The 72,089-nt window shown below is 33.6% G+C and overlaps 4 protein-coding genes across 13 annotated transcripts; all 4 read right to left on the bottom strand.

The window, feature by feature from the left end:
• Nucleotides 1–40,557: 40,557 nt before the first annotated feature.
• Nucleotides 40,558–45,453, bottom strand: LOC111292661 (uncharacterized). 5 transcript variants are annotated; one of them, XR_016345720.1, is made up of 7 exons: nucleotides 44,942–45,453; nucleotides 43,095–44,813; nucleotides 42,933–42,987; nucleotides 42,649–42,797; nucleotides 41,931–42,136; nucleotides 41,078–41,206; nucleotides 40,558–40,899 (listed from the first exon to the last, which is right to left on the bottom strand). XR_016345720.1 is itself a non-coding variant. In XM_022885150.2 (7 exons), exons 1-7 carry the CDS (start codon nucleotides 45,017–45,019, stop codon nucleotides 40,762–40,764), a joined length of 2,355 nt encoding a protein of 784 aa, XP_022740885.1. In that variant the 5' UTR covers nucleotides 45,020–45,395; the 3' UTR covers nucleotides 40,558–40,761. The 5 variants fall into 5 exon arrangements, 2 of the variants coding, with proteins under 2 accessions (XP_022740885.1, XP_089622814.1); XR_016345721.1 differs by having other exon boundaries at nucleotides 41,078–41,284; nucleotides 42,050–42,136; nucleotides 44,942–45,450; XR_016345722.1 differs by having other exon boundaries at nucleotides 41,078–41,244; nucleotides 42,050–42,136; nucleotides 44,942–45,444.
• Nucleotides 45,454–46,033: 580 nt separating this feature from the next.
• On the bottom strand, nucleotides 46,034–48,255 carry LOC111293051 (agamous-like MADS-box protein TM6). 6 transcript variants are annotated; one of them, XM_089766690.1, is made up of 7 exons: nucleotides 47,804–48,248; nucleotides 47,636–47,702; nucleotides 47,475–47,536; nucleotides 47,261–47,375; nucleotides 46,811–46,852; nucleotides 46,663–46,707; nucleotides 46,034–46,549 (listed from the first exon to the last, which is right to left on the bottom strand). In XM_089766690.1, exons 1-7 carry the CDS (start codon nucleotides 47,989–47,991, stop codon nucleotides 46,367–46,369), a joined length of 702 nt encoding a protein of 233 aa, XP_089622816.1. In that variant the 5' UTR covers nucleotides 47,992–48,248; the 3' UTR covers nucleotides 46,034–46,366. The 6 variants fall into 6 exon arrangements, with proteins under 6 accessions (XP_089622816.1, XP_022741494.2, XP_022741495.2 ...); XM_022885759.2 differs by having other exon boundaries at nucleotides 47,261–47,363; nucleotides 47,804–48,247; XM_022885760.2 differs by having other exon boundaries at nucleotides 47,261–47,360; nucleotides 47,804–48,241.
• Nucleotides 48,256–52,431: 4,176 nt separating this feature from the next.
• LOC111292694 (putative methyltransferase PMT27) lies at nucleotides 52,432–60,229 on the bottom strand. Its single transcript, XM_022885203.2, has 7 exons — nucleotides 58,400–60,229; nucleotides 58,176–58,325; nucleotides 54,195–54,576; nucleotides 53,944–54,118; nucleotides 53,466–53,738; nucleotides 53,135–53,329; nucleotides 52,432–53,039 (listed from the first exon to the last, which is right to left on the bottom strand). Exons 1-7 carry the CDS (start codon nucleotides 59,786–59,788, stop codon nucleotides 52,823–52,825), a joined length of 2,781 nt encoding a protein of 926 aa, XP_022740938.2. The 5' UTR covers nucleotides 59,789–60,229; the 3' UTR covers nucleotides 52,432–52,822.
• Nucleotides 60,230–66,644: 6,415 nt separating this feature from the next.
• Nucleotides 66,645–69,395, bottom strand: LOC111292861 (protein SHI RELATED SEQUENCE 1-like). The gene is made up of 2 exons (XM_022885467.2): nucleotides 67,887–69,395; nucleotides 66,645–67,344 (listed from the first exon to the last, which is right to left on the bottom strand). Exons 1-2 carry the CDS (start codon nucleotides 68,482–68,484, stop codon nucleotides 66,926–66,928), a joined length of 1,017 nt encoding a protein of 338 aa, XP_022741202.1. The 5' UTR covers nucleotides 68,485–69,395; the 3' UTR covers nucleotides 66,645–66,925.
• Nucleotides 69,396–72,089: the final 2,694 nt, after the last annotated feature.

Genomic DNA, 72,089 nt, shown 5'->3' with positions numbered 1-72,089 from the left:
TCATGCTAATGAATGTCATGTAAAATTAAATGCAATTTAAGAGTTGGATTCTTAAATATAATGAGACCACCCCGACTCTCCAACATCTAGGCAGAGCTTAGGTGCGACTGTTTATATTTAAGATCTTGATTTTATTATACTTTTTATTTATTAATCTTATTATTAATACGAATTAAGAAATCATGTGAAAAGACTTCACGAAGTAAAATTTCCTAAATACCCCATCATCTAGGCGACATTCGGGGAACAAATTGCTTCAAATAGAATTTTCACACGTGTTCTTAGGATTTTTTTTTTTTAGGACTTTGGATTTCAAGGATTTTGGATTTCGTGGGGTTTTGGATTTAATGGATTTTGAATTTTATGGGATTTGGATTTAAGGGATTTTGAATTTTTAGGAGTTTTAGAAACCTATGATTTTGAAAATTAAGAATTAGTGTTTAAGGTTTTGTTTTTAAGAAAATACGAACATCTCTAAAAATCCCTAACATCTAGGCGGATTTTCAAAGCAAGTTCGATTTTAGTGATTTTTGAAAATTAATTTAAAATTTTTTTTATATTTATTTTTTTTATGAAAATTTATTAATAATAATTTCCCAACATCTAGGCGAAATTATTTTTTTTTTAAAAAATATTTTTATTCCCTCCAACATCTAGGCAAGGAAAATAATAAAATTTTTTTTTTGAGCATCTTAATATATTTTAATTATTATTTGTTTTCAATTTTATTATTATTAAAACAATTAAACATTTATTCTAATAAATTTATCATGCATAAATATAAAAAAATAACAAAATAACAAAAAAAATAAAAAATTAGAAAATTCAAAAAAAAAATTTTTTTTTACCTGAACCGGACCGGTCAACGGTCCGATCAACGATTGTCCGGGCGGTCTGACCTGTTCGACGGTTAGATCGACGATTCGGGCGATCTGATGGGTTTGTCGGTCGGATCAACGGTTCGGGCGATCTGACCGGTTTAGTCCGATCCACTGGCGGTTCGTATGAACCGATTCAAGGCTGGTTGGAACGGGTCGTTGGGTCGGGTTACGCGGATCTCGGGTCGGATTCAGGTCAATGCGCGGATCCTTCTTTGGTTAAAACGGTGTCGTTTTGGGTTTTATTGAAATGACGTTGTTTTGGCTATTGATAATTTATATAAAAGTCAAAAAAAAATTTTCTTTGTCATTTTTTTTCGGTCTTCAGAAAAAAAAGCCTCTTTTTTTCTCTTCTTCAGCCACACGTCGGCCGGCTGTCGGTGCCGTCGCCGTTCGTCGGTCGCCGACCGTCGTCTCCGGTCGAAAAAACCCCAAAATTCTCCCACGAACTCTTCTCAACCCCCTGAGCACAGATCTGACCTCTTTTTCACCAAAAACGGCCTTGATTCGCATATATCGAGTTTTAAAGTTTTCAATTTTTCTTCCCTTTCTTTTTTTGTTTTTTTGGTGAAACTAACGATTTCTTGACTTTTGCAGATGGCTCAACGCTGAGGTTTCTCACCGTAGGCGAGGATTGTGTATTTTTTTATTTTTGTTTCTGTTTTGGTTTTTGATTTTTTGCATTTTTTTTCGGTTGGTGTGGTTTTTGTTTGGGTATTTTGGGTGTTTGAGAGTGTTTTGAGGGAGGGTAGCTGTGTGTTTGAAAATAGATTTTTTTCGAGAGCTCCTCGATCTCTCAATAAGGAAGACGGTTGGGGATTTTAAAGGGTTTCGATTTAGGGGAATCTAGGTGGCTATAGGGTGGCTGTAAGTAGGCTGAGAGAGCTGGTCAAGGGGTTGGTTGGGTTGGTCGGAGAGTTGGTTGGGTGGCTGACAGGGAGTTGGTCGCGGAGTTGGTCAGGGCAGTTCGGTGCCGTACCAACTCCTTGACTTCTGTCTGATTTTCGTTTTGTTTTTTTGTTTGTTTTATTTTTTTATTTTTTTGTTTGTTTTGTTAAATATTGTTATTATAAAAAAATAAAACAGTAGACCAGGACAAAATCGGTGTCTACAGCTGCCCCTCTTTGCACATTTCTGAGAATCAAGAATTGGGCAAAGACAAAGACAGCGATTTTGTCCGAAAATAAATCGTGTTATTTTTTTGGTTTTACAGAAAAGGGCTCTTCTTAGCAGAGGTTCAACAACTTTAAAAATCTCACCTGGATAAGCTCCTTTCAGCAGAGGCTCAACAACTTTAAAATCTTTTCTTGAAAAAACTCCTCTCAACAGAGGCTTAACAACTTTAAAATCTCATTTGGATAAGCTCCTCTCAGCAGAGGCTCAATGACTTTAAAATCTTTTCTTGAAAAAGCTCCTCTTAACAGAAGCTTAACAACTTTAAAATCTTTTCTTGAAAAAGCTCCTCTCAACAGAGGCTTAACAACTTTAAAAATCTCATCTAGATAAGCTCCCCTCAGCAGAGGCTCAACGACTTTAAAATCTTTTCTTCAAAAAGCTCCTCTTAACAGAGGCTTAACAACTTTAAAATTTTTTCTTGAAAAAGCTCCTCTCAACAAAGGCTTAACAACTTTAAAAATTCTCATCTGGAAAAGCTCCTCTCAGTAGAGGCTCAATGACTTTAAAATCTCTTGAAAAAAGCTCCTCTCAGCAGAGGCTCCACAACTTTAAAATCTCTCTCTTTTGAATTCCTTTGTTTGATCATTGTCTTTACCAAAATCTTATTTTTTCATTAAGAAAAGGAAAATTTCTATCTTTGTTACAACTTCTCATGGATGCATGTACTGAGTGCTCATGATGCAATGCATGTAATGCAATCAAAATCGTTCATTGTAATAAAAAGGTTCTCGAAATCTCTCACTTTCGGCTTCTTTTATCCGAATTCTTATATGACCAATCTGTCTTCAACATCTGACCATAATATTTTTTCTTTAAAAGTCTGTAACATCAATGTCTTGTCATGCTTTTCTCATCTTTTTTTATTTGCCTTTGTCAACTTTAAAAGTAATGCTGAGATCTTTCATGTTTGTTTTTCTTTTCATCATTTTAAGTTCAAGACAAATAAAATGCAATCACACATTTCTCTGATGGAAAAAAAAATATCAAATAAGGATAAAGGAAAGGATAGGCATTATTTTCAAATGAAGGATAATGTATTTCCTATGGCTGATAACAAGTGTATGTCAAAGTGTTTGAGTTAAAACAACGGTGTCAAAAGAATGATCACAAGATAATCATGAACAAAATATTCTCAGATTCTTTCCATAAAACTAAATCAGATAACTTCCTTGATTATTCAGAGTTCGTGAAACTACACTTGCCCCTGCATTGTGGGATCTTTTCTTGATGATGCTTTTGCTTCACATCTAAGCCGCCTTTTCAGGTTTTTAACTTAGATAAGTCATCATTTTTTTTAAGCAAAATATTTCTTCACAACATCTGAATTTATTGGGGTAGGCAAATCACCTCCGTCCATTTCTGTTAAAATCAATGCCCCACCAGAAAAAGCCTTTTTCACCACATACGGGCCTTCTCAATTTGGTGTCCATTTCCCCCGATTATCATGTTGATTTGGAAGGATTCTTTTTAGCACTAAGTCTCCTTCCCTAAAGTAACGGGGACGAGTTTTCTTGTCATGTGCTCTCATCATCCTCTTTTGATATAATTGACCATGACAAAGTGCTGACAGTTTTTTCTCTTCTATGAGGTTTAATTGCTCGTAACGATTTTGAACCCAGTCTGCTTCCTTTAACTCTACCTCCATCAAGACTCTCAGTGAGGGAATTTTCACTTCAATCGGTAGCACAGCTTCCATTCCATATACCAAAGAGAACGGTGTGGCCCCAGTAGATGTTCTGACAGATGTTCTATAAGCATGCAAGGCAAAAAACAACTTCTCATGCCAATCTTAGTAATTTTCAGTCATTTTCTCCAAGATTCTTTTGATATTCTTATTCGCAGCCTCCACTGCCCCATTCATTTTCGGATGATATGGTGTTGAATTTCGATGGCGAATCTTGAACTGAGTGCATACTTCATTCATTCATTTTGTTGTTCAAGTTTTTGGAATTATCAGAAATAATTGTCTCTGGAAGCCCATATCTGCATATTATCTCTCTTTTTATGAACTTATATACCACAGATCGGGTCACGCTAGCATATGATGCAGCCTCTACCCATTTGGTGAAGTAATCAATCATCACAAAAATGAATCTATGCCCATTCGAAGCTTTTGGAGTGATGGGACCAATGACATCCATACCCTACATTGAGAATGGCCAGGGAAGAGCTAAAACGTGTAATGTTGATGGTGAAACATGAATCTTGTCAGCATAAATCTGATATTTATGACATCTCCTAGCATAATCAATACAGTCACTCTCCATTGTCAACCAATAATAGCCAGCCCTCATAATTTGTCTAGCCATCATATGACCGTTTGCATGTGCCCCACAAACTCCATCATGCACTTCTTCAATAATCTTCTTTGCTTCAGCTGCATTTACACATCTTAAGAGCACTTGATCTCGACCTCTTTTGTAAAGGATATCTCCGTCAATGAAAAAATTCATAGCCAATCTTCTAATAGTCCTCTTATCATTTTCTATTGTATGTTCTGGGTACTATTGGCTTTTAATGTATTGCATGATATCATGATACCATGGCCTTCCATCAATTTTTTTTTCAACACCTGAGCAATGTGCTGGTACATCTTTCACATCCAGCTTGATGGGTTGGATTTTAGTATTTGCATCTATTTTGATCATTGCAGCTAGAGTAGCCAGTGCATCAGTAATTTGGTTTTCCTCTCTAGGTAGATGCTCAAACTGAACTTCTTTAAATTGCTTGACCAACTCAAAGATGTATTTATGGTATCGAATCAACTTAGAGTCTCTTGTTTCCCATTCACCTCGTAACAAATAGATGACTAAAGCTGAATCTCCAAACACATCTAACACTTTGATCTTCTTTTCAATTGCTACTTGTAGACCCATAACACAGGCCTCATATTCAGCCATATTGTTTGTGCAATTAAAATTTAATCTGGCTGTGATGGGGTAATAATGTCCATCAGGAGATATCAAAATTACCCCAATACCATAACCCAAAGCATTAGCAGCTCCATCAAAATACATCCTCCATGATTTTTCAACAGGTTCATTTTCTTCAATGGCCATCACATCCTCATTAGGAAAATCTAATTTCATTGGCTCATAATCTTCAACTACACGATCAGCAAGAAATTCAGCTATTACACTCCCTTTAATAGCTTTTTAAGTCACGTAAATGATATCATATTCTGAAAGCATAACTTGCCACCATGCTATTCTTCCTGTCAATGAGGGCTTTTCGAAGATATACTTAATAGGATCCAGCTTTGCTATGAGCCAAGTAGTGTGATAAAGCATGTATTGTCTAAACCTTCGAGCTGTTCAGGTTAATGCACAACACATCTTCTCTAATTGTGAATACTTTGACTCATAATCAGTGAACTTTTTGCTCAAGTAGTAAATTGCTCGTTCTTTCTTATCAGTTTTATCTCTTTGTCGCAACACACATCTCATTGAATTTTCATGCACTGTCAAGTACAAAATCAAAGGTTTTCCTGGCATTAGTGGCACCAACACAGGTGAATTTGACAAGTATTCTTTGATCTTATCAAAAGCTTCTTGGCATTCATCATTCCATTTTTCAGGATCATGTTTTTTGAGAAGCTTGAAAATAAGATCACACTTATAAGTGAGTTGAAAGATGAAGCGAGCAATATAATTTAATCTCTCTAAGAAGCCTCGCACTTCTTTTGAGGTATGAGGAAGAGATAAGTTTTGGATGGCTTGTATCTTATCTGGATCAACTTCAATTTTTTTTCACTGACTACAAAGCCCAATAGTTTTCTTGATTTGGCTCCAAATGTACATTTGGCAAGATTCAGCTTCAACTAAAATCTTTTTAACTTGTCGAACAGCTTTTTGAGACTGACTATATGATTCTCTCTTTCATGAGATTTTACAATTATATCATCTACATACACTTCTATCTCTTTATGCATCATGTCATGAAAAAGAGTCACCATTACTCTTTGATAAGTAGCACCAGCATTTTTCAACCCAAAAGGCATGACTTTGTAACAGAATGTTCCTCACATGGTCACAAATGTAGTTTTCTCCATATCATCTCGAGCCATCTTGATCTGATTATAGCCCGAGAAACCATCCATAAAGGAAAATATGGAGTGCCTAGCAGTATTATCCACTAGAGTATCGATGTGAGGTAAAAGAAAGTTATCCTTAGGGCTTGCTCTATTCAAATCTCGATAATCGACACACATTATCACTTTTTCATCCTTCTTAAGAACTGGCACTATGTTGACTACCCATTCAGGATATTTTACCACTTCCAAAAATCTAGCATCGAATTGTTTCTTCACTTTCTCTTTAATTTTTAGCAGCATCTCTGGTTTCATACGCCTTAGCTTTTGCTGCATCGGCTTACATCCTGGTTTTAAAGGTAACTTGTGCTCTACAATATCAGTGCTGAGTCTTGACATATCCTGGTAAGTCCATACGAACACATCTATATATTCTCGTAACAGCTCTTCTAGCTTCTGTCTTTCAGTTGGTAAAAGAGATGTACCAATTTTGACCTCTCTTTTATTCTCACCATCTCTCAAATTTACTGATTCAGTAATTTTTTGGTGAGGTTCAATTGGCTTATCTTCATGTTCTATTAATTTTAACAAATCAAGAGACAATGTATAGTTATCTGAATCTTCCTCATTATCAAGTTCATCAACATGAATTAAGTTTTCAAAATCAAATCCGAGATTAATGCCATGATTATCCTCATGTTCATTGTTTGAGACCCTGCAAAAGGGTAATATGGAGAGAATATTGGCACACAAAAATGGAATGGCAAGAAAATGTAGGAAAGAAAAGGATGAAAGGTAAAATGAAGATAAAAATAACAAAAAAAATACGGATGCATCTTCTAAGTCTTTTATTAAAATGACAAACATAAACACACCATAAAAGATTTCCTAATACTCGTAGAATGTAATTAGGGATTTAAAGTTTCACATTACTTTTCCAAAGTTTTAAAAACAACAGGCAGCTCTGTAACTTCCCAATTATCCAGCTCAAAATCTGAAAGACAAGGGGTACACGAATAGATCTTCATTTCGACTCTTTTTTTCTCCATCATCCACCATTTGAATGGCCAGCTCTAAAATTTTTTCACGAACCCTACACTTGGGGCTCCCGATAAATTCGGATAAATATATCCTCCCGAGTGAAAAGAATTATAGAGGTATGGAATGACTATCGGTTCTGACTCCAGCTCATATCCCTTAAGATTAGCTATCCTCTTATCTCTTTTCTCATTTATCATTCTTACTCTATCCTCTCTTGTTGGCTTATATCCTAAGCCAAACCTGTCTTTTTTTTCATATATGGCCGATGGCTTCGTGATTCCTTGCAGTTTCTTCCCAAGTCTGACTTCAGGTCACTATCCCATCTTGGTAAGCTGTTTGACTATCATTTTAGTAGTCGTAGATAAGTGTGACGAATATAATTTAGATCCTCCTGCTATATATGTTACATTGGCAATCTCGAAGGATCTATAAGAGCATTCTAAAGCTTCATCTGTCGATTTCACATAAGGAGTATTTATCGATTGAGTTACCAATAAATCTTCTTCTCCTGCCACACATGTTAGCTTTCTTTTAACAATGAATTTGACTTTCTGATGTAATGAAGATGGGACAACACCTGCCATATGGATCTACGGTCTACCCAATAAATAATTATATAAAGGAAAGATGTCCATGACTTGAAATATCATGTTGAAAGTACATGGGCCAATCTGTAATGGCACTTCTATATCTCTTAGCACTTCTCTTATGGTTCCATCGAAGGCTTTCACTATCATATGACTAGGTTTCATATAAGATCCATCAACAGGGAGTTTTGCCAGAGTAGTCGCAGGCATAACATTGATGGATGAGCCATTATCAATCAAAACCTTAGCCATTATATGACTTTTACATTTCACAGTAATGTAAAGAGCCCTGATACTTCCTCTACCCTCAAGAGAAATTTCTTCATCATTGAAAAAAATATAGTTTGAAATCGTCAGATTGCCAACAAGCTGTTCCACATATTCAACAGAAGCATTGTGAGACACATATGCTTGATTTAGCACTTTCAGCAAAGCATTACGGTGTGACTCTAAATTGAGCAATAATGACAATAACGAAATTCTAGTTGGCATCTTATTAAGCTGTTGTACTACGCTATACTCACTATGTTTTATTAACTTTAAAAATTCACCTGCTTCACTCTCAGATACTGGCTTCTGACATTTTTTTTTTGTGTTGCATCAAGATCACTCTAACTTTCATTTTTTCCCCTACCTTGGCTTTCTCCTTTCTAGCTTTTTATAGAGCCTCTGGGGTATAACACCTGCCACTTCAGGTTATACCTCTTACACCCATTATGTTGGCAGTATCTGGGTTGACTACGACATCATAATTGTACTTCCAAGGTACTACTTTATCGTTCTGATATGGAAAAGGGCCAGGAACTTTAATTGTCACCACTGGTCGAGAGACGAGTTTTTCTAGCTTCGATGTTGGCTTCTTATCATAATAGATAGTTACTGGTCTACGCCCAAACTTATTCTTTGAATCAATGGTAGACACTTTCACCAACTCTTCTCTCTCTTGGTAAAACTCTATTCGACCTTCATCTATTAATTTTTGTACCTCTTGACGAAATTGATGACAATTCTCTATAGAATGCCCCAGAGCACCTCTGTGATAATGGCAGCTTTCAGTTGAGTTAATCGTTTCAGAGTAAATTTGAGGTTTTATCGACTTTAGCATGTCAGCTTTGACCAAGGTTTCAAACACTTTAGCCATAGGAGTTTTGACCTCTTCTATTCTTCTTTTCACACAACTTGTTTGCCCATCAATGAAAGCATTTATTGATAGTCTGGTATGATTTGGTAGAGGGTTCCCATTGACATTTGGAGTCCCTTGTTGGCTGGTATCAAAATTTAATACTCTTTCATTGATTAACCCCTGCACTTTATGCTTCAAAGCAGTACAATGCTTAGTGGAATGACCTGAATTCCCATAATGATAATCACAATGTGCATTGGGGTCATACCATTTGAGAAATGGAGGTTTCAAAGGTTCAATAATAACAGGAGCAAATAGATATTTCTCAACAAGTCGAGGATACAAATTTGTGTATGTCATGAGAATTGAGTCAAAATGAGGTCTTTCTCGATTGTTATTATTCTGTGAGTTTCTTTGATTGCTGTTTGGGTAGGTTGGTCAAGTAAATGGTCGAGCTGGAGGTGCCGGGGTGTAATTCGATGGTTGAAGGCTAAAACTTGATCTGGGTAACGATTGTTGGGGGGCCCGATAATGGTATGGTTGTTGAGAGATTTGGTTTATGGTAGAGTAGTAATAGGGGTGTGGGTTATATGAAACAAAAAGATGGTGTGAAGGATTTGTGTGAGTGACAACATGTGTCTCTTGTTCTTTCTTCCTTAAGGTAGCTATCTTCTTTTTAGACCCTTCAATTTTACCACTTTTGATAGCGTTTTCTATCATCTCCCCTGAAATTACCATGTTAGAGAAGTTTTTCGTGGCATTTCCCACCAATCTGTCATAATACGGAGCCTTCAGTGTATTGACGAATAGCACGGTTATCTCTTTTTCAGTCAGTGGTGGTTGTACTTGGGCTGCTGTAACTCTCCACTAATGTGTGTATTCTTTAAAGGTTTTCGTCGATTTTTTCTCCATATTTTGTAATGACAGTCTATCAGGGGATGTATCCAAGATGTGCTTATACTGAGCAAGAAAAACTTTGGTCAAGTTTTTCCATGAACTGATCTTATTTCGATCTAATTGCATGTATCATTTAGCTGCTGAACCAGTCAAACTATCCTGAAAATAGTGTATCAATAGTTTGTCATTATGGGTGTGACCCGTCATCTTTTTACAAAACATGGTGATATGAGCAGATGGACACTTTGTCCTATCGTATTTCTCAAAATCTGGGGTCTTAAATTTTGGTGGGATAACCAAGTCAGGCACTAGGCTAAGCTCGTTGGCGTCAATAACCCCATAAATGTCATTACCTTCAACCGCTTTAAGCCTCTCTTCAAGTTGGTCATACTTGTCTTGAATTTTGAATTTATAACAGGTTCTGACATTTTGTGAGACTTCTCTTGCTCAACAAGGTCGTCAAGATTTGGTACCATGATGGGATCGACTGAGATGTGTCCCGAATTGGCATTCAAGTGGGTCGACTATTGATTTGCAGAATGATTGACAAAGGGGTATGGCTGCGCACTTGGTTGTTGTATGTGTATACCGTGAGGAACTTGAACCTGAACTTGAGGTAAAGTGAATCCAGGAGGATATAATGGCTCTTCCACATTAACCTCATCTCTTATCCTTGATACACCAGCGACTTATTTTCCTTTCATTGATCCAATCAACAGTTGTCTTAATTCAGCCATTTGTGCTTCAATTCTTTGTTGTATTTCCATCACTCTTTCTTGTATCTCTTTCTGTACCTTTTTGACCCTTTCAAACCTAGTTGTATTCTCTTCTTCCATGGCTCGAGTCTGGGAACGAGTATTATATCTATGCGAAATTGACGGGTTGTGGTTCCTTGGCTTTGCTATCCATGAACCTTAGTTTATTAACCACGAATTAGATCGCATGATATAATGTCGTTGATATTACTGTTAGTATGAAAATGCATGCATGAAATGAATGAAATGCAAATTAGGGTATTATCTTGGATCGATCGAAACGAAAAGAAACTTTCATTAATCATGGGAGTCTTTACACATCATCCAATCATTCTCTCATTAAAGTCATAAAAACATTTGATTTGAGCATATTGCTCCCTAGCTTCAGGCAAAAAGTGTAATAATCTTTGACTGTGGCCTTGGGTTGGTACAATCTTTCGTTCCAGTGCTTTCACCTTTTCAACCATGTTGCCTGCTTTCTGAACAGCCTTATAGATTTGAGCAGTCAGGTGTACGATGTATTGCTGCCTCCCTAAACTTTCTGCTCTCCACATCTCTCGAGCATCTACCTCCATATTACAAGTGCAAGCCCAATAATCTTCTCCATCTTGCCACTCAGTCAAAATCTCATTTATGTGCCTCTGATTGCTTGTCAATTAAAGCTTCAAACTCATTAATTCATGCTTTAAGGCTTTTTTCTTGCTTTGCAAATCGGAGTTCTTACTTTGTTCCCTCATTAGCTCAGCTTTTAGCTTTTCACTTTCTCTTTGGTGCCTTGTTACCTTTTCAGAGGCTCCTGAAAGTTTTTCTTTCCATTCATGTTGCTCTTTGGTGAGCATGAAGATCATTTCTTTGTTCTCTCGAGCTCTGTTCTTCCAACATTCCACCATGTCCCGTAGTTTTTCCACATCCTTCTTGGATCCCTTCAAAGGTCTACTATCAAACCTTAATTTCTTATTTTCTTGATGCAGATCTTGCAGATCCTCTTTCAATACTTTTCGTTCTTTAGTCAACTTCTGTACTGCATCATTTTTTATCATCAAATCATATCTTAGTTGGTTAACCTGATCCATCATAGCCATCTTTTCTTTTTTTAACCTTTTCTTTTCAATTTCAAACTCTCGTTGAGCGATCTCAAGAGTCGACAATACCGATACTGAAACAGGAGTCGATAACTTCTCTGAAACATCTGCTGGTAGAGGCCTAATTTCGTTAACTCTTTTCATCCTCCATGCAAGGTAACCTTCAGCAACATTATCTACGAGTCTAGCTAGGCTCATTCGGTTGACCTGCTTTCATGCTTTGATGATTTCACGAACCCTTTTCATATAACCAGGTGTTCCATAATCAAACTCGAGTGAACCAAGCCTATGAGTCATAGGGATGAACTGTCGTGAATCATATTATCTTTGAACCATAAGGGGTGCGTAACTCACTGCCCTCCATATTCCTAACAGAGGTACCCATGACTCGTCTCCACAACTATATAAGATAGCCATCGGAAGCATCCATGGTGCCCTCCATGTTACATCTTCGCTAGTGAGCTTTAAAAAGAATGCCAACCATTGGCCTTTTGTCCAATCTTTTCTCCATTCTTTAGTCATAAACTCCTTGATAGAACTAAAATACACAGAGAATGGTGGAAATGATGCCTTCTCTTTTCCCCAAAAATGGCTTCTGAGCTAGATAAACAGTAACTGAACACACCTCATAAATCATTTTTCACCCTTTCTTCTATAAAAATTAAGTGATCTAATAGTTTCTGCCAAAATAGTTGGTGAAGGGTTTATATCTTTATCTAATTGCTCAAAGAAATCAACCACTGATGCTTCTATATGTCCTAAAACCTTAGGGAATATCATCAATCCATAGATGGCCAAAGCAAACACATCCAACCCCTGATCGGTATCAATATACTTTCTTATGTACTCGAGCAAAAAAGCTGATGGAATGATGTCAACCCTATTTTTTTCTTTCTTGTGCTTGTCTATCTCTTCAACCTCCACTTGCATGATCTTGGCTAATTTTTTTCTATATCCGATGGTCTTATGCTCTTTCCAATAGATATTGTCTTGATTGGTAGACTCTATCTGAAGTAAAGAAGAATATTCTTCGATTGTGGGAGCCAAGTCTTCTTTGTTGAATACAAAGCATCAATAAGATGGATCCCAAAACTATATTACGGCTCTCATTAGCTGTTCATCAACCTTCACAGACATAAGCAGTGCCACATCTCCGTATTTCTTGGAAAAAGATTCTTTTTTCTCTATTCTCCACTGTTTCCAAATGGCTTCCAATTCTGATATATTATTCTGACTGAGATCCATATGCACTGACTGTGGTAGCACCGATATATGATCATCTACTAAGCAATCTCCTTCTTTCCCTTGAGTACCTTCTGAATGGCTCTTAACCTCTAAGCAGCTCTTATACACAGACGACATCCTTTAGGTTTTTTTTTTTGAAAGTTTTTTTTTTTGTTGAAGATTGGTCCAAAACAATACCCTTTAAAAATATGGTACCTATATGATGCATGGAACAAAATTGAAGACAATAAAACAAATCAAGAATGTGAATAAAACAAATAAATAAAACTGAGTAAATGAATGAACAAGCATATCAGAATATACGTAGTGTCCTAATTTAGATAATTTTCTCGTAAAAGGGATAGTATGGCTCTATCCTAAAGTTGGACTTCAGGGTTCACTATATGCCAGGTTAAGATTTACCTGTCTAAAGGTTCCCAGACTATTCCTCACATCATCGTCCATTATAGACTAGTAAGGCTTCCCGATCCTCACCCATTACAGGCTACTAACGGAACGGGTTCAATCTGAGTGGAAGTGTTTCGCTAGCAAATACAGAGGTTATCACCTCACGAGAACGTAGCTACTTCACTTCCTCCTAAAAGGATGGAGCCCGGGTATAGAGCTCATGTATGCGAGTGAATATGTAAAGTGTGTGCAAGGTAATGTATTAATCAAAATAACATGAATAAATCAAAAACAAAATCAAAATGAAGTAATAACTAGCACATAATTTATTTCATTTATTAACATGACTGTTTTCAAAAAAATAAAATAAAAGAAATTAAATTAAATATCAAATAAAATTAATTAAATCCAACCGTTGTCAATAGCGCATAATTAAAATTTTGGCCTGACTCTCAAATAAGTCCCCAGTGGAGTCGCCAAGCTGTCGTAAGGGTTTTGGGACCGCCAGACGTAAAAATGAGTTTTTGTTTTAAAAAATGGGAGTCGCCATATTAGGGTGTGATTGGCTACCCAAAAATTTATCTTTTTAATAAAACTATAAAAACGAGTTTAAAGTTTATCAAAAAGATATATTTCGATCTACGAAAAATCAGGTTGGGTTCGGGAGTCGGTTACGCGTGGGGAAGGATTAGCACCCCTACAACGCCCATAAATTGGTACCATTCAACTATGCACTATTTTCGGTGTCGGATAAAAATGATTTTAATTTGAAATTTAACACTAATTCCCTTCATAAGAAAAAATTTGCTAAAATATTAATTTAGAAATATTGAGAAAATCTTTAAGTTAAAGAATTATCTTAAAATTCTCCATCGTCTAGGCAGAATTTAAAATAACTCTTTTCGCCTAAGATTTAACACAATAATCATTAAAATAAAATAACAATCTTTATAGGAAATAATTGTTAGTGACTCTCCAACATCTAGGCAGAGAACCAAGAATTATTTCTCTCGGAATGTTATTTTTTATTTTATAATATCATAAAAGGATTTTTTTTTATTATTATTCTTTTTTATTAAAAAAATATTTTATCTGGTTTAAAGAGAGAGTAATGCAATCAATTATTGATGACAACATGCTAACGTATATCATGCTAATGAATGTCATGTAAAATGAAATGCAATTTAAGAGTTGGATTCTTAAATATAATGAGACCACCCCGACTCTCCAACATCTAGGCAGAGCTTAGGTGCAACTGTTTATATTTAAGATCCCGATTTTATTATACTTTTTATTTATTAATCTTATTATTAATACGAATTAAGAAATCGTGTGAAAAGACTTCACGAAGTAAAATTTCCTAAATATCTCATCATCTAGGCGGCATTCGGGAACAAATTGCATCAAATAGAATTTTCACACGTGTCCTTAGGGTTTTTTTTTTTTAGGACTTTGGATTTCAAGGATTTTGGATTTCGGGGGGTTTTGGATTTAATGGATTTTGAATTTTATGGGATTTGGATTTAAGGGATTTTGGATTTTTAGGAGTTTTAAAAACTTATGATTTTGAAAATTAATAATTAGTGTTTAAGGTTTCGTTTTTAAGAAAATACGAACATCTCTAAAAATCCCCAACATCTAGGTGGATTTTCGAAGCAAGTTCGATTTTAGTGATTTTTGAAAATTAATTTAAAAATTTTTTTATATTTATTTTTTTATAAAAATTTATTAATAATAATTTCCAAACATCTAGGCGAAATTACTTCTTTTTTTAAAAAATATTTTTATTCCCTCCAACATCTAGACAGGGAAAATAATAAAAATTATTTTTTTTTGAGCATCTTAATATATTTTAATTATTATTTGTTTTCAATTTTATTATTATTAAAACAATTAAACATTTATTCTAATAAATTTATCATGCATAAATATAAAAAAAATAACAAAATAACAAAAAAAATAATAAAAAATTAGAAAATTCAAAAAAAAAAAATTTTTTTACCTGAACCAAACCGGTTAACGGTCCGGTCAACGATGGTCCGGGCGGTCTGACCGGTTTGGCGATTGGATCGACGGTTCGGGCGATCTGACCGGTTCGTCGGTCGGATTAACGGTCCGGGCGATTTGACCTGTTCAGTTCTGTCCACTGGCGATTCGTATGAACCGGTTCAAGGCTCGCTGGAACGGGTCGTTAGGTCGGGTTGCACGGATCTTGGGTCGGGTTCGGGTCAACGCGCGGATCCTCTTTTGGTTAAAACGATGTCGTTTTGGGTTTTATTTAAACGACGTCGTTTTGGCTATTGATAATTTATATAAAGCTCAAAAAAAATTTTTCTTTGTCATTTTTTTCGGTCTTCAAAAAAAAAAACCCATTTTTTTTTCTTCTTCAGCCACACGTCAGTCGGCCGTCGGTGTCGTCGCCGTTCATCGATCATCGATCGTCATCTCCGGTGGTCGAAAAAACCCTAAAATTCTCCCACGAACTCTTCTCGACTCCCTAAGAACAGATCTGAACTCTTTTTCACCAAAAACGGCCTTGATTCGCGTAGATCAGGTTTTGAAGTTTTCAGTTTTTGTTCTTTTTCTTTTTGTTTTTGGCAAAACTAACGATTTTTTGGCTTTTACAGATGGCTCGGCGCTGAGGTTCCTCGCCGTAAGCGAGGACTGTGTATTTTTTTATTTTTGTTTCTGTTTTGGTTTTTGATTTTTTACGTTTTTTTTTCAATTGGTGTGGTTTATGTTTAGGTATTTTGGGTGTTTGAAAGTGTTTTGAAGGAGGGTAGCTGTGTGTTTGAAAATGGATTTTTTTCGAGAGCTCTTCGATCTTCCAATGAGGAAGATGGTTGGGGATTTTAAAGGGTTTCGATTTAGGGGAATCTAGGTGGCTATAGGGTGGCTGTAAGTAGGCTGAGAGAGCTGGTCAGAGGGTTGGTTGGGTTGGTCGGAGAGTTGGTTGGGTGGCTGACAGGGAGTTGGTCGCGGAGTTTTTCGGGGCAGTTCGGTGCCGTACCAACTCCTTGACTTCTGTCTAATTTCCGTTTTATTTTTTTGTTTGTTTTGTTTTTTTTGTTTTTTTGTTTGTTTTGTTAAATATTATTATTATAAAAAAATAAAACAGTAGACTCGGACAAAATTGATGTCTACAGCTGCCTCTCTTTGCACATTTCTGAGAATCAGGAATAGGGCAAAGACAAAGATAACGATTTTGTCCGAAAATAAATCGTGTTATTTTTTTGGTTTTACAGAAAAAGGCTCATTTTAGCAGAGGCTCAACAATTTTAAAAATCTCATCTGGATAAGCTCCCCTCAGCAGAGGCTCAACGACTTTAAAATCTTTTCTTGAAAAAGCTCATCTCAACAGAGGCTTAACAACTTTAAAATCCCATTTGGATAAGCTCCTCTCAGCAGAGGCTCAACGACTTTAAAATCTTTTCTTGAAAAAGCTCCTTTTAACAGAGGCTTAACAACTTTAAAATCTTTTCTTGAAAAAGCTCATCTCAACAGAGGCTTAACAACTTTAAACATCTCATCTGGATAAGCTCCCCTCAGTAGAGGCTCAACAACTTTAAAATCTTTTCTTGAAAAAGCTCCTCTTAACAGAGGCTTAACAACTTTAAAAAATTTCATCTGGAAAAGCTCCTCTCAGCAGAGGCTCAACGACTTTAAAATCTCTTGAAAAAAGCTCCTCTTAGCAGAGGCTCCACAACTTTAAAATCTCTCTCTTTTGAATTCCTTTGTTTGATCATTGTCTTTACCAAAATCTTGTTTTTTCATTAAGAAAAGGAAAATTTCTATCTTTGTTACAACTTCTCATTGATGCATGTACTGAGTGCTCATGATGCAATGCATGTAATGCAATCAAAATCGTTCATTGTAATAAAAAGGTTTTCGAAATCTCTCGCTTTCGGCTTCTTTTATCCGAATTCTTATATGACCAATCTGTCTTCAACATCTGACCATAATATTTTTTTTTCAAAAGTCTGCAACATGAATGTCTTGTCATGCTTTTCTCATCCTTTTTCATTTGCCTTTGTCAACTTTAAAAGTAATGCTGAGATCTTTCATGTTTGTTTTTCTTTTCATCATTTTAAGTTCAAGACAAATAAAATGCAATCACACATTTCTCTGATCGAAAAAAAAAATATCAAATAAGGATAAAGGAAAGGATAGGCATTATTTTCAAATGAAGGATAATGTATTTCCTATGGCAGATAACAAGTGTATGTCAAAGTGTTTGAGTTGAAATAAATGTGTCAAAAGAATGATCACAAGATAATCATGAATAAAATATTCTCAGATTCTTTCGCTAAAACTAAATCAGATGACTTCCTTGATTATTCAGAGTTCGTGAAACTACACTTACCCCTGCATTGTGGGATCTTTTCTTGATGATGCTTTTGCTTCACATCTAAGCCGCCTTTTCAGGTTTTCAACTTAGATAAGTCATCATTTTTTTCTTTTTTTTTAAGCAAAATATTTCTTCACAACATTTGAATTTATTAGGGTAGGCAAATCACCTCCGTCCATTTCTGCCAAAATCAATGTCCCGCTAGAAAAAGCCTTTTTCACCACATACAGGCCTTCCCAATTTAGTGTCCATTTCCTCCGATTATCATGTTGATTTGGAAGGATTCTTTTAGCACTAAGTCTCTTTCCCTAAAGCAACGGGGATGAGTTTTCTTGTCATGTGCTCTTATCATCCTTTTTTGATATAATTGACCATGACAAAGTGCTGATAGTTTTTTCTCTTCTATGAGGTTTAACTATTCGTAACGATTTCAAACCCATTCTGCTTCCTCTAACTCTACCTCCATCAGGACTCTCAGTGAGGGAATTTCCACTTCAATCGGTAGCACAGCTTCCATTCCATATACCAAAGAGAACGATGTGGCCCCAGTAGATGTTCTGACCGATGTTCTATAAGCATGCAAGGCAAAGGGCAACTTCTCATGCCAATCTTTGTAATTTTCAGTCATTTTCTCCAGGATTCTTTTGATATTCTTATTCGCAGCCTCCACTGCCCCATTCATTTTTGAACGATATGGTGTCGAATTTTGATGGCGAATCTTGAACTGAGTGCATACTTCATTCATCATTTTGTTGTTCAAGTTTTTGTCATTATCAGAAATAATTGTCTCTGAAAGCCCATATCTGCATATTATCTCTCTTTCTATGAACTTATATACCACAGATCGGGTCACGCTAGCATATGATGCAGCCTCTACCTATTTGGTAAAGTAATCAATCATCACAAAAATGAATCTATGCCCATTCGAAGCTTTTGGAGTGATGGGACCAATGACATCCATACCCCACATTGAGAATGGCCAGAGAGGAGCTAAAACATGTAATGTTGATGGTGGAGCATGAATCTTGTCAACATAAATATGACATTTATGACATCTCCTAGCATAATCAATACAGTCACTCTCCATTGTCAACCAATAATAGCCAGCCCTCATAATTTGTCTAGCCATCATATGACCATTTACATGTGCCCCACAAACTCCATCATACACTTCTTCAATAATCTTCTTTGCTTCAGCTGTATTTACACATCTTAAGAGCACTTGATCTCGACCTCTTTTGTAAAGGATATCTCCGTCAATGAAAAAATTCATAGCCAATCTTGTAATAATCCTCTTATCATTTTCTGTTGCATGTTCTGGGTATTGCTGGCTTTTAATGTATTGCATGATATCATGATACCATGGCCTTCCATCAATTTCTTTTTCAACACCTGAGCAATGTGCTGGTACATCTTTCACATCCAGCTTGATGGGTTGGATTTTAGTATTTGCATCTATTTTGATCATTGCAGCTAGAGTAGCCAGTGCATTAGCAATTTGGTTTTCCTCTCTAGGTAGATGCTCAAACTGAACTTCTTTAAATTGTTTGACCAACTCAGAGATGTATTTATGGTATCGAATCAACTTAGAGTCTCTTGTTTTTCATTCACCTCGTAACTGATAGATGATTAAAGCTAAATCTCCAAACACATCTAACACTTTGATCTTCTTTTCAATTGCTGCTTGTAGACCCATAACATAGGCCTCTTATTCAGCCACATTGTTTGTGCAATTAAAATTTAATCTGGCTGTGATGGGGTAATAATGTCCATCAAGAGATATCAAAATTACCCCAATACGATGACCCAAAGCATTAGCAGCTCCATCAAATACATCCTCCATGATTTTTCAACAGGTTCATTTTCTTCAATGGCCATCACATCCTCATCAGGAAAATCTAATTTCATTGGCTCATAATCTTCAACTGTACGATCAGCAAGAAATTCAGCTATTGCACTTCTTTTAATAGCTTTTTGAGTCACGTAAATGGTATCATATTCTGAAAGCATAACTTGCCACCGTGCTATTCTTTCTGTCAATGAGGGCTTTTTGAAGATATACTTAATAGGATCCAGCTTTGCTATGAGCCAAGTAGTGTGATAAAGCATGTATTGTCTAAGCCTTCGAGCTGTCCAGGTTAATACACAACACATCTTCTCTAATGGTGAATACTTTGACTCATAATCAGTGAACTTTTTGCTCAAGTAGTAAATTGCTTGTTCTTTCTTATCAGTTTCATCTCTTTGTCCCAGCATACATCCCATTGAATTTTCATGCACTGTCAGGTACAAAATCAAAGGTTTTCCTGACATTGGTGGCACCAACACAGGTGGATTTGACAAGTATTCTTTGATCTTATCAAAAGCTTCTTGGCATTCATCATTCCATTTTCTGGGATCATGTTTTTTGAGAAACTTGAAAATAGGATCACACTTATAAGTGAGTTGAGAGATGAAGCAAGCAATATAATTTAATCTCCCTAAGAAGCCTCGCACTTTTTTTGAGGTATGAGGAAGAAATAAGTTTTGGATGGCTTGTATCTTATCTGGATCAACTTCAATTCTTTTTTCACTGACTACAAAGCCCAATAGTTTTTCTGATTTGGCTCCAAATGTACATTTGGCAGGATTTAACTTCAACTGAAATCTTTTTAACCTGTCGAACAACTTTTTGAGACTGACTATATGATCTTCTCCTTCATGAGATTTTGTAATCATATCATCTACATACACTTCTATCTCTTTATGCATCATGTCATGAAAAAGAGTCACCATTACTCTTTGATAAGTAGCACCAGTATTTTTTAACCCAAAAGGCATGACTTTGTAACAGAATGTTCCCCACATGATCACAAATGTAATTTTCTCCATATCATCTCGAGTCATCTTGATCTGATTATAGCCTGAAAAACCATCCATAAAGGAAAATATGGAGTGCCTAGCAGTATTATCCACTAGAATATCGATGTGAGGTAAAAAAAAGTTATCCTTAGGGCTTGCTCTATTCAAATCTTGATAATTGACACACATTCTCACTTTTTTATCCTTCTTAAGAACTGGCACTATGTTAACTACCCATTCAGGATATTTTACCACTTCCAAAAATCCAGCATCGAATTGTTTCTTCACTTCCTCTTTAATTTTTAGTAGCATCTCTGGTTTCATGCGCCTTAGCTTTTGCTGCATCGTCTTACATCCTGGTTTTAAAGGTAACTTATGCTCTACAATATCAGTGCTGAGTCTTGGCATATCCTGGTAAGTCCATGCGAACACATCTACATATTCTCATAGCAGCTCTTCTAGCTTCTACTTTTTAGCTGGTAAAAGAGATGTACCAACTTTGACCTCTCTTTTATTCTCACCATCTCTCAAATTTACTGATTCAATAATTTCTTGGTGGGGTTTAATTGGCTTATCTTCATATTCTATTAATTTTAACAAATCAAGAGGCAGTGTATAGTTATCTGAATCTTCCTCATTATCAAGTTCATCAACATGAATTAAGTTTTCAAAATCAAATCCGAGATTAATGCCATGATTATCCTCATGTTCATTATTTGAGACCCTGTAAAAAGGTAATATGGAGAGAATATTGGCACATAAAAATGGAATGGCAAGAAAATGTAAGAAAGAAAAAGATGAAAGGTAAAATGAAGATAAAAATAATAGAAAAAATACAGATGCATCTTTTAAGTCTTTTATTAAAATGACAAACATAAACACACCATAAAAGATCTCCTAATACTCATAGAATGTAATTAGGGATTTAAAGTTTCACATTACTTTTCCAAAGTTTTAAAAACAACAGGCAGCTCTATAACTTCCCAATTATCCAGCTTAAAATATGAAGGATAAGGGTACACGAATAGATCTTCACTTCGACTCTTTTTTTCTCCATCATCCATCATTTGAATGGCTAGCTCTAAAAAGTTTTTCATAAATCCTGCACTTGGGGCTCCCGATAAATCTGGATAAATATATCCTTCCGATTGAAAAGAATTATAGAGGTATGAAATGACTATCGGCTCTGACTCCAGCTCATATCCCTTAAGATTATCTATCATCTTATCTCTTTTCTTATTCAACATTCTTACTATGTCCTCTCTTGTTGGCTTATATCCCAAGCCAAACCTGTCTCTCTTTTCATATATGATCGATGGTTTCGTGATTCTTTGCAGGTTCTTCCCAAGTCTGACTTCAGTTCATCATCCCATCTTGGTAAGTTGTTTGACTATCATTTTAGTAGTCGTAGATAAGTGTGGCGAATATAATTTAGATCTTTCAGCTATATATGTTGCATTGGCAATCTCAAAGAATCTATAAGAGCATTCTAAAGCTTCATCTGTCGATTCCACATAAAGTGTATTTATTGGTTGAGTTATCAATAAATTTTTTTCTCCTGCCACACATGTTAGCTTTCCTTCAACAATGAATTTGACTTTCTGATGTAATAAGGATGGGACAGCACCTGCCATATAGATCCACGATCTACCCAATAAATAACTATATGAAGGAGAGATGTCCATGACTTAAAATTTTACGTTGAAAGTACATGGGCCATTCTGCAATGGCACTTCTATATCTCTCAGCACTTCTCTTCTGGTTCCATCAAAGGCTCTCACTATCATATGACTAGGTTTCATATAAGATCCATCAACAGGAAGTTTTGCCAGAGTAGTCGCAAGCATAACATTGATGGATGAGCCATTATCAATCAAAACCTTAGCCATTATATGACTTTTACATTTCACAGTAATGTGAAGAGCCCTGGTACTTCCTCTACCCTCAGGAGGAATTTCTTCATCATTGAAAAAAATATAGTTTGAAATCGTCAGATTGCCAATAAGCTATTCCACATATTCAACAGAAGCATTGTGAGACACATATGCTTGATTTAGCACCTTCAGCAAAGTATTACGGTGTGACTCTGAATTGAGTAATAATGACAATAACGAAATTCTAGCTGGCATCTTGTTAAGCTGTTCTACCACGCTATACTCACTATGTTTTATTAACTTCAAAAATTCACCTGCTTCACTCTCAGATACTGGCTTTTGACATTTTTTTTTGGTGTTGCATCAAGATCACTCTGACTTTCATTTTCTTCCTCCTACTTTTACTTTCTCTTTTTTAGCTTTTTCTAGAGCCTCTGGGGTATAGCACCTGCCACTTCGGGTTATACCTTCTACCCCGTTATGTTGGCAGTATCTGGGTTGACTACGACATCATAATCATACTTTTAAAGTACTACTTTATCGTTCTGATATGGAAAAGGGCCAGGAACTTTAATTGTCACCATTGGTCGAGAGACGGGTTTTTCTAGCTTCGATGTTGGCTTCTCATCATAATAGATAGTTACTGGTCTACGTCCAAACTTATTCTTTGAATCAATGGTAGACACTTTCACCAATTCTTCTCTCTCTTAGTAAAACTCTATTCGACCTTCATCCATTAATTTTTGCACCTCTTGACAGAATTGGTGACAATTTTTGATAGAATGCCCCAGAGCACCTCTGCGATAATGGCAGCTTTCAGTTGAGTTAACCGCTTCAGAGTAATTTTGAGGTTCTATCAACTTTAGCATGTCAGCTTTGATCAAGGTTTCAAACACTTTAGCCATAAGAGTTTTGACCTTTTCTATTCTTCTTTTCACACAACTTGTTTGTCTATTAATCAAAGCATTTATTGATGGTCTGGTATGATTTGATAGAGGGTTCCCATTGACATTTGGAGTCCCTTGTTGGCTGGTATCAAAATTTAATACTCTTTCATTGATTAACCCCTGCACTTTATGCTTTAAAGCAGTACAATGCTCAGTGGAATGACCTGGATTCCCATAATGATAATCACAATATGCATTGGGGTCATACCATTTGGGAAACGGAGGTTTCAAAGGTTCAATAATAACAAGAGCAAGTAGATGTTTCTCAACAAGTCGAGGATACAAATCTGTGTATGTCATGAGAATTGGGTCAAAATGAGGTCTTTCTCGATTATTATTATTCTGTGAGTTTTTTTTATTGCTATTTGGGTAGGTTGGTCAAGTAAATGGTCGAGCTAGAGGTGCCGGGGTGTAATTGCATGGTTGAGGGCTAAAACTTGATCTGGGTAACGATTGTTAAGGGGCCCGGTAATGGTATGGTTGTTAAGAGATTTGGTTTATGGTAGAGTAGTAATGGGGGTGTGGGTTATATGAAACAAAAAGATGGTGTAGGGGATTTGTGTGAGTGACAACATGTGTCTCCTGCTCTTTCTTCCTTAAAGTAGCTATCTTCTTTTCAGACCCTTCAATTTTACCACTTTTGATAGCGTTTTCTATCATCTCCCCTGAAATCACCATGTTATAGAAGTTTTTCGTGGCATTTCCCACCAATCTGTCATAATACAGGGCCTTCAGTGTAATGACGAATAGCACAGTTATCTCTTTTTCAGTTAGTGGTGGTTGTACTTGGGCTGCTGTATCTCTCCACTGATATGCATATTCTTTGAAGGTTTTCGTCGACTTTTTCTCCATATTTTGTAATGACAGTCTATCAGGGGCTATATCCAAGACGTGCTTATACTGAGCAAGAAAAACTTTGGCCAAGTTTTTTCATGAACTGATCTTATTTCGATCTAATTACACGTACCATTTAGCTGTTGAACCAGTCAAACTATCCTGAAAACAGTGTATCAATAGTTTGTCATTATGGGTATGACCCGTCATCTTTCTACAAAACATGGTGATATGAGCAGATGAACACTTTGTCCCATCGTATTTCTCGAAATCTGGGGTCTTAAATTTTGGTGGGATAACCAAGTCAGGCACTAGGCTAAGCTCGTTGGCATCAATAACCCCATAAGTGTCATTACCTTCAACTGCTTTAAGCCTCTCTTCAAGCTGGTCAAACTTGTCTTGAATTTTTGAATTTATAATAGGTTCTGACATTTCGTGAGACTTTTCTTGCTCAACAGGGTCATCAAGATTTGGTACCATAATGGGATCGACTGGGATGGGTCCCGAATTGGCATTCAAGTGGGTCGACTACTGATTTACAGAATGATTAACATAGGGGTATGGCTACACACTTGGTGGTTGTATGTGTATACCCCGAGGAACTTGAACCTGAACTTGAGGTGGGGTGAATCCAGAAAGGTATAATGGCTCTTCCACATTAACCTCATCTCCTGTCCTTGATACACCAGCGACTCATTTTCCTTTCATTGATCCAATCAACAGTTGTCTTAATTCAGTCATTTGTGCTTTAATTCTTTGTTGTATTTTCATCACTCTTTTTTGTATCTCCTCTTGTACCCTTTCGACCCTTTCGACCCTTTCAAACCTAGCTGTATTCTCTTTTTCCATGGCTCAAGTCTGGGAACGAGTATTATATCTATGCGAAATTGACGGGTTGTGATTCCTTGGCTTTGCTATCCTTGAACCTTAGTTTATTAACCACGAATTAGATCGCATGATATAATGTTGTTGATATTATTGTTTGTATGAAAATGCATGCATGAAATGAATGAAATGCAAATTAGGGTATTGTCTTGGATCGATCGAAACGTAAAGAAACTTTCATTAACCATGGGAGTCTTTACACATCATCCAATCATTCTCGCATTAAAGCCATAAAAACATTTGATTTAAGCATATTGCTCCCTAGCTTCATGCAAAAAATGCAATAATCTTTGACTGTGGCCTTGGGTTGGTACAATCTTTCGTTCCAATGCTTTCGCCTTTTCAACCATGTTGCCTGTTTTTCGAACAGCCTTGTAGATTTAAACAGTCAGGTGTTCGATGTATTGCTGCCTCCCTAAACTTTCTGCTCTCCACATCTCTCGAGCATCTACCTCTATATTACAAGTGCGAGCCCAATAATCTTCTCTATCTTGCCACTCAGTTAAAATCTCATTTATGTGCCTCTGATTGCTTGTCAATTGAAGCTCCAAACTCATTAATTCATGCTCTAAGGCTTTTTTCTTGCTTTTGTAAATCGGAGTTCTTACTTTGTTCCCTCATTAGCTCAGCTTTTAGCTTTTCACTTTCTCTTTGGTGCCTTGTTACCTTTTCAGAGGCTCCTAAAAGTTTTTCTTTCCATTCATGTTGCTCTTTGATGAGTGTGGAGATCATTTCTTTGTTCTCTCGAGCTCTGTTCTTCCAATATTCCACCATGTCCCACAGTTCTTCCACATCCTTCTTGGATCCCTTCAAAAGTTTACTATCAAACTTTAATTTCTTATTTTCTTGATGCAGATCTTGCAGATCCTCTTTCAACACTTTTCGTTCTGTAGTCAACTTCTGTACTGCATCATTTTTCATCATCAAATCATATCTTAGTTGGTTAACCTGATCCATTATAGCCATTTTTTTTTCTAACCTTTTTTTTTCAATCTCAAACTCTCGTTAAGTGATCTCAAGAGTCGACAATATCGATACTGAAATAGGAGTCGATAACTTCTCTGAAACATCAACTGGTAGAGGCTTAATTTCGTTAACTTTTTTCATCCTCCATGTAAGGTAACCTTCAGCAACATTATCTACGAGTCTAGCTAGGCTCATTCGGTTGACCTGCTTCCATGCTTTGATGATTTCACGAACCCTTTTCATATAACCAGGTGTTCCATAATCAAACTCGAGTGAACCAAGCCTATGAGTCATAGGGATGAACTGTCGTGAATCATATTGTCTTTGAACCATAAGGGGTGCGTAACTCACTGCCCCCCATATTCCTAACAGAGGTATCCATGACTCATCTCTACAACTATATAAGATAGCCATCGGAAGCATCCATGGTGCCCTCCATGTTACATCTTCACTAGTGAGCTTTAAAAAGAATGCCAACCACTGACCTTTTATCCAATCTTTTCTCCATTCTTTAGTCATAAACTCCTTGATAGAACTAAAATGCACAGAGAATGGTCGAAATGATGCCTTCTCTTTTCCCCAAAAATGGCTTCTGAGCCAGACAAACAGTAACTGAGCACACCCCATAAATCATCATTCACCCTTTCTTCGACAAAAATTAAGTGATCTAAAAGTTTCTGCCAAAATAGTTGGTGAAGGGTTTATACCTTTATCTAATTGCTCAAAGAAATCAACCACTGATGCTTCTATATGTCCTAAAACCTTAGGGAATATCATCAATCCATAGATGGCCAAAGCAAACACATCCAACCCCTGATCGGTATCAATATACTTTTTTATGTACTCGAGCAGAAAAGCTGATGGAATGATGTCAACCCTATTTTTTTCTTTCTTGTGCTTGTCTATCTCTTCAACCTCCACTTGCATGATCTTGGCTAATTTTTTTCTATATCCAGTGTCTTATGCTCTTTCCAATAGATCTTGTCTTGATTGGTAGATTTTATCCGGAGTAAAGAAAAATATTCTTCGATCGTGGGAGCCAAGTCTTCTTGGTTGAATACAAAGCATCGATAAGATGGATCCCAAAACTATATTGTGACTCTCATTAGCTGTTCATCAACCTTTACAGACATAAGCAGTGCCACATCCCCGTATTTCTTGGAAAAAGATTCTTTTTTCCCTATTCTCCACTGTTTCCAAATGGCTTCCAATTCTTATATATTATTCTTACTGAGATCCATATGCACTGACTATGGTAGCACCGATATATGACCATCTACTAAGCAATCTCCTTCTTTCCCTTGAGTATCTTCTGAATGGGTCTTGACCTCTAAGTAGCTCTTACACACAGACAACATCCTTTAGGTTTTTTTTTTGAAAGTTTTTTTTGTTGAAGATTAGTCCAAAACAATACCCTCTAAAAATATAGTACCTATATGATGCATGCAACAAAATTGAAGACAATAAAACAAATCAAGAATGTAAATAAAACAAATAAATAAAACTGAGTAAATGAATGAACAAGCATATCAGAATATACGTAGTGTTCTAATTTAGATAATTTTCTCATAAAAGGGATAGTATGGCTCTATCCTAAAGTTGGACTTCAGGGTTCACTATATGTCGGGTTAAGATTTATATGTCTAAAGGTTCCCAGACTATTCCTCACATCATCGTCCATTATAGACTAGTAAGGCTCCCCGATCCTCACCCATTACAGGCTACTAACGGAACAGGTTCAATCTGAGTGGAAGTGTTTCGCTAGCAAATGCGGAGGTTATCACCTCACGAGAGCGTAGCTACTTCACTTCCTCCTGAAAGGATGGAGCCCGGGTATAGAGCTTATGTATGCGAGTGAATATGCAAAGTGTGTGCAAGGTACTGTATTAATCAAAATAACATGAATAAATCAAAAACAAAATCAAAATGAAGTAATAACTAGCACATAATTTATTTCATTTATTAACATGACTGTTTTCAGAAAAATAAAATAAAAGAAATTAAATTAAATATCAAATAAAATCAATTAAATCCAACCGTTGTCAATAGCGCATAATTAAAATTTTGGCCTGACTTTCAAATAAGTCCCCAGTGGAGTCGCCAAGCTATCGTAAGGGTTTTGGGACCGCCAGACGTAAAAATGAGTTTTTGTTTTAAAAAAGGAGAGTCGCCACCAATCTTTATTAGGATGTGATTGGCCACCTAAAAGTTTATCTTTTTAATAAAACTATAAAAACGAGTTTAAAGTTTATCAAAAAGATATATTTCGGTCAACGAAAAATCAAGTTGGGTCCGGGAGTCGGTTACGCGTGGGGAATGATTAGCACCCCCACAACGCCCATAAATTGGTACCATTCAACTATGCGCTATTTTCGGTGTCGGATAAAAATGGTTTTAATTTGAAATTTAACACTAATTCCCTTCATAAGAAAAAATTTGCTAAAATATTAATTTAGAAATATTGAGAAAATCTTTAAGTTAAAGAATTATCTTAAAATTCTCCATCGTCTAGGCAGAATTTAAAATAACTCTTTTCGCCTAAGATTTAACAGAATAATCATTAAAATAAAATAACAATCTTTATAGGAAATAATTGTTAGTGACTCTCTAACATCTAAGCAGAGTACCAAGAATTATTTCTCTCAGAATGTTATTTTTTATTTTGTAATATCACAAAAAGATTTTTTTTATTATTATTCTTTTTTATTAAAAAAATATTTTATCTGGTTTAAAGAGAGAGTAATGCAATCAATTATTGATGACAACATGCTAACGTATATCATGCTAATGAATGTCATGTAAAATGAAATGCAATTTAAGAGTTGGATTCTTAAATATAATGAGACCACCCCGACTCTCTAACATCTAGGCAGAGCTTAGATGCGACTGTTTATATTTAAGATATCGATTTTATTATACTTTTTATTTATTAATCTTATTATTAATACGAATTAAAAAATCGTGTGAAAAGACTTCACGAAGTAAAATTTCCTAAATACCCCATCATCTAGGCGGCATTTGAGAACAAATTGCTTCAAATAGAATTTTCACACGTGTCCTTAGGATTTTTTTTTTTTAGGACTTTGGATTTCAAGGATTTTGGATTTCGGGGGGTTTTGGATTTAATGGATTTTGAATTTTATGGGATTTGGATTTAAGAGATTTTGGATTTTTAGGAGTTTTAAAAACCTATGATTTTGAAAATTAAGAATTAGTGTTTAAGGTTTCGTTTTTAAGAAAATACGAACATCTCTAAAAATCTCCAACATCTAGGCGGATTTTCGAAGCAAGTTCGATTTTAGTGATTTTTGAAAATTAATTTAAAATTTTTTTATATTTATTTTTTTATGAAAATTTATTAATAATAATTCCCCAACATCTAGGCGGAATTACTTCTTTTTTTAAAAACTATTTTTATTCCCTCCAACATCTAGACAGGGAAAATAATAACAATTATTTTTTTTTAGCATCTTAATATATTTTAATTATTATTTATTTTCAATTTTATTATTATTAAAATAATTAAACATTTATTCTAATAAATTTATCATGCATAAATATAAAAAAAATAACAAAATAACAAAAAAAATAATAAAAACTTAGAAAATTTAAAAAAAAAAATTTTTTTACCTAAACCGGACCGGTCAACGGTCTGGTCAATGATGGTCTGGGCGATCTAACCGGTTCTGCGGTTGGATCAGTGATTCGGGTGATCTGATCGGTTTAGTTCGGTCCACTGGCGGTTCGTATGAACCGGTTCAAGGCTGGCTGAAACGGGTCATTGGGTCAGGTTGCATCGATCTCGAGTCAAGTTCGGGTCAACGCGCGGATCTTTCTTTGGTTAAAACGACGTCATTTTGGGTTTTATTGAAACGACGTCGTTTTGGCTATTGATAATTTATATAAAAGTCAAAAAAAATTTTTCTTTGTCATTTTTTTCGGTCTTCAGAAAAAAAAAGCCCATTTTTTTTCTTCTTCAGCCACACGTCGGTCGGCCTCGGTGCAGTCGCCGTTCGTCGGTTGCCGGCCGTCGTCTCCGGTGGTCGAGAAAATCTCAAAATTCTCCCACGAACTCTTCTCGACCCCCTGAGCACAGATCTGACCTTCTTTTTACCAAAAATGGCCTTGATTCGTGTAGATCGAGTTTTAAAGTTTTCAGTTTTTCTTCCCTTTCTTTTTTTTTTTGATGAAACTAACGATTTCTTGGCTTTTACAGATGGCTCGGCGCTGAGGTTCCTCGTCGTAGGTGAGGACTGTGTATTTTTTTATTTTTGTTTCTGTTTTGGTTTTTGATTTTTTACGTTTTTTTTTTCGGTTGGTGTGGTTTTTGTTTGGGTATTTTGGGTGTTTGAGAGTGTTTTGGGGGAGGGTAGCTGTGTGTTTAAAAATGGATTTTTTTTAGAGCTCCTGATCTCCCAATGAGGAAGATGGTTGGGGATTTTAAAGGGTTTCAATTTAGGGAAATCTAGGTGGCTATAGGGTGGCTGTAAGTAGGCTGAGAGAACTGGTCAGGGGGTTGGTTAGGTTGGTCGGGAAGTTAGTTAGGTGGCTGACAAGGAGTTGGTCGCGGAGTTGGTCGGGGCAGTTCGGTGTCGTACCAACTCATTGACTTCTGTCTGATTTCTGTTTTGTTTTTTTGTTTGTTTTTATTTTGTTTGTTTTTTGTTTGTTTTGTTAAATATTATTATTATAAAAAAATAAAACAGTAGACCCGGACAAAATCGGTGTCTACATTGAGTTACATTATTTCATTGAAAAATGACTTTTTTCTATCTGTATGCTTGACTTCTATCTTAAAGTAAACTAAAATGTCCCTTATAACATTCATAGGCCGATCATATAAAGCACCAATATTACCAATCTGATGCAACAATCCAACGATTGCTCTATCATCGCTCATAGCAAGCTTTTTACCAAATAACATCACCCTAGCATTGCTCGAAATAATAGATACAATGTCGTTTTCATCATCTCCTCTCTCTTCATTTCCTTCGATATTGATATCAAACTCAAGAAAGAAGGAAGCATCCTCTTTAGCATTTAATTATTCAACTATATCGACTGTTATTTCAACTCATTGACTGGTTACTCTATCATATCTGAATATCACTTTGAAATCATCAAAAAATGAGAAAATTTTGTTCCATAACCTCTAGCAAGTGGGTGTGACTAGCAAAGTTCAAACAAAGATGAATCAAATAAAAGCCATTGAAAAAGAAGTCAAAAAGATAAATAAGCCATAATACCATCTAAAAAAACTTACCCAAACCCACTCATCAAATACTTCTTTCTCAGCTATGATACATTTTTCTTGATTATTCCACCCAAATTCACTAGAATTTTTCATATTACAAATTGCATGATATTGTCTCTTAAGTAACTTAACCTTAGATTCGATATGAAGGGTGGCTTTAAGTTGTGAAGTAAGAATGACTTGCTTAGCATTTGTTTAATATAACCTAGATATCTGACATTGTCGTAATGATTTTTGGACTGCCAAACGTAAATGAGTTTTAAAATCAAACAAATGAAGGGAGTCATCACGAATCTTTGTTAGGGTATGATTAGCCACCCAAAAGTTTATCCTTTTAATAAAACTATAAAAACGGGTTTAAAGTTTATCAAAAAGATAAATTTTAGTCTACGAAAAACCAAGTTAAGTCTGGGAGTCAGTTACGTGTGGGAAAGGATTAGCACCCCCACAACGCCCATAAATTGGTACCATTTAACTACGCGTTATTTTTTATGTTGGATAAAAATAGTTTTAATTTGAAATTTAACACTAATTCTCTTCATTTGGAAAAAATAAAATTTTGCTAAAATTTTTTTTAGAAATATTGAAAAAATCTTTAAGTTAAAGAATTATCTTAAAATTTTCTAACATCTAGGCAGAATTTAAAATAACTCTTTTCGCTTAAGATTTAACACAATAATCCTTAAAATGAAATAACAATCTTTATAAAAAATAAGTGTTAGTGACTCTCTAACATCTAGGCAGAGTACCAAGAATTATTTCTTTCAGAATGTTATTTTTATTTTATTTTATAATATCACAATTTTTAAAATATTTTATCGTCAAACAGTGAATTAAAAATTAAAGACAAAATAGTACAAATAACTACTAATAATAACATACTAACGTATGTATGCCAATGAATGTTATGTAGGATGAGATGAAATTTAAAACTTAGATTCTTAAGTATAATGAAACCACCTCAACTCTCCAACATCTAGGTAGAGCTTAGGTGTGACTGTTTATATTTAAGATCCTAATTTACTATTATACTTTTTATTTATTAATCTTATTATTAATGCGAATTAATAAATCATGTGAAAAGACTTAACGAAGTAAAATTATCTAAATACCCCATCATCTAGGCGACATTTGAGAACAAATTGCTTCAAATAGAATTTTCACACGTGTCCTTAGGATTTTTAGGAGGTTTTGAGTAAGGGCTTGAGTAGAGGTTTTGAAGGTTTTGTTTTAAGGTTTAAAGGGTTTTTAGGCTTGAATTTTAGGATATAAAAGGTTTAAGGTTTTGATTTTAGAGTTTGGAGATTTTAGGGTTTGGGTTTTGTGGTTTAGGGTTTTGATTTAAGAGTTTGGATTTTAGGGATTTTAGATTTTGGGGTTTGGATTTTAGGGGTTTCGGATTTTTGGGGTTTCGGATTTTTGGGGGTTTGGATTTAAGGGATTTTAGATTTTAGGGGTTTCGAATTTTAGGATTTTGGATTTTAAGGGGATTTTGAATTTTAGGGGTTTTAGAAACCTAGGATTTTGAAAATTAAGAATTAGTGTTTAAGGTTTCGTTTTTAAAAAAATACGAACATCTCTAAAAATCTCCAATATCTAGGCGGATTTTCGAAGCAAGTTCGATTTTAATGATTTTTGAAAATTAATTAAAAATTTCTTATATTTCTTTTTATGAAAATTTATTAATAACAATTCTCTAACATCTAAGTGAAATTATTTTTTAAAAAAAATATTTTTTATTCCCTCAAACATGTAGATAGAGAAAATAGTAAAAAAAATCTATTATTATTATTTAAGCATTTTTAATATATATTTTTTAATATTATCTTACTTTGTTTTCATTTTATTATTAAAAAACAATTAAAAAAAATTCTAACAAATTTAAGAATTTATAATGCATCAATATTAAAAAAAATACTTAAAATAACAAAAATAATAATATATAAAAAAATAAAAAATTTAAAAAAAAAAATTTTTACCTGAATCGGACCAATCAATGGTTCGGTCAACACTGGTCTGGACCAATCTGACCGGTTTGATGGTTCAATCAGCGGTTCGAACAGTTCGGTGGTTCAAACCTGTTCAATCGGTTCACTGGCGGTTCTTCTAGATCGGTTCAAGGTTGGCTGAAGTAGGTTGACGGGTCAGGTTATGCAGATCTCGGGTCGGATTCGGGTCCACGTGTAAATCCTCTTTGGCTAAAACAACGTCGTTTTGGGTTTTTCTCCTTTATATAAAACCAAAAAAAAATTTTTTACTCCATTCTCACCCTTTAGCTAGAAAAAAAAATCCAGAGCTCTTAGGAAAGCTCCTAGGGCTTTGCACGAGTCTGGCGTCAGACCGTCGCTCCGACCGCCACCTGAGTCACCACCGACGGTGGTCGTCAATTGTCGAAAATCTAAAAAATTTCTTTCAACGTGCTCTTTTTAGATCTGACCTTCTTTTCGCCTGAAACTATCTCGATCAACGTAGATCGAGGCTTAAAGTTTCTGTCTTCTTTTTTTTTTTGAACAAAAATTGATATATCTTCCTTTTTGCAGGTAGCTTGACGCTGAGTTCCTCCCTATGGAGAAGACTGTGTTTGTCTTTTTTTTTTAGTTTGTTCTCTTTTTTTTTTATATTCTGGCTTGGATTTTTGTTTGGTTTTCTGATGGGTAAAAAGTTTTGTGGATGGCTTGGGTTTTTCTGAGTGTGGAAGGCTAGGACTTTGGGTATTCAAAAGCTTGTTGAAAAAGAGGTTGGGCAGTGATGAAGGGTTCGCTCTTCGTGTGTCCGAGAGGGGTTTTTTAGGGAAGAATCTATGAGGTTTTTTTAAGGAGCAAATTATGGTTGTAGGGGTGGCTATAGGGAGTGACAGGAGGTGGGCCGTAAGGTGGTGAGTAGGTAGTGGAGGTGAGCTGTAGGGTGGTTGGTCAAGGGCGACAGCAACGCCGTACACCAGCCACCTTATTTTTTATTTTTTTTATTTTCTCTTTCTTTTCTTTTTTTAATAATTAATAATTATTTTTTTTAAAAAAATATATATTTATTATTTTATTATTATTATTATTATTATTATTAATTATAATATTAAACTAAAATGGAAACAGTAAACTTGAAAAAAATCGGTGTCTACAGACGTGAAAAATCCCATTATCTGCTCTCCATCTAGGATCATTAACCAAAGAATGTAGGCATTGAACCAAATACGAATCCTCATTTCTAGTCCATGAGTGGTTACCAAAGTTAGAACTATCCAATCATCTTCTAGATGCTCGTCGAACTGATTACGATGGATTGTCATGCAATGAAGACATTTTAATTTCTAATCACATGGTTAGATATTTTGAAACAATATCAATATAGTAAATAAAAAATAATCAAGAAAACGAAATAAATGAATAAACATGGAAAGAAGGCAATGTGTTCTCCAAATTGTAATATTCATTGGACACTATCAACCATATAGTACATAAAATAAAAATCATTTGGGTAAACAAATAATAAAATATAAAACATATCTATAATGTTATTATCCTCTAGATTGCAACCAATTGGTGAATATATCATTAGCCAGATTATCTTTAAACTAAGTCCAATAATTGGATGACTTAACATGAATAATCAAATATTGATAATCAGATTCATTTGGTTGGGAATACTTCTTTTGGCAACATTCCCTTAAATAGGATCAAAAATCATCTCAGACGTAATAAAATTATAGAAAATGCAACAAGTAAAAATGATTATACACTATGTCTTAATTGAATAAAATGACTTTTTCTTTAAAATTGCCCATCTAGCTTTCAATATACCAAAATATCTCTTGATACAATTTCTTACTTGAGAGTATTTAATGTTGAAGTATTCTTGCGAGGTTATCGGTTGAAGTCTTGCCCTCCAATCACTAAGATGGTATTTTTGACCTCTAAAAGTGCCAAAAATCTTTCTCCATTTATGTATCCAACATCACACAAATAGTAATTACCTGTTAGAATAATCAACAACACTATTAATATGGAAATAAGCAACGTCGTTATTAACATTACACGAACATAATACAAATAATACCTTATAGGATCCTCAACCTATTTTTATGTGTAATGGCATCCCTTAATGCTTTGCCATCTATTGTAGAATCTTTCCATCTTGGTAAAACATATATGAATTGCATATCTAAGGTGTAAACACCAAGGACATTGGAAGCAATTTCATTTTTCCTAATCCTGTATCTAGGCTGATCAACTGCATTAACATTAACTTTAATGTATGTCCCACCTAAGACACCCAAACAACCCTTAAACTATTTTCATCTATTATCTGTTGAATTTTTCAGTATGGGTTCGAGTTTTTTAAATAATAGCATATGCAATCTTAAAATAAAATTCAACACATAATGTAATTATCTACTAATTGTCTTTCCAGATCTGGCCATTTAACACTTTATAATCTTATTTTTTGTACAATGGGCAATAATGTAGATGAAGCTAATTGCTAGTTCTTCTATTGACATATGTCTAAATGACTGTAACCCTTATTCTGTTTTAAGCAAATGACTTAATTTTGCAAAAGCTCTCTTGTCCATTCTAATATAATCTACACAATGTATATCGCTCCAAAAAAATATTGTGTTTAAGTTTAACTTTTTAATACATAGGTTATCATAAGATGTTTCACCATAAGATAGCCTACATCGTCTTCTTACCTTAATATTTAATAAAGTTACAGTAACAAAACATAACAAATGCAACAAAGTCTCCATCTGGTTCAATTGCATCATAAGCAATGTAACCAATCACATATTCCTTAGCGAAAAATCAGTCATAACTATTTAGAAGAAAGAATATCATTAAAGTTGAAAACATAATGGAAAGCAAATATTGGCATATAGTGGATGGAATTACCCTGCACCATCAAATAAAATATAAATCACAAACAAAACATTAGAAGATTAGAATGAGCTAAAATAGTTTAACCATAAAACAAATAATATATATCGAAAACACTTTTAATCTAGAGCTAAACGACATCTAAGAAATGAAAAATAAGTTCATTGGAAGGCAACATGGATTACACACTATCAATCAGAATGTATACACACCGTTTTGTGTAAAAACTGATAATAAACTTAATAGGATAAAAATTAAATGATAGATGAGGAAGCTAAAATTTTTTCAAAGAGAAAAGTAAATACTATGAGTTGAGATCTGTTGAAATATAAATTTTAATTATATTTGTAATTGAATCATGAAGAAGACATGGAATAAGGCGTTTTATATATACAAACATCATATTTTTTTTAATAATCTCTTCTACTTCACGATTAGACGTTAGAACATTCATATTGTCAGAACATGATCATCGAGAGGGAAAACAAAATTTTAATATGAGAATATTAAAGGCAATTGTAGGAAGAAACGCCTTAACTGATAACCAATTGAGGCATTTTTCCATACAAACACCTTAATCATTTATTTATAAGTGTATTTAAAGAAAGATCATGTCACAACACTCTGATCTATGAAAATAAAAAATAATAGTTTTTAAATAATGATCATTTAAGGTGTTTTTAGCCAGAAACACCTAAATAGCTTCTATTCAATTTTTGTAAGGGATTATTCAAAGTGTTTTTTTGGGTAAAAATGCCTTAAATAATCCCCTTATATAAATTGAAATGGGGAGGGGATTATTGAAGGTGTTTTTAACCAAAAACGCTTTGAATAACTCCTTTCAATTTTTTGTAAAGGATTATTCATGAAATTTTTTAGGTAAAAATGCCTTGAATAATCCCCAATAAAAAATTGAATGAAATTATTCAAGGCATTTTTGGTCAAAAACACCTTGAATAATCACCTTATTAAAATTAAAAGAGATTATTGAAGGCTTTTTTGGCTAGAAAATGCATTCAATAACCCCATTAAATTTTTTATAATGGATTATTCAAGGTGTTTTTTAGGCAAAAATACCTTGAATAATCTCCAATAAAAAATTAAAGGATTATTCAAGGTATTTTTGGCTAGAAACACCTTGAATAACTCAATTAAATTTTTGTAAAAGATTATTTAAGACATTTCTGGCCAAAAACGTATTCAATAATCTCATTATAAAAATTTTTAAAGATTATTCAAGGCGTTTTTAATAAAAAAACACATTGAATAACCATTCAATTTTTTGTAAGAGATTATTGAAGGCATTTTTCACACCAAACGTCATATATAAACCAAATTTTTTACTAGCAAAAATTTACAACTGAGTTGCATTTATTTCTAGACATGATTTTCAAAATGGTTATAGTTATTTCCTAATTTTTTAGTTAGGCCAAATTTGAAAATAATGCTACTTTTCTCTTGAAATCCTAAAATATCACATAGAGAAGTGAGTTTTTGATTCCGGGACTTTGGATATTGTTGAAAATTTGTCAGTTTTTCTCAGAATCAGATTACCTCAAATAAAATGTTGGAATTAAATATCCAACAGTAAGATTTTGAGAGAAAATGTGTGGATTCTCCAAACCAAATGCCCCTTTAATGATTTTGACATTAAAAAAACTCTCAATAATTTTAAAGTCCTGAACTTGTATACGAACTTTTTTTGTTGATATTTGAAAATAACTTAATAATAGGCAATTAACCAATAGATCAAGATTTTTTTTCATAAAAAATATATCAAGATTTAAACAATATCTGATAAAATTTATTAAAGTAGCAATATAATATAATTAAAGTTACTAATTAAATCAAGAAAGAAAGAGAAACTAACCTAAAAAACAAAAAGATGATGTATTTTAAAACATAAGAACATGAAATGGTACAAATAAAAAATTGTAACTCTAAAAATGAATTTAAATGTATCTAAATTAAAAAATAAATTTAAATTTAAATCAATATTTGTTATAGACTACACCATAAGAGAGTTAGGAAACAACTATAACTATGAAAAAAATAGAGAAAAAAAAAGGAAATAAATGGGTTTTCACATTACTTAAAATTTCAACCTTATATAATTATTGGATTATAGATGTATTTTTGTGCCAATAAGTAGATAATAAGACAAAAACTATGATAGGAATGAAGAATTAAGAAAAGAAAGAGAATAAGTGATGATAGGAATGAAAAAAATTAAGAAATGAAAGAGAATAAGTGAGTTTTAACATTAAATAAATTTTAACCTCGAACGACAATTGCATTATATAAAAAGTATATTATCATGCCAATTTCTTTCCTTCAAAGTAATTGAATAAAAATTTAATTAAATCATAAAAAATTTTGACATACCTTCATTATTATAATTATGATCTAAATATTAAAAAGAATGAGAATATAAAAATATTATTGTCTTTTAAAAATAAAAATATACATAATTGAATAATAAATTAGCTCATAATATTTACATACCTTCATTATGTGATTTTAAAGAAAGTTTCGAAAAAAATATGAAAATAAAAAAGTAGTAAATGTGTGTCAAAAGAAAAATAATTAAATATAGATATTATTTTTTATAAAAACAAAATCATAAGAATAATAATATCTTTTTAAAAAAAATTACAAATTGAATTAAAAAAAACTCTGTACCTCATGCTATTTATAGATGTTGGATGGTAATTAGGATGTTTAAACTTTAGATTAATGATAAATATCTTTTGAACTTAAAAAAATATATTAAGTGATATTGGTATTTTTGAATTTAAAAAATTAAAGATTAAATGATTATAAAGAAAGTTACCAAAGTAAAAATATCCATTCGTAAATTTTAAATTTAAAAAGAGACATATCAAGGTGAAATCTTAATCAAATAAGATTAATTTCTTTAAGTTTTATATTTTTATTACAACTTATTTGAATTTTTTTTTTTTGAAAAAAAACCATAGAGAATTAACCATAAATAATTTATTTTTAAAAATTTTGATATTTAAATTTGAATCATATATAATAGGTACTGTCTATGTATTGAAAAAAGGAAATATCCATCTAAACATTCATATACAAATCTTATCAGACATCTTTATATATTATAATATAATACATATGATTGTAACATTCTTATATTACTCACCACATTATAAAAAAAAAAAAAAAAAAGTTTGATAGAAAATAATGAAAGAAATTAATATATATATATATATATATATGTATATGGGTTTGATTGTTACAAAGAGAATCACTTTAAATGAAGCTTTGTTTTTTTACAAAAATATTTGATAACATTCATATATGGTAACGTGAACAAATAAAAACATGAGACTCTAGCAAATAGAAAAATCATTCTATGACATATCTGAAATTTGATCTCAAACCTTTATTCATTGCTTGCTGTGTAACCAAGTACACAAATATGAACATTTCTTTTGGCAGAAACATCACTTCTAGTTTGCATTAAAAGATTATCAATTTTACAAAAGTTAGTGGAAAAAACATGGCCCGTGAGAGTTGAAATGGAACTTGCAGATTCATCATTACCCTTTAGAATTTAATGTGTAATAACTTTTGTACTGAACTGCTGTTTCACTTTAGCTTAACATGGGGGCACTGCTTTGCAAGGGAATGATTCCTGTCCTCTTCCCCAACCAAAATTTTGGCTTGCCCCAATGCCTTTAATTGAAAGGAAATGCTGCCTACTTGAAAACAGAAAATCACAAACAACTAAACAAGTTTCTAGTAATGTTGATAACACTAGAAAAAAAGATTAGGCTGATCATCACAATTAAAAAGAGAAAAAGATTAGTTGATTACTGGCTGTTAGTCTATGGAGTCAAATGCAAAGTGCCAACCCATAGAGCATCTCCTTGATGCTTTCTGTCACAAGACTTTTGGTTGGTGGGTGGTTTAAGGGGAGTCTGGTTCACTGAGTTAAAGTTAGTGGTTGCATTATGCATATTGATTATAGATAACGAAGACTTGTAATTTCAACAAAAGGCTTTTGGAAAAGACATTGCCATATCCAGAATGTAGATTCTCTCAATCAGGTACAGCTGACGCTTTTCGCAGATTGTTTTTTAAACGAAAACCTTGATTACTAGGCTGCTTTCCTGCATGATCTTACTTTCTTGATTTAGGGTCCCATTTTTTAATATTATTGTTAGTGCTGGTTCTGGTTTGCTTCAATAAGTCAGTAACGAGTAATTTTGGTTCAACTTGGAGCATGAAAACTTCGAAGCAACGCCATATAAAAATTTAGAGAAGAAGGCGGCAAGGAATAGCTGGTGCTGGACCAGGATTCTAACGAGAAAGGGCCCTGGCCATATATATATAGGAAGAGGCAATCTTAATACCTATAACAAGCTAATGAATGGCTAAAGCTAAACACATGTTTTGCCCACTTTGAGAAACATCAATTTCTGTTTCAGCGAAGGGAGGAACAAGATGGAGGGTGATGAGAAGAGAACCAGCTATAATTACATAATCAATTAGCTTCTTTTCTCCTCCTCCGTAAGTGAGAATCAACTAGTACTATTTTTATATATTTTTTTCGAGATGTGTCTATACATACGGCCGTTGTATAAAACAGTAGAACATGCTATGTTATCTGCATGCTCCTACCATTTAGGGTAAGCCCTGAACACTATTTTAATTATACAAAATGAATTTGCAGAAGGAAGGTAGGGTGTTTTAAAAGGTACACATAAGCAAATCTCGCTATTCATCCAGTACCCTCTTCCGCTCTTCCAAATGGTCAAAAGCTCTTTTCTTTTCTTGGTTTTTCTGGGTGATATTTGCCAGATAACGCTTAACAGAATTTTGGTTTATTTCAAAGACAAAAGCCATGTCCCTAATCTGCAAGAAAATGAAAAGGTCAATTAGTGCCGTCACTGTATAACATACAGGTGCAATCGGCAAGCCATATAATCGCCATATAGAATTCAATAGTGCAAAAAAGCAGGACAAATGAAATAGCATGGAATTGGAAAGGGCTCACAAGGTTATCAGCCATTTCAAATACAAAGACAACTACCTCAATCAAACTACTTGAACCAAGACCCATCAGCTGTCCCGTACAAACTTCTTTCCCATTTAAAAATATTGAACTCTTGCCCAGATTCTTCAAAGAGAATGAACCATCTTCCTCCATTTTTATAATTGCCTAGCAGAAATGATGAGAATAATTATTCCCATGTAAATCTGCAAGCAGTATAGGAGCAAAAAAATCTAAAAAGGATATCTGAAAAGCTAAACAAGTTAGGTATAATCAATAATTATTGAAGAGTACCATCTTTTCACAAGTGCCTAACATAATCTAGAAAGCATGCATGATTATAATTCAGAATAAAAGAACAAGCTCAAGAAGCTAACTAAGGTGTCCAAAGCCAGTAACGTAAGCAGATGATGTTTCTAATTTTGATTTTAAGAAACTGCCTTAAAGTATGGCTCTTTGTATTTTAACAATGGATTTAATTCAAAAAATTTCCACTAATAAACCCAATTCCGATAATATGATTCAACACAGAAGGGCACAAGGATCATCCAATACCATCCATTCTTAAAAGAGATGGAAGAGTGCTTGTAAGATTCTAGTGGCCTTCCACTTCTGTAGTAACAGTAACTTGGTAATGAGTTGTTTGTTCTCATCACACTCTCTCTCTTTCTCTCTCTCCAAGTATTTTGATCAGCATGACTGCTTAAATGATTGACCTCATCAAAACATATAACCTACCTTGACCATGTTCATGGCATAATGTAACTCAAAGCTCAAATTTTTGTAGGATACGTTCTCAAAAGAGGGAGGGGAAATATTTGCAACTAACAAATGCAAATATCCAAAATAACTGACCACAAAGCCTTGTAGCAAGGTGGCCAGATACCTATACCTTGAGGGGTGGAAAGTTGCAGATTCAAGGTTCGAGTTCCCCCACATCCTCTGAATACTGGCCATAAGACAAACAAACAGAAAAATGCGAAATTGTTCAAGGAAATCAAAATATCCCACCTGTCGTCTAGATATCTTGTTAGCATGGCCTTCTCTTCCTAAGTCAATATCAACATCAACATCCACGGTTGCCCTGCCAAGTATGACCTGCAAAGCAGGGACAGTTTGAACTAGAAACATGAGAACAATCTTGAATGTCACAAACCAAGAAATCAGTGCGTAACTAGGCACTACAAAATCAATACACATAAAGCACCACCTATAATTTCAATGATGTACAAACTTGCTACAAATTTGTGCATTGAAACTAGAAAGAAAAACACACATAAGCACCACTTATCTAACCAAAAATTACAGCTACAAAAAGAAAAGGAAACAACAAAGAGTTTAGGCAAAGGAATTGAGAAGATAAAAGTCCATTAAGTACCATTCCCAACCATATCATGAATATAACCAAAAATTACAGCTCCAAAAAGAATAGGAAACAACAAAGACTTTAGGCAAAGAAATTGAGAAGAGAAAAATCCATTAAGTACCATTCCCAACCATATCATGAAAACTTTTTCCAGAAAAGGAAAGGAATGAGTTGATTGTCAGCATAATGAAGTGTAAAAGCAGTTAATACAATAAAAAGATTAAGATTAGCTAAAATTGAGTACCTCGGTTTCTTTAATGTAATGTTTCATATGACGACCATAGAAGACAGCGAGTGCTCCTTGAGATGCAATAGCTCTTTGCATAGCAGACCGAGCACACTGCTCCAACCTAATGATTGTCCTCTTAGCATGCTCATCTTGATACCACGAGACTAGGAATATCAAGAAAACAAAATCAACATGTGCAGACAGTCTTTAAAGTAAATAGTACACAGATTAATTTTCATTCTCATATTGATTGGTTAAACCATAGCTAAACCATCGTTAGTGCAAGTTGAACTTCATACCTTCTCTATTAGTTAAAGAATCAGACTCATCTGGACATAAATCCATTTCAAGTATCTGAAGTAAGCATCAAAAGATTGTTATTTAAACACCAGATATAATAAAAATAGATGACGACAACAAAAAAGAACATCCTTCTCATGAACATAATTGTCAAGATTTACCATGGCTTCAATATCAGAAAAGCTAGGAACATCATCATCGCTATCATATTCTATCTTATCAGATGTTGTCAGGTTTGCTTCAGGTTCCAAAACAGTATCTACAACGGAACTCGTTCCTGCATATATTGGCATATCTTTGGTATTGCATTCATCTGATGGCTCTTCCTTTGCTGCACCATCCTTGGCAGAATTGGAAAAGGCTTGTGCTGCTTTAAACCTACATGGATTGACCAGGGAATTTTGAGCCTGTCTGGAAATCAAATGACAATGACCATCATGAAACTCAGATTTGACACCTTGACTAGATTCTGACAAAATGTCCAGTCCTACCATCTTGGGAGCAGTAAAAGATTGAGTAAGATTATCTTCTGTCTCCATCAAGCTCAATTCTTCTTTACCATCCTCTTGATTTGCAAAGGATGAAGCCTGTTCACTACCCTCTTTATGACACTTTTGCGTTATAGATAAAGCAAAAGCTTTACCTAAGAGAACATCATCGTTGCATGGGATTTCAGGGTCCTCACTGTTCACCATGCAGCAAATCACTTCATCATGAAGTTCAGAAGCATGAGGATTTGATATGGATGTAGATGAAGGCAAATTGATTTCCGGACAACAAGTACCTAGCTGTTCACCAAGCCCAGAATGTGACTGCTGTTGGTCAGGAATTTCATCCAACTTTGCAGGATAGGAAGCTTCTGATATACCAGGACACGTATCTGACACTAATATCTCAGGTTCTTTAGTCTTCGACGTATCATCTTCCTGAACATCATTAGGAGAATTCAGCAAAAGTGAATTCACACTATCATAACAAGATCTATCCATTGTGTCACCATCAAAGTTTAACAGAGCATCTGTTTCTGCTAAATCACCGCCAGAGATGGCAGCTGAACTATTAATTTCATAGCCATCTTTTAACATCATATCCGAAGGAACAACATCATTTCCAAATGCACATACTTTCTTACCATCCACATCTTTGGGATGCAAAATTTCACCTTCTGCATCCTGGCCTTTATCACCAGTTTCACCATTTATTGGCATCACAGTTACTGGAACATCTTTCATCGTTTTCCACAATGGCAGATGTGGCTGTGGCGAAGAACATCCCATTGAGTAAGGCTTGATTCCCTCAACTTCAGATGGATGCCCAAATTCAACTGAAGACTGACAAACAAGTCGAGGAGACCCCTCAAGCACATCATTCTGTTCAAGCTTCTCAACTTTTTCACTAGAGAAATCCTTCTTCAAAGCTACTTTCAGATCATCCTCTTTTGATCCATTATGCATGCTATCTATCCCTAATTCACAGAATCCGAATTGGCTTTGAACATAATCCTCACGAGGCCGTACACACTCCTCACAGCCGCCTCTATTACGGATGCAATCATTATCATTCGGTGATCCAAGAAAACTAACATCGCTAGACTTTGTTAAAAGTTGGTTACAAGTCCTTTTCCTCATAGAATAATACAATCTTCTAACGCTTTCCAATTTTCGTTTGGTACTTCCATTTTCAACAGAATTATCAAATTTATTTGATTTCGAAGATAAACTAGAAGCCGATAATTCAACCTCAATCATTCGAGTCGATGCTCGATCAGAAATAACAGGATCATAAAGTAAAGCACGCCATCGGTCTTGCAATTCTCTAACCGTATACTTTCGTGAAAATCGAACCGCACCTTTTGCTAGTGCTTCCAATGAAGCACCGGACTGCAATTACCAAATTATTATTATTATTAGCAGTAAACTTAGGGTTAGATAAATGGAAAAGAATTTTTTTTTTTTTAAGATTGTAAATATGAGTAAAATTGAGTAAAAAATAAGAAGAGAGTGCTTACCTCAATAGCGTTCTTTAATAAGAGATCGTCTTCGGGGATCCAAGAAGAAGAAGAAACCGAAGCAGCCAGAGCTGACATGGAATTTCAAGTTTTGAATTTTTGATGGATTTACAAAAATGGAAATGATTTTAGAAATTAAAAAAAAAAAAAAAAAACAGTAAAGATTTAACGGTTAACGGTTTAGTTTTCGTTTGTATTGTTGACTTGAGGGATCCGCCACGGAAATGAGGTTTGATTTTTTCTTTTTTTTTTTCCTTTTTTTTATTGTGTGTGTACAAGCGTGTGTGGGGAGGGAGCACTCTCAGGCGCCGTCACTCTGCGTCAGTCTCTGAGATGACGAGGTCGCGCGGAACGGTTTCACGGTCTTGTAATTGGTGAAATTACAATCAGGCCCCTCATGAAAGAATGATTCCGGTTTCAAAATTCTTTGGGCCGGTTCGAACCAGATTTTAAACCAATCTCAACTCTCCTAGTCAGCTGTTTTGGACTCAATGGATTTTAAAATCATTTTTTGAGTAGCAAGTTAATTCTAACAAATCTTGCAAAATCTTAATGGATTTTTTTTTTTAAGAATTGATTCAAATTTGATCTTCAATTTTAGTTTCAAATTAATGATACCTTGATGTTAATAAAATTATTTTTTATGAATCTTATAAGATTGGATTTATTAATTAGCAAATATGTATACGAGATAATATATATAATATTACGAAATACCTTTTAAAAATTTGAATGAAAAAAATTAGTTCAGAGATATTATTATGGTAGGCTAATGTTGGGATATTCCCCAAATATTTTTTATAGGAATGTGATGTGTTATTACAAACGTTTTCATTGGAGAATCAATCATTAAACTATTTAATTTCGTGACGTGTTAATCTATAATTTTCTCTATCAAACCACATAAGTCTGTCTACCTTTTCCTTGTAGACTTGTATTTGTACGTTGTTTTTAAAGTAGATTTTGCCAACGAGGGCTTTAAGAGCATGCTGGTACTAAATGCTAAATAGCTAGGTCGGTGAGGGACATGTTCATATTGAACAAATTTTCTCAGCAAAATCAAGAACCCCACTAATTATAGGTCAAAATGGATGAGAAAAATGAGAATATATATATATATATATATATTAGCATCATTAGGCCAAAGTTCAATAAAATGTCAATACAACCCAACCTATTTTATATATTACATTAAAGGGGACACGCCAGCTCTTACTTGTCCTAGAAGGAGAAAGAGAGAAAGCACTGAAAATCTTGCTAATTTCAGGCCATTAATTACCGTTTTAACCAAGCAAGAGAAATTACTTGGTACAACTCTGAATTTATTTTCTAGTTCATATATATTAGTTAGTAATATAATAAAGAGAATTAATAATATATAGATTAATTGTCTGAAATTGAAGGTGTGTCCTCGAAAACCACCAATCAAGCATGGCGCAGATCATTGGAACCATATTTTTCCCCATGGTGAAGAATAAGATTGGGATGGTAGCCTTGGTACAGGCGAAGAGCATATAAGTTAGAGGCTCCATTTGCTAGCCCAAGTGCTGCTGCTTCATAATATCCTTCATTGTCAACTATTCCATCCTGATGGTCAAGCTTTGTCTCCTTAATGATCACAAAGATGGGAAAAAAAAAACTCACTTTTAAAATCTAAAATTCTTTTAACTATTTGATAATTTAAGAAAGTCAAGTATCAAGTTCAACCCAAAGTTTCATACCAAGTTGAAGACAAGATTTGCACGTCTTTCCTCCAAGTTCCTTACCTGCAGCAGCGCAGTCCAGTCCACAAATGAGCAACAAGTTGAAAAATTGAATCAAATAATAATAAAAAAAAAGGTGATTATTTACGCTGTTGAATTCACTAACCTTCTTCTTGTGTGTGTAGGTTTGCGTTTTAATGACATGGTACTGTGGACAATCAACTGATATTGTTAGTTTCATGATTTGAGTTATAACCTCGATGGGGGTTTTTACATGTATAGAAACACACAAAGAACCCCTTTCTGTTTTTACATGGGTTTTTCTTTTCCCTCATTTTCAAAGTGGAGAATTTTGGGGGGCTCGATTTACCAAAATGATGAAAACTTTCTGAAGTGGAGGAGTTGAGAGGATGGCCAATTTGATTCTAAAAATTTTTCAAAACTCAATTAATTGAACGGAGCTTTTGCCAAAGGATAGATCGTTCCAGTTAGAACCCTAACTTTTTTTTTATTTAACCTTAGTAGGAGAAGAAAGTTTGAAGAATATAAATATGAGAGAAACCAAAACCCAAGAAACCCCTCTTTTGGTACAACAAAAAGTCCAATAATTTCAAACCTTTCTGTCACGTACAAACACCAAGGAAGAATCCATTTTAGCCTCAAGAGCTTGCAGTTCCTTAATGTTAAGATCATCCAGTTCGCCACCCATCCTTTGCCTGCTAAAACCATTCCTAATCAACTTTACTTCATAAACCTTGAAAAAAATGAACAAACTTTCATTGCCAAAATAACCCTAACTTTGGTATATATTAAAGCACTACTGTCTTTACATGATCTCTTTCCTTAGCTTCTTGTTGATCTCCTTCAGCCTTCTGTAGTTTTCTTGCATTTTCTGCCAAAACATATAAGGCATAAAACTAAGATCCACAAGAAAAATATCAAAAAGCTGACAGATCAAGCACTGTAAAAATTAAAGAGAGAGATTAATAACCTCATAGTGGGAGCTCCAGAGATCAGTCCCTGTAGTCTTTTGATAAAGATCAAAAAACGCCTTCGTCCTAATTTACAACAACAACAAAAACAAAAGCCATATCATTTCTTTCATGCATAAATATTTATGGAGAGAAAAGAGAGAGAGAGACGGGATTGGGTACCGTACGAGATATTAGGGCTGATGAACTCATGGAATTTTCCAGTGCTGGAGAACATGATCAAGGAAACCTTAGCATCGCAGAGAACAGTGAGCTCTTGGGCTTTCTTGAAAAGACCATTTCTTCTCTTGGAATAGGTCACCTGCCTGTTAGTAGCGTTCTCAATCTTCTTGATCTCGATCTTGCCACGACCCATTTTTTTTTTTCTCCTTTGAAACTCTTAAAGAAAGTACTCTGAGAAAACAATAAGATGAGAGCAGGTAGGGCAGCTAGGTAGGCGAAGGGCTTTGTACAAATAGGCTATCTTCAAGAGAGGAAGAGGAGAAGATGATAAAGAAATGGCTAAAGATCAGAGGAAGAGAGGGTGGAATCTATATCGGGAAAGGGGAGATAAAAGTCTTTTGTTTTGTAACTACAAATGCTGGTTGAATGAGTGAACTCTGATCAAAAGAACAGGGGCATCTTGAGACGAGGGTAACATTGGCTGATAACGTGTGAGATGAGGGTTTTTTTTTTTCATTTTTTGCCTTGATCATGACAGGACATGAATGTACACGACAGACCCCCTTTTCCTTAAGCGTCTTTATTGGTAGTGTTAAGTGGGACTGAGTTTACTAATCATGCATGTACTTGGTTCAATACGGATGAGTTCAATACTAACTTACGAGGTTCGTTGCATAATTGAGAAGTTTTGAGTAAAAATATTAAGTTTGGATAAAAACATCGATCCATTTAAAAGCAGGTTGGATCTTAATTTTAAATTTAATATTTAAAGTCCAAATTGGATCTATTTTTTATTATATATTTTTATTATATAATACTTTTTTTCTTTCAATTTATTTGTCTTATATTGAATTTCACGAAATTTAAAAAAAATTGATTTTAACATATCTAATATTAAAATTAATTTTTTTATAAAATTAAAATTCTATGGTTTTTAATGTTAAAAAGTAAAAAATAATTTTAAAATATAAAAAGTAAAAGTTTAAGATATTCAAAAATAAAAAAATAAGACATAATTTTAGGACATCTTAAAAAAAATATGGACAAAGAAAATGGGATGGAGGGAGTATATATTATTGTTATATTTTTATGTATTATGTAATTTATATTTATATAAAAATAAATATACATAATATTGTAGTATAAATATTTAAAAATATGTTAAATTATCTAAGTTTTGAAAGTTAATAAAAGAAAAATACAAATTTACTAAAAATTAAATAAAAAATAACATTTTTATATTTTAAAGAAATTATCTGTACGAATTTAGATAAAATTTGAAACCAAAATTATTGAGTTAAACTAAATTTGAACAAATTTATATGATGTTGATATTATAATGAAGTCCAGTTTAATCCATGAACACTCTTATTCAATGAGAGTATTATACTTATAATTATTTATATTGCAATCTTGTAATTAATTAATTATGATAAAAAATTATGTAATGATTTATCACTTTAAAATATAGGTCTTCCATAAATTTTTTATGAATCTCATAAAATATTAAATTTTGATTAATTAATTGTCTTGCATAGGACAATCCCATTTCAAATCGAATCAATGTATCTAGTTAAGGGCTAACGTAATAGCCAGACCCATGAATTTTTTTAGGATAATAATACAAAATTAATAATAAAAAAATATTTCATGAGAAAAAAAAGAAATATTCTATTTAAGATTTATTTTTTAATTATTTTTAATCAAATTAAAAATTACAATGATAAAATTACCCACTTAAATAAGAGTAGTAAATTTATGTTATATTTATCATTTAGAATCTTATCTCCAACTTTTTTTAGTCTTAAGTTGTTTTGTTTTGCATTTATTTCTTTCTCCTCAAATGGCATTGGGACCCACTACCTTTGGGACCTCGAAAGTGATATCTTAAATTCTTAATCCCTAAATATGGAAGTTTATCAGTTTTTTTTTTTTTAATATCTTACCCATTTACGTATTCATCACTAACATTTACGCCTAAGCGTGTGTTGGATTGACTCAAATCTTGTTTGAGAATTTTTTTTTGATGTAGATTAAATATTGTTTATAAATAAAAACACCTATAAAAGAAAATTTTTAAGAGAAAATAAATTTTTGATAAGTAAGTTTATATGATTATAAATAATATGAGTTTAAATATGATTAATTATGAGAAAAAGTATAAAAAAAATTGTAAGATAGAGAAAATAAAAAAAACTTTTATGAATGTGTATGTTTGAACTAGAAGATATTACAATGATCTTTATAGGTGTGTATATTTAAATGTTTGTAGTGAATTAAAAGAAAATGAGAGAGTCTAAATATGTATGATAATTGTTATATTTGTTTGGATAGGTTAGAGGAAATTAAGATAATTCAGATAGGGATAAGTGTACATAAATATATATTTGTTTGAGTTAAACATATTCAATAAGATCAAAAGAGAATGAAAAGGTCATAGGTATTGATTATGAGTGAATATTTATTGTTTTGATACATTTACAATTTTTTTATAACTAATGAGTCTTTTTTTTCATTCATGAACATAAACTTTTTAAGCTAAATCATATCGAATTATTATTTTTTATGTGATTAATTAATTTTTTTATTATATTTTCGTTGGCTTGATTGTTTCGTTAATTGTAGATTTTTTTGTCTAATCATTAAAATCAGAGTTATTTTGATGTTAACCGCATGAATATTTTCTCACATAAAATAATACGAACATAGCAATAAAACATTCTTAAATATTTAATTATTTAATCGACAATGTCTTTGGTGAAAAAAAATTAATAATGTCAACTACAAATTAAATCCTATGCTCCATGCATGTTTTGGTTCCTTGATAGTATAAACTAATGCTTATAGGTTGTCAACAAGCGGATAAAATATTAGATTTTTAATTTAAATAATTAAAATTTAAATATTAACATCAAATATAAAAATACTCATAGGTATATGTTTTGAATTTATATTGAGATGGATTATATATATATATATAACATACGCACGAACTCAAGCTTCATATTCTAAATTAACATGTTTGATTAAATCAAATAAGAATCTCTTTGCTTTATAAAACTAAAGTCTTTTTTTCTAATTACAATGTACTAATTCTTTGTTTATCTCATGAATCATGCTTTGGCCAACTTGAGCTTTGCTCTAGCTTTTAGGTTAAGGAATCAAAGCATTGGCCGATGGCATCTTGACACAGCCAAATGACTTGCGGATTTTTTCGAGTTCTGCATTCTCGATACTCTCTTTTTATCGACCAACTATCTAGGGTAGGGTGCATATAAAAAATCAATATAGCTTCTTCTTGAACAAGGCAACGACATGAATGTTGATTTTGAGAGTTCGAAAATATTAACGTTATTTAGGGTATAGCCACCCCAGCTAGCTAGGCTTTTCTCAGATCTCATCATGACGCGCTTATTTTCGATCTTCAATAAACTTTACTTTGCCTTGGCTCTTGCTCTTGTCAAGTTTTCTCCTCAGGTTCTCTATAATATGCTTTTTGGGTCAAAAAGACCAGTTCCCCCAAGTGAGTTGGTCCAGCAAAAACTGCAATTTAGAAGCCACAGCCCATATCGTCTTTAAGGTAGACGTATAAATTGTAATGGCGATGCCTACTTCTCAACCAACAGAATTGATGGCAACACAGAAAGATGATTCAAACATATGTCCAATTATGCAGCCTATAGCCAAGTACAGTTGTTATTGTGGGCAATGAATTGAATTATTATTTTTAATTTATAATATTATTATAAAAAATTTGTACTTATAAAAATATCAATAAATAGAATATGGACAAGGTAAAATATTTTTCATCTTCCTTATTTGATTTTTATATTATATCCTGTATTTATATCAACTAAATATTTTAAATTTATTCTTATAATCATCTTTACGAATATTTAATGGGTATGGATAATTTTCGTACACATAATTTTTTTAAAAAAACTAAAATTTAAAATTTTTTTAGCTTTTTTATTTTTATCTTATATATTTAGATAACTTTTTTATAAATATATATTAATATTTTTTAAATAAAAATATATTAATTTTAATTAATCTAAAATAATAATTTATATTATTTAATAAAAATTTTATATACTTAATATATATAAATATAAATATAGGATATAGACATCCCATCTTTGTACTCAATAAAAATTAAAAATTATATTTACTCTCATTTTTATTTTCATATCTATAATATAATATCTATCCTCATTGCCATTTGGATAAAAAATTAAAATTTTCATTAGATATGAATACAATTGACATTTTTATTAATTTATGTGCAATATATTTTTTTAAATAATACTTACAAGATTGCACTGCATTGCATTAAATGCAATTTTTAAAAATAGTAATTAAATAATCCATACCCGAAAAAGAAAAAAAAAAGGTCAAAATGATTTTTTTTAAGTTCTTATTATGTAACTAGCTTAGGTGGCCACATTAAATATCCTCATCAATGCAGATGACAGCTCAAATTGCGCATTGCCGTGGTAGTGGGATGCTGTGTTAATCTCTGGAAAGATGGATTCAAAGGACCCTGCCTTCTTCTGATCTTCGTCATAAAAAAAAGAAAAAAAAATTGTGCCTTATTTGTTGTTCAGATCGATTGTTTGGGCCCCAAAGAATGAAGTAATGTAGAGTTTAGGTAGCTGCTTTATTAAAAATGATCACTCAACAATAATTATGAGAAGAGACAAGAAATAAAGAATTAAAGATAAGCATAAGATCACATTAAAGTCTAGCCCTTTAAAGAAGACTAAGGTGAAACCTTCAAAATTATGGAAGAACTATAAATGTTGCCTGGAGGAAGATCCAGCTCAAGGGTTTACTTGAACCTGATAAACGAAAACGAGGAATCGATTACTTGAACCTGATAAATTCTGCTCGTTTCAAGTTACAGTGTTTCTCTATGATATGATTATAATTCTAGAGAAAAAAAATGGTGAATGTCACTGGAGCCAGCCGAAAAAGTCTTCCCAAGAGCAACATAAGAAGGATCAGTTGCCATCCTTACTGGGTTAGGAGGAAGCTTGATACGTTGTTGGCCGCCAATCACCTTTCTGAGCGCTGAGAATTCCTTCTTGATTTTTAGAGAAAGTTAAATGAATCTCCCAGTGCAGACACTTCAACAAGTTCTCAACTTCCCCAATGGCCTTTGATTCATCACGAACAATCAATTTTCCTCCTGGTCTGACTATTCTATCAACCTCTGCCATCACCGGTTCAAGTTTGCACCTGTGAACGCCGAAAATGCAATCAATTACTAAACATCTATTCTAATTGAAGTTCAAGAAGAAAGAAGACGAAGGGGAATTGTCCTACAATTTTACCTCTTTTTCAGCTTGGAGAAAAGATGATCAGCGTGCAGAAGATCGTATGATCGAGGGTATGTGCTAAAGGATTCACACCAATCATGGTATATTCCAAAAAGACCACGTTCATAGATTATTGGAAGTGTATCTGGAGAATCAAAGTTCACCACATTTAACACCCACATTTCAATGTCCTTCAAAGCTGCTGCAAACCTGCACGCATCCAATATATAATTTCGATTTAACCCTTTTATAGTGTAAAGGTACTGCTGCAGCACTGCTTTCTTATTTGAGAAATTGATGTCTCTATTTATTAATAACAGTCAAAAGAGAAGTGAACGGCCATTACCCTCCATAAACAGCTCTCATGTCCATCACATTTCTAACATTAGACCAACTGATTCCCAATCCGCTCATATACAGCTTGCTTACCACTCGTGTCCAGTGTTCATAGTCTCTCACAAAATCTTGAGGAGCTGGTTTCCCGTAAATCCCCATCTGCGAGCTGTTCAACCAGTAAGGAGCTTTCTGCAGCCGGCCTGGCCAATTTGCAGGCCATCGTGCCCCTCTTTCAGCCTGATTTACTGGCACGCGGTGCATGCATGCCTGCAGAGGCACATGCCTGAAACAAAACAAGCATTAGCAATAACGAATTTATCACCTTGATGTCAAGCATTTCAGTATACTACTCAACCAGATCTTTGTATCCGCAAAAACTTAATGTATGGTATTATTTTACTGCACATATAACTTCTAGAGCTGTTGTTGAACCTTGACACTTGGCAGATTAATGGTGCATAACATCTACAGTATGTGAAGAAACCTACCAGACAGCATTTGCATCGTCACTATTTTTACACATCGGAGGACTATTATCCTGCCTTTTGTCATAGCATTCATTTGAGGTAGGTTTGCGGAAGACGGCAACACCAATGGAATTCAATTTGTCCTTTTTGATGGTCACAAGCTTCCAACACATGGACTCGGTCAGGGACGACATAGCTGCAAAACCAAATACATGTTAGCTCAACGTAAACTTAAAACTCTGTTTGAATTGAATGAATTTTTTGTGTTCTACCCCTCCATATTTGCATATCCTCTGGAAGCTTCTGGTAGACAGGGGTGGCTGACCAGACAAAATATCCTCCAGGTCTCAGAACACGGTTCAGTTCTAGCAGAAGCAAACCACCTTCTGCATGCCAAGGCACTCTACAACGTGCACAGTGCACTATATCAAAGACCCTAGAAGGAAATGGTAGCCTCTGAGAACCCATCACAGCTGATATTGCAGGAATTCCTCTTTCAAGGGCAAATTGAACTTGAGCTTCATGCTCATCTTTGGGGGCAAAAGACATTGTCAGAACATTTCTATCGAAAAGATATCCTCCAAAGCTGGCAACACCACATCCAACATCCAGGACGACTCTGGTGTGCTTACCCCATTTAATGTCAGGTACTGACTGCAACCATAATAGCAAACATTGTCTTCATTCTCAACATCTAATATGGTAATCTCCCATTCTTGTCATCTTATTTCTAAGCCTCACTATAAATTTCAGGATAATACAAAGCTAGTGTCTAGAATTTAAAACATCATAATTGCAGATTCATAAGCAAAAAGAGAAAAATCTTTATTGTAATTTTATAGTAATTGAAAATAAGAGATCAAACGAAGAGTGAAGAAACAGAAAATTATACAATATTATGTTGCTCCGACTCTTCATTTATTTTGCTTGAAGCTCTGATGTTCAATACATATCGAACGAACATGGGTATGGATATATGTCCAACACTCCAAATATACTAAAAACCTTTGAAAAAAAAAGGGCATATCCATAGAACACATATCCGAATCCAACATTCACCTCCACTCACTCCGAGTAATCTAGGTACTATATCATATATATTGCAAGCAGCAGCATGTAGTCAGAACATCAATAAACAAGTTAAATTCATATTAATATGAGCGTTGCAGCGTTTCAATGGAAAGAAAAACGAAAGGTTCCTAAAAGTATATCAGTTGATGGTGTTGGGATTTTTTAAACAAAAACAAATTTCATAACGAGATCAATATGAAATAAAATCACTTATATAAGATAATATTTAACATGATTTGACCCAATTACTTACATTTACGTATGAGAGAAAAAATTTACTATAAATGTAAATATTACAAAAAATATAAAATACCATAAACAATCATTAATCTTGAGTTCTTTAAATAATCCTTGTTTTCATACTCCCTAGCATATATAACCTATGAAATATCTTTGATCTTATGTAACAAGTGTCTTTCTCTAGCAAACTCTTTTTTAGATCCCTATAAACTTATCTCCCATATAGAAATCACATAATTCTCTTTTATAATTCTAAAAGTTAATATTCACTCCATATTTATAAAACTCTATTACTTGATCACTAAGAATTTCTATTTACAAAGAAATCTTATTATTAAGAATATTTATCCTTAAATAAACTTAATTACCAAATAATTCTTTAACTAATAGAATTTCACTTGAATTCAAATTGATTTTCAATTAGAATTTAAGTTAATATATAACAAATCTCCACCCTAACACAAATTCTATCAAAACATTAATATTTCAAAAATCATGACTACATATGATCAAATCCGTACTGATTATGATTGGCAATATGTATAAAAATATAATTATATAAATATATATAAATAAAGAATTAAAAATAATTTTTATATAATATCGAGTCCGATAGGATTTACCTAAAACTCGAACCCAATTAGACCTCAATTTCTTTTTAGCATTATTCGACTCGACCCGAAACCCGATTAAAAAAAAAATCGACCCTATGATGTCAAGTCGAATCGGAACTCGTCAGGGTTGGATTAGGCTGCCAACCCTAATGTTGACTTCATATGACTCACATAAGATGGTTAATATTTATATATAACCAAATCAACTTCATCTTATTGATCCTATCTACAACTAATGCCTTGTTGCAATACATCTTTTCTTGCATATCTATGATCTTAAGAATATAAATTGCAAAACAAATCCTATTTTACAATCGATGTGGAATAATTTTAGCAATCTTTCCCTTTACACATCGAGGTATAAAAAAAAGCTTTTATGCTAGCTCACAAGAAAATGTTAGCAACTTAGCTTTGATACAACCTGTTAGGATTTTTTAACCAAAAACGAATTTCACAATGAGATCAATACGAAAAAAATCACATGATTCAACTCAATTACTTACATTCACGGATGAAAGAAAAAATTTAATATAAACATAAAAATAAAGAGTACAAAACATTATAAACAATCAAGAATCTCGAGCTCCTTAAAACAATCATAATTTTCATACTCTTTAATGTATAATCTATAAAATATCTATGGTATATCTTTCAACCTATGCAATCACGTCTTTTTCAAATATTTTTTTTTCACATCTTTATAAATCTATCTCCCATTTAGATATCAAATAATTTTTTTCATAATTTTAAAAGTTAATATTCACTCCATATTTATAAAGTTTCATTATTTGATCATAAAAAATTCTTATTTACTAAAAATTCTTACTATTAAGAATATTTATCCTTAAATTAATGTAATTATCAAATAATTTTTTAATGATTAAATATTTAATTTGAAATTAAAAATTTATGTAATTATTTAATTTAAAATTAAATATTTTATTTTATATAAATAAAGATCAAACGTATCGATTCATAATAATATAAAATTTTTATCGATAAAAATGTAATCGTGAAAGACATGCATTTTAATAACGTGTAAAATAAGTAAATTCAAGCTAACTCAAACACTTTTATGATGATATGTCACCCAAAACCTAAGAAAAAGGTCAAAATAATAATTAAAAAAATTAATTTTATTAAAAGACAAATTTTTGACTTTTGAAAAAAAAAATTTTTTTCAGATTCTTTCTTTGTTTACCATAGTTTCAGATTTTTTTTTACCAGCTCTCGTTCCCATCATTTCATAAGTATGCAGAATATGGCTCCTTTTTTTCTTTCTTCTTTCAAATTTTTTCTTCTTTTCTCTATTAACCGATCTTTCTTAGTATCTACTTTCTTTTTTTTTTGTTAATTGTAATTTTCCTTTCCTTCTAATAGCTTTATTCACGATACAAAATTTGTGTGCTTTAATTAAAAATTTTTCTCTTTCTTAAAAAAAAATCTATCCAATTCTCTCCTGATCTTATCTAATCGAATTTCTCAAATCTTCAATCTACAGAAGAATAATTCAAATTAATGAAAATTAATCAAAACCTACACAAGTTATCCAACAAAGAAAATCAACCAAGAAAATTAACCATTAAGCATAAACTTAATTTCAGTATTGAAATCTTATCCTTCAAGGCTGCTAAAATAGCTCCTCAAGGTTCTGTTCTGATTGGACGGCGACACACATAAAATTGGCTTAGGCAGAGACGCTCATGCCCATGACATGAGATTCGTAGTGAGAAGGGGTTTCATTAGATGAAAAAACGAGGGTGAAAAGGATTAATTTGTTTTTGCAGATATATTTTGATTTCAGAAAATTCTTGTTTGATTGGGTTTCTTTGGATATGTTTTGTCTAGAATTAAAAGGGAAGACACTAAGGTAGTGATAGATTGACCTACGGTGGAGGAGATTGGTGGTTACGTGGGTGCTTAGTTGCAGAAAAAATGAAAAACTAGAGAAAGAGTGGAAAGAAAGAGAGTAACCTTTTACAGAGAAAATGAAAAAGAAAATGAAAATAATATTAAAAATTTTTATTTATTTATTTTTTTTAATGAGTCAGATTTTTTTTTATCTGTTGTTAGCATTTTTTATTATATTTTTTTATCACATGTTATTATTAAAAGAGTTAACATGCGTATATATCACTTCTGTTAAATTATGCTAAATTGAATACACTTATAAAAGTTAAATATTTATTCGAATAAAATAATAAGTTTAATTTTGAATTGAGCAACACTTTAACCTTTTTTAACTAATAAAATTTTACTGCAATTGAAACTGATTCCAAATTATAATCGAGTCGATATCTAAAACAGATGGGGCCGTTTGGAACTTACTTGTTGCAGAAAGTCGATGTAGTGGAGTGCGCCATGGATGAACTGGGTTCCTCCCCCAGGGAAAGTTAAGAATTCACCACTCACTTTAACCCAGTTCTGGTGCCCTTTCACCTCAGCCAGCTTCGTATGTGGTACATTATGGTACCATATCTGCCAAACCACAACAAACAAGTTACAACCCCGCGTACAATCATAACAATCAGATGGGTCTAACTCAATCTTACCTTATCTCTGCTTTGGGGCCAGGAGATGGGTTTTTTGTATCCCTCCGGGAGTGAGACCAAACACGTTGGACCCTCCTCAGGGCAATGCCTCTCCCGATGCTCGAAGTGCCTGGTACTATGTAATTTCTTCAATGCTTTCTCGTTGTCCAAACATGGTATGTAATCAGGACCAGCAGTGACGTTACATAACTGCCAAGTGTAACCATAGATGCTCGCTTTACCGTTTGATTCGTCCTTCTGCCTCTCCTTCTCGTTCTCTGATTGAGTCTTCTGCGTCTTCCAGGACTTCTTCGACTCGTTGGACTCTTTTGGAATAGAACTTCCTAACGGCTCTTCCGAGTTTGAGTCATTTGGATTTTCTTCTTTTGGGGAGTCCTGTTGTTGAGTTTCCTGATTCTGAAATTCACTTTGGGTGTCTTTCTCTGTTGCCTCCTGATTCGAAGTTGATGTCTTAAGTAAATTTTGGAACGTATCAGTTTGAGTTGCGTTAAGAATTTCTTTCTGTTTATCCTTAGTTTCGTCGCTAAAAGTGGTGTTTGCAATCCCTTGCATTTGTAACTCTTGTTGCTCTTGACTTTGTTGTTTGTTTCCCTTTTGTTGATCATCTTCTAATTCATTAACGTCATTCTTCGAAGTCTCTTGATTATCTTCCTTTGTTTTCGCAATTTTTGTTTCTTGTGTTTCCTCATTGTTTTCAACGTCTTGCTTTTGCTTATCTCCCCGTTGCTGTAGATGATCCAATTCTTGATTCCGCCATTCCTTTGATTTCTCATTTCCTTGTTGCTTTTCCACACTTTGACTTTGATCTTCTTCTGAATCCTGATTGTTGTTTTCCTCTTGATTTTCAGTTTCTTCATTTCTCGTCTGCTTATTTTCTTCAAATTCCTTCGGGCTGGTTTGCTCCGATTGTTGGTTTTGAGTCAATACACTTTCCCCTGATATTTGAGTTTCACCAAGTTTATGCTTCTCCTGCTCTTCAACTGATTCTTTTCCCTCTAAAACTTGTTGGTTCTCCTCAACAGCTGCACCTTCTTTCCCTGTATCCTCATCCGATTCGCTTGCTTTATCATCCTCGGACTTCCCATCGTTGTCAGGTTTGATGGCATCATCAGGGAGTTGGCCTGGATTATCTTCAAAGACAGCTTTGTCTTTCTCATCATTAATATTTTTTGAGGTTTGTTCTTCATTTGAAGAAGAAACCGCATTGTCGACGGCATTGGTGTCAGTGGCGGTGCGAGTGGTGGTTGTTTGTCGGGGTGAAACGGAGTTGGAAGTGAGCATCCATACACCAAAAACACATAAGGTTACAAAAACTACAGTAGTCACGGTTGATGCATATGAAACTGAGGATGAACGCTTGTTACTACGATACTTTCCTCCTATTCCCATTTTGGTTTGAGTGGAAACGAGAGAAGAAAATGCTTTACGAGGACAGTTTTTGATATTGTAGTTTTGATAGATTGAAGATAAAAAACAATGGAGAAGATTAAGCTTTGTTTGTGGAGATGTAAGGGAACAGAAACATTCCAAATTGGAATGTCTCAAGATCCGACAGAGTCGGAGAAGGGAATTCGTTGGAAATTTGTTCTCATTTCTCTATTTTTTTTTCCTGATGGGCTAGATATGAAATACCCATTAACAGGAAATTTTCTTATGGGCCAAGCAAAACCCAATTCCAAATGTCAACGATTAGAGATCTCCCAAAAACCCAACTTATTGCAAGGGACAGGCGACTTTCTGTCTTGATATTTTTGGTGAATGAGACCAGTTATCAATTGATTTTATGCAAAGGGGTAAGGGTTGCGTGGTTATAAGATTTGGGTGGTGATTGGTTCGTGGGTTTTAGTCAAGATATATATATATATATATATATTTGGGATTAATTTAAGTAAGTTTATACATATGTTAAATTTTCTAATGAATTCAAATCAAAATAAAAAAAAAATTGTGTGGGATTTCAAGCGTTAATGAGATAAACCGTGGTGTTGGTTTCGGGAGACGAGGGACAGATTCAATGAAAGTCATAGTTTAAAAAATGAAGAGAAGATTATGAGAATTAGCAAGGTGTATGAGTAGGCATAAAAATAAGTGGGATGAGTGAATAATAAAGTGAGAAAATTATTGTACGTGTCTATTGTATGCAGAGGCGAAACAAACAATAATTAAAAGGGGAAGTCAAACAGTAAATTTAGTGAGAGAAAGGAAGATGCATATTAATTTTAATAAATTCAATTATTGATCTATAAAATAATGTAAAAAATTTTTTTTTTGAGTAGCCGCTAAAAGCCTCCCTTAACTTCGCTTCTGACTGTATGTTAATGAATCCACCAATTCTATATATATATATATATATTTGTTCGTACTAATAAAATAGAATCTTTGGAAATAACTATAACGTTCCGAAATAAGAATATGGTAGCAAATCGATACTGTAACAAATACTACAATTGATATTGAGAGCAAAAATTCTAAACATTAAGCTTTATCAGCTCCCATCCCAACATGGGACCCCTTTTGTTTTTTTGGTTTTTCGGAGTTTTGGACAAATTGGAAGATGAAGGGGGGTTAGATTTTTGGTCTCGAGAAGAGGCAACATAATGCTATTTAAAATGTCTGTCGTTTCCAAGACCCAGAGGCAGATTTTGGGGCAAAAGTGTTTGTGGCACTTTTATGAAGCTTTTTACACTTTTTTTTTTTAATAATTATTATTGTTTTTATAAAAAGCATTAGCAAACATCCTTCAAACCTGTTCTCTTATCATATGCCAATGCGCCCCTATTGAAACCACATTTTAGAGACAGAAGATTGGGACCCTAAAGCAAAATTTGCCGGTCGCATCAAAAGTCTGTTGATTCAAATGGGGAACAAAGGTTTTGATTAAAAAGGTAAGACAACAAACTATAAGAATACAAAACTTTATATTGTACACTACAAACTTTTTTCTGGATATATATATAGAGAAAATTTTGATAGGAATATTTGTCAAGAAAAAAGTGGTTACTTGTTCATACTCTCTACTGCAAAAATACACATGGAAGTCTTCTAATTAAGTGATGGATGACATTTCAGACTATTTCACCTAACATAAGAAGAGGTACTCAGAGCGGAGTGAATTTCCATCTCCTTGGCATTTTTTATTTGCACTTCAACTCTTCGGCCAAAATTCACTCTCAAAACCAATATAGCTCTCTTAACTAAATGGAAAATTCGTACTGAATCTATGAAGTGAGTTAGTATAATAGGACAAGTGATCTGATTGAACACTTGGCTTGTTATTATGCTCAAGTCTACATCCCTTGCCAACGAGCACTTAGCTCGAATGGCATGATGGCTTGGGAGGTTGCCGCTGTTCGAGACGTCATGCCATCTCCCAGTCAGGTAAATTCTTAGATAGGTGTAAGGAGAGTCAAAATTAGGAACTTAAAAAAAAAAAAAAGTCAGCATTTATTTATGGTTTACAAAAGGATAACTCTTAACTTTGAATGTAACTTGCACCAATTTGCTGCATAACAGATTCCCTTTTTCTTCCATTTTTCCCCCATGTAGAAAAGACTGTCCCCATCCAATCCAGAGGATCACCAAAGACTGACTCCTCCTGCACTCTCACAAGCACAATAGGGCTTTTTCTCCAACAGCAAGCTGAGCAAAGCCAAGCTTTTGGATCAGCAGAGCTGAGACACTCACTAACCGAAAAGCCAGTTTGGGACCACACCAATTTATTCCCACAAATCCAAATTAACTGATACTGTTGTTCCTGCAGCACATTTATCTCTCTGCTCACTGGCCAGTGGCCACACCCTAGGTACCATGTACCCAGCAGATATCGACACATCCTTACGGTGCTTTAATGCCATAACAAATCTCAGTTGTCGTAAATGACTTCTTGTCTGTTCTATGGCTTTCAATTCAAGCAAATACTACTGTTTGACGTGCTTAATCATTGATGTTCTTTCTCTTTCTTTCTCTGCTTGTTTCTTCGTATAAATTTACTTTTTTGGCTTCACATATAACTCCAAACTATAAACTGCCCAAGCCCTTTCACTGCCGAATCATGGCTCAGTTCTATGCTTGTTATTCTTTCATGCCTGTGGAAGCATAGTGAACGTCAGGACATGGCCGAAGTCGGGTCAAGAACAATTGGAACAAGGAGCTTGGGAAAAATCAACAAAAATGTTGGAGAGCGCACGCATACTTGTTGGCTATGGCTAAGCCCAAAGTGAGGGCGTTCTCGAGGACGTCACAGTTCACAAATGTTGAGGTGGGTACCCTCTTACATCTCCACTCGTGTTATTCATGCATGTTTTTAGTGTCTAAATTTCCAAACCATGTTTAAACAGTAACGTAGATTATAGTTTTAGGTTGCTCGAGTGAACTAGGGTTGGATTACAATTAAGATAATAAAAATAAAATTTTGGTTTCTGATGGTGAATGCACTAAATAGTCTGATGGGTATAACATCAGCTGAAAAAGTAAGAGAATTTTGTTATTCCCATATTCTTTCAGAGAATTGCTGACAGTGATGAATTCTGGAACAAAAAGAATGTCTATGGAGAATCCACCCGAAGTGAGAGCTTTCCATACAAGTGGCACAAGATAGATAAATATTATTCCTTATTGGTCTCTCAAAACATGAGAATCCGAGAAAAAGTGAGAGTTTGCCGAGCATGGAAATATGGGGGACAGTCTCTAACACTCGAAAACTCAAAGGTTAAATAGCATCAATATACTTTTTGCATTGGGAAAGGGAGATATAATTTTTCTTTAGGCCTCATTTTTGTGAAGTCCTTTCAGGGAAAGATGTGATAGAACATCTGTGTTACTTGGTTTTATAGCAGTCGGTTGTGGGAAAATTCCCTCTGAATTAACACAAACATGAGATAAGACGAAAGATGCAGCCATTCAATAATCAAAACATGTCTAACTAAAGTTTTCTCTAATAGGTTAACCATGCCAAGAATATTCTAAGTTTTTTTTTTTTTTTTTTTTCGGATGCAACAGCTTAAAAACCAATTGCAGGAAAACATGTCTAAATGAAGGAATGTTCGCTGCAAAGATAAAACCAATTGCAGGACAGATAAAACCAATTGCAGGAACGCAAATAGTAATAAAGCTTAAAAAAAAAAAAAAAAAGCTACACAGTAAGACCACTGCTTAGATCCAAAGGATTTTATGAAGTATGCACTGATAGAAAATTTTTTTTGTCAAGTTATGACTCACAGAATATCAGACCAGACTACCTGCCTTCCAAAATATTTAGATTTAAAGCATTTCTTCAATAGGCTACCGCATTCAGATACCAACAATTTCACCAAATAAAAAGTTAAAAAGAAAAAGAAAAAGATTCCTGTTCTAGAATGTGGTTTCCATTTGAAACTAAAAAATATGCAAAGTGGTGGTACGGAAGCAAAGAAATCCAGACTAATATCCACTTCAACCCTAGACAGGAAAACCAATATATGGAAAAGGATTCGTTAATCTCCAAAGACAAACACACTTTCAATTGATCCATTAGTATTTATTTTTCTTATAAACACATCAGACAGAGATGACATATGATTGAATTTTTTCTTGATAATATTCTAATGTTGTAGCCCCCTTGTTCCCTCTGTTATATACAGTCTACTAAATTTAGTCCCTTCATGACCCTACATGCAAAGAAAAAATGAGATATATGTTCACTCAAAAGCCAATTTTAGGGTTTACATGCTCCCCAGCTACATAGACAATTAATACCACCAAATTCCTGCTAATTTACAACTTTACAAGTAGTTTTGAGCATTCATGTCAACACAAAATGCATACTTCACACCGAAAACAATCTCATATTGAAGCATTAATAGCATACACAACGCAAATAAGTCTTGGAATTAACTGCTCAGGTCAGCTACATGAGTTCTCTATCATCAAAAATAGTGACTCTGTATGTTATACAGCCCATAGCCAATAATTATTAGATTAAGGAGAAAAAAAAGACCAACACAGCTTCTTAAAAGAACTTGACACCGAATATCTTATCCCTATCAATAGTAAATGTTCTTTTAAGTATTAGGATTTGTTACTTCCAAGTAGAACTCTCATTAGGTTCAATATTGGCTCGACTCCTTTCCACCACTCAAGCATACACATGGAAAAAAATTTAGGGTCAAGGAAAAGAGAAACAAAATATTTTAGGAACATATTGACATCACATAATGTTTGGAGCACTTTATATTGGATTGAATTTTCATTCATGTTTCAAGCTAAATCTTTAAATTTTCTTTCTAATTAGACTACTTTATTCCATTTTAATACACTGTGCCAGAGAGATCCAAATAGATACTTAGCATCTGAAAATTTTAAGTTCAATTCTCCTATCAACATCAACTGAAACTAAATATCCATGAGCAGAAGCCTGCTTTTTACATCCATTTTTAATAAAATGACATATATATTACTTGCAAATGCACCCTACTTATTCCTTGAATGTGAAAGAGCAATGCATTCTCCTATTTTCAATGCAACAAATGTATGGTTCAATTAGCTGATCCTATGCTTCAATTTCTTGATGCTAGCTCTTAATTTCAACTCTACAATATGTTTGGAATATTCACTCCTGTCTAGTAATAAAAAAACATTGAGATAAAGTAGCTATCTAAAAAGGAAATTTTCAGCTCAACAAATTATATATAACTTAAAATATCTAGCTCAGGCTAGTACTAAGATGCCATTAATATATAAAAAGTTTCCCATTTCATAACATCCTACTTTTTTTTTTTTTCTATTTTTAAGTAAATTTAGTTTAAATAAATTTGTACAAGGATGAGTTAGCCAATCATTTGCTTCTATGATATGACTTCTTTAGGAGGTAACAGACCTCTCTTCTGGCTTTGGTTTAATTCAGTAATATCTTTATGCAGCTTCAAAATCAGTTCAAGTCAAGTAATATTTGATTCATGGAGCTTTCTTTATTAACTTGTCAAACACCCTAATCCTTGTTCTAAGATCCTAATCCACGGCAGTTTTACCGATCAGAGTGATTGTCTGATGTACTTAGAGTGAGATTCCTTTAAGATAGAAAAGCATACATATTTTGTCAGTTGTGAACAATTTCTACTTTTAAAAGATTGTGATGAAGAAGTTCCCACCAGTGACACTATATTTGGTACTATAAGAAAACCATTGAAGGAAAAAAGAGAAAGGATTAACAGCTTCTGCTTTATAAATTAATTGAAATTAAGTTAAAACTTTAGTCAAGATAAGAGCTTCAGCTTTATAATTTTAGTCCAAATTAAGTTAGAATGCATACAAAGTAGTTAAGAGAGTGCATTCTGACAGACCCTGAGTAATTAGCAATGAAACAACGAAAGAAAGTACATAGCAGCTGGCATTATGTGTTAGCATTAATTGAAACATGCTATATAAACATATCCCAGAAAGCATGTAGGAACAAAACAATAAATAAATAAATATATATATATATATATATTTACTTCTTTTTTTTTCCCCTCATCGGGAAGTGAGAAGAAGAGAACAGTATAAGCCTGAAGAAAATGTTGTTAGTTTAAGCGAAAAGCTTCACAATCTTTCTGTTTAGTCACACATTTCAATTTTCCTGACTTTCCATTAGAAACAAACAGTCTTATTAAATAAGAATAATGCAGAAAATGAATAACACTGTAACGTATCAATAATAACAATAGGTTTGTTGCAGGAAGGCATTAAACATAGAGCAGATGATAAGAAATATTTCCCATTTTATCAGTAAATTAAGTCACATCTATGCAATGTACGTCTATTCTATTGAATAAAATGATGACGATGATGATCACATGAAAATATAGAGAGGGGAGAGAGAGAGAGAGGGAGGTTTTTTATGTTTCACCTTTTGAACTTGAATGCTAGCTATGCTCTTTCATTCATGCATGGCTGGACCGCCCATACCGTGATATGGAAAAAAGATGTGGTGTTTATAGTTTGTCCAACCAAAGAAGAAACCAATATTCGTCCACCTTTGAAACCGGCAAACATACGGGTAAACAGGGAAAAAGCAGCTTCCCCCAAGTTGAAAACCAAACAGAAAGCGGAATGGAAATTTCGAAATAATTCAACTAAAATATAAAACCCCACACTCTCACAAAACTAATACTAAATATTTTTCTAACAAACACACTCACTCGCCACTCTACATGCTGTGCACATTTCGTACAAAAACAGCTTTAGATTTCATTGAAGATGGAAAATATATAGAAAAAAGACGCAGCAATAGTGGTAGTAGAAGAAGAAGAATTTATATTGATGATTTTAACCAAAAGCATTTCAAATTTGCACAAAAAAAAAAAAAAAAAAACACATCTCCTGCATTTCCGTATTTCTCTCTCTCTCTCCCATCTTTTCCTTTAACCCTTTTAACAACTCCCTACTTCAATGGTGGGTATCAAATGTTGTAGTACTTCATTATCGTCAAGAAAGTTGACAAGATCAGAGAAACAAGAAACAAAAAGAAGAAGAAGAGACGTAGAAGAAAGAAAAAGACAGTGGGGTGTGTTTTTAAGATCTTGGATTTGGGAAAAACTGCGTACCAACCATGAAAGTGTTGAGTGGAGTTGCATATAGAGAGGAAGGATCTAAATATGCGGCGGTTGATGAAGAAGCAGCAGCAGTTACACTACCGCCACTGGCGTTAGCTGCAATGGCAGCCATGTTGGTGGCGGCGGTAGGGCCAGCAGTGATAAGATTAAGTGGTTGAACCCCACCACCAGAAGAACTCTCACCTGCTGTTGCTGCCATGTTGTTATGGCCACTATCAAGGCCTTGATCGTAAAGAATTCCCTTGAAAACGTGCCCTCCAATGTTCACAGCCGTCTGGTAAGCATACTGATCGTCAGCATCTTCAATGCTACTCATTCTCACGCACCGAAACACCGCTTGAGAGCTCACTTCTGCCGGAAAATTCCCCAGTTCTAACCCTAAAAGTGAAAACAAAACATCAACAGAAAGAAAACCAAATCCTTCATTAGATTGGATAAGTGAAAAAGAAAAATGGGTTTTCTTCATTTAGTTGGTTACCTTGATTATATGCGAAAAACAATGGACCGAAATGCAAGCAAGACAATCGGGTTATACAGAAATATCAACACGGGGGTAGACAGAGAGAAGACGCAAAGAAAGAGGGAAAAAAAAGTTTCTTCCCTGTCGAAACTCTCGTCATGGTTACTAAAAAACAGTATTTGTAAAAGGAAAAGATGAAAAGAAAAGCTGATGGGGGGTTTACTATGGAGGTCGATTTCATTACACGCAAATGATATGTGTTTTTTTTAACTTTTTTTTTTTTTTGTTTTTCCTGGACACAAGTTTCTTATCTCTTTCTAGAAATATTTGCCTCCTAATTCTTACAAAAAGAGTCAATCTTTGAGACTGTGAATGTTTCAAAGAGAGAGGATATTACATAAAGTATATAGTTTAATTAAAAGATAATCACAACCCCAAAGGAAAAAAAAAAAAACTGTACCAGACGCGTTTGTGGGTAAACGAGTGCAGGCAAGAGAAGAGGATGTTGGATTCTCTCGCTGTCTTTTGGGATTCTCTCCACGAAGCTGAAGTTGCTGTTGTTGTTGCCTTTCACGGCGCTTGGAAGCAGGAACCCAAGTACTTTTAACATGGGTTTGGCAATCAAATCCTCGGCTCTTGCAACAAGTTCGACACCGCATGTGAAGACAATCTTTTTTAGCTTGATTACCACAATCTTGGCAACTCATGCCTCCTCCTCCTCCTCCTCCTCCTCTTCCTGCACTACTACTTCTCATCATCATGAAAGCCGATCTCGAGGAGGAATCATCAGAGACGTTGATTGAGTTCCTGCTAGGTCCAACTCCTAACACAGCTGCTGATGAATAAAGATCTTGCTGTTGTTGGTCTTGCGGGTTATTGCTGCTGTTGTGGTGGCGTTGGAAAAGTTCTTGTTGTTGCCATAGTTCAAAACCCTTGTAAGAAATGTCCTCATTTTTGTACCAAAACCAGCTCTCGGGTTGAATTTCTGTTGGTGGATTGTTTTGGTGATCTTCTTGGCTGTTGCTTCCTCTTGCTCCTAGTGAGAAAATCCCAGCCATTGTTCCTCCTCTAAACCTCTCCCAGACCTCAATTGTAACTGACAATCCATATCAGAAACTCCCCTCTCTCTTTTGATTTAGAACCCAATTTTTCCAAATGGGTACTCTTTTCCAAATGGCTATTGGCAATTCTTCTCCTTTTGTACGTGTTTATGCTTATACTATCATCTAATAATTAAACTTAACCACCACCCCCTTCCCAAAAAAACCAAAACAAGAACTGAAACTGAGTTTTTTTGTGTTGTTTTCTTGTTGGCGTTGGTGTCCCTAATTGCAAGAAAAAAAGCTGGTTTTGGATTAATAAAAGAGGACACCACGTCAGGTTCTGTAGTAGTTACTTCCAACAAATATAGTGATCTCTCACTCTTCAGTCTTCGAAGTCCTTCCCTTTCCTTTCTTTGACAATTTCGTTTTGCTGCTGCAGCTGGCTTTGCCCGTGCCCTCTGCCCTGGCTTCAACTTGTTTTTCTTGTTGTTGCAAAAGCATTTAATTAAGACACAACCCAAGAATTTACAGCTCTCTTTTCTGCCAACGCCGCCATGCCTTTCCCTCTCTCTCTTCTGCTAACCCAATTTAAGTCTCTTCCCATAACCCATCTTTCTCTGATTTCTTGCAGGTTTTTTCTCTGATGAACAAACCAACACCCAAAAGAGAAAAGACAAAAAAAGAAAAACGAAAATTATACTTGAGAATTAAAATTAAAATAAATAAACAAAAAAGAACTTCCTCTCACCCTTTCCTCTCTTTCTTTTCCATCTATAAACAGTTTAGTTACACTCTCTCTTTCATTTCAGTCTACTCTTCGTTGGCCAAGGGATGTCATCTCAAATATCCAATGATCAACCGTTGCCTGCTCCCCTTCTCGTTTCCATCTAACGGTCAGTCCATCGCCACGTGTCGTTCCAACAGACTTTTTCCCGTAAAACCCGCTTCTTTTCCTTCTTTTGGTTGGCTTATTTTTGCTTCAATTAACAAAATGCTTAAAAACTCACAAAAGCCTTTAAACTTGATTTTTACGTGCGATTATATCCCCCTCACTAAATCTTATTCTCTCACCTTTTGCTTAAATAAAATGCAGCTGTAAAGCAAATTCTCGTCCACTGTTTTTCGGACATCTGTATTGTTCATTCATGTTTATTTTGTATAAAATACAAACGTTATTTCGTTATTTCTATTTACAAAAACTACATATTTTATTCATATCAAAATTATATATAATTTTTATCAATTTTAAATTATATATTTTTTTATAATTTTATATTTTTTTATATAATATTTAAAATTATCATATTAATAGTACGGACATACCTGCAAATTGAATATTTTTAAAGTTGAAAGAGCATCCCATAAAAAAGGTCAAGAAGTATTTTTTTTTTAATATATTAGTAAATAAATTATTTATCAAAGACAGACAGAATTGGGCAGTGAAAAAGAGGGAAAGAGTATTTATCGAATTCTTAAAATATATTAATATATAAATTGTGGTGTTAGAGGGGAACACGGCGCCACCCGGCCCTTCTATTTTATAATAATTATAATTATAAAAATATAATTCTATCACTCAAAATCTAAGTTTTTATAAAAAAAAAAATCAAAGAAAGGTTTTTTTTTTTTTTTAATTAAGTGAGTTTGGGACTTTTGTTATTTTCCTAAATGATGATGTGTATCACCTAATGCAGGGGTTGACTAATACAGTTGACGGCATATATATAATTTAAAAGTCATTTATTAATGATTAAAATATATCATTGATCATTTAATTATGATCTTGTGTTTAAAATGAGCTCTTAATTACTAAATTTTTTAATATAATCATTAAAATTTAAATAAATATATTTTACCACTTAATTTTAATTTTTAATAATGTATCGATATGATAATAATATATCAATTATCAAAAATTACGTGATATTATTATATCATTTGATATGTTATATAACTTTACTATCATGAAATTAGTGACAGATATAAAACCTTTTTTTAAAATTGTCTATTTCTAATATATAAAACACTATTGTATAATAGTGTTTTATATATTATAAGTATTAGACAAAAAAGAAAAAAACACTATTATACCATATGATAGTGTTGATTCTTATTCAAAAGCGTTTGCATCCAAAAAAACATTATTGTTGAATTGATAAATTTTATTTTTGAAAGTGACATCCAAAAAGTTTGTTCAAGTATTCACAAAAAAATCTTTTTGAAATTTTCTTATTTTCCAACATAATACCTTATAACTCCGCCACTACATGACATCATTAATTTTGAAAATAAAAATTTTTTACATATTAATATCATATTATATTTATTAATTAATGTGATATTATCATGTTAATATATAATTAGAGGTAAAAAATTTTACTCAAAATTTATAATTAAATTAAAAATAATTTAATAATTTAATGATTATTTTAAAAATACGATAAAAGTTAAGTTATTAATAGTTTAATTTATTTTTATTAATTATGATGATCATAGGAATAATTAAATGCTTGAAATTTTTTTTAATGAAAGGAGGAGAAGCAAAAACAAATAAAAAAGAATGGTAATGAGCAATACAGTTAAGCATAGGGACCCCAGGGCATGAGCCGTATTCACAGAGATCCATTCTCCGTACGATCTTTCTGTTTTTCTAAAATGACACAAAAAATTAAAATAATAATTCTGGTGGGACTTGATTAATATAAACAATAAATACATCCACAGGGGCGTAGAGGCCACTGGCTATCCACGTCATCAAGTGGGATCCATGTTGTTATTTGTATTATTATAAATGCAAAGGGGCTTTATTAATTTTGAGGGAAGGGAGAATTAGTGCCATGTGGGTGGGGTACCTCTCTCATCTCTCTTTATTCTTCTCTATCCACGTCATCAAGTGGGATCCATGTCATCGCTAACGTGCAAAATATATATCCTAGAAATTTACTAAAAACATAAATTTTTTTTTTCTTCATAAATATCAAAGGACTTCGTTAATCGTTAGTTATGAAATTTGCCACCAAAAATTATTATGCAACTTCATATATAAACTTTATAAAAAAAAAAAAAACCTCTGCATTAGTTACAAGTTAGAAATCCAGACCTCTTTTTTTTATGAGTTTTTATTTTACATATTAATAGTAAAATTTTTTAACTTTGTAAGTAAAATTATTTATAAATAAAATTAAAAAATTATTAATATTTTATTTTTAAATATACATTGAGATATATATATATATGTATATAATCTTATTAATTTTATTTATAAAGTTAAAAACTCAAATTACAGTGGATGAAAATATCTTTCTTTTTTCACTCAATTTATTGTATGCATTCCCCTTTATGAACATAGAGCTATTGAGTAATTAAGAGGAAGAACTTTTTGTTTTTTCGGATTTAGTCGTGTTTTCGCTACTCATGGTAAACATATAGAAGCTTCGTAACTCGTAATTTTCATAGCTATCTAGAAACCTTTTCTTCATTTATTCACAAAGCTATTCAAATTTTACACTACTTTCCATTATAAAGATTAAAAAAAAAAAAAAACTTAGAAAATGAAATGAAAGAGCTCTTTTGGAAGGCAAAAGCCTTGTTCCAAAGTGATGCAAAGTGTTAAGCAACGA

The sequence above is a fragment of the Durio zibethinus genome, chromosome 10 (genome assembly GCF_047325235.1).
Source record: "Durio zibethinus cultivar Kanyao isolate XHJ-2024 chromosome 10, ASM4732523v1, whole genome shotgun sequence".
Classification (NCBI taxonomy): domain Eukaryota; kingdom Viridiplantae; phylum Streptophyta; class Magnoliopsida; order Malvales; family Malvaceae; genus Durio; species Durio zibethinus.
Note: the sequence above shows the minus strand (reverse complement) of the source record. Positions and strands in the feature narration are given on the sequence as shown.

Bases quoted from the DNA above. Each gene is read 5' to 3' on its own strand.
- LOC111292661 (XM_022885150.2), bottom strand. From the start codon at position 45,019: ATGTCAGCTCTGGCTGCTTCGGTTTCTTCTTCTTCTTGGATCCCCGAA. The intron at 42,798-42,932 runs GTATGAAGTTCA...TGATATTCCTAG, and splicing joins TTCTTTAACTAATAGAGAAG to TCTCGTGGTATCAAGATGAG. The intron at 42,137-42,648 runs GTACTCAATTTT...CCTGCTTTGCAG, and splicing joins ATTACATTAAAGAAACCGAG to GTCATACTTGGCAGGGCAAC.
- LOC111293051 (XM_089766690.1), bottom strand. From the start codon at position 47,991: ATGGGTCGTGGCAAGATCGAGATCAAGAAGATTGAGAACGCTACTAAC. The intron at 47,703-47,803 runs GTACGGTACCCA...GTTGTAAATTAG, and splicing joins TTCATCAGCCCTAATATCTC to GACGAAGGCGTTTTTTGATC. The intron at 46,708-46,810 runs GTTAGTGAATTC...GCGCTGCTGCAG, and splicing joins CCTACACACACAAGAAGAAG to GTAAGGAACTTGGAGGAAAG.
- LOC111292694 (XM_022885203.2), bottom strand. From the start codon at position 59,788: ATGGGAATAGGAGGAAAGTATCGTAGTAACAAGCGTTCATCCTCAGTT. The intron at 54,577-58,175 runs GTAAGTTCCAAA...TTATGGTTGCAG, and splicing joins ACATCGACTTTCTGCAACAA to TCAGTACCTGACATTAAATG. The intron at 53,040-53,134 runs GTAAAATTGTAG...CGGCGTTCACAG, and splicing joins TTCTCCAAGCTGAAAAAGAG to GTGCAAACTTGAACCGGTGA.
- LOC111292861 (XM_022885467.2), bottom strand. From the start codon at position 68,484: ATGGCTGGGATTTTCTCACTAGGAGCAAGAGGAAGCAACAGCCAAGAA. The intron at 67,345-67,886 runs GTACAGTTTTTT...TTTCACTTTTAG, and splicing joins TTTACCCACAAACGCGTCTG to GGTTAGAACTGGGGAATTTT.